Source organism: Neltuma alba, unplaced genomic scaffold, assembly GCF_004799145.2.
Source record: "Neltuma alba isolate B1F8T4 unplaced genomic scaffold, ASM479914v2 tig00005193_pilon, whole genome shotgun sequence".
NCBI lineage: Eukaryota > Viridiplantae > Streptophyta > Magnoliopsida > Fabales > Fabaceae > Neltuma > Neltuma alba.
In genome coordinates this window covers 1-70,515 of record NW_021634013.1, presented here as the reverse complement: position 1 = coordinate 70,515, position 70,515 = coordinate 1, and the positions used below count along the sequence as shown (strand labels likewise).

Sequence of the window (70,515 nt, the reverse complement as noted above, 5' to 3'; positions counted from 1 at the left end):
AAAATATCATCATATCTAAATATCCATTAATATCTAAGAATATCTAAAACATCAATCAATAAGATAACAACATCCAAAAGTTTTATTAATAGTACAAATGTGCAATAGACAAACACTATTATTAATTTTTTTAAATTTCATCATCACTATAATTAATTGCTCTTTTTCGTAGTAAAAATATCAAGTTTTTCTTCTTTATAGGAATTTCACTTTTAAATTTTGTAGTTTAGCTACTATTTTATTTTAGTTTGAAAAGCATTGTTGTTGAAACTCAAAAATTTTTAATTCAAATGATAGAATCACATCACAAGTTATTTGAGTATAAAAATACTCTTTTATCAAATATATATAGTTTAAAAATATCAATACATATAATATAAATCAAATCATTATTAAAGCCCAAATTAACCCATTTTTTAAAATTTAATTAGACAAATTATTGTCTAAAACTAAATAAATCAAACTGTTATATGAAATTTAATTTCAAAATGATAATAATAACTAAAATTTGAAATATTATTAACAATATAAAAATAATAATATTATAATTACATAAAAAAATTTTAAAAAAAAATTATAAAAAGGCTTAAACAGGCCTACCCTCAGCCTTGCAGGGCCTATCCCTTTAAGCCTATTTCCTATTTGAAAAGAAAATTTTCTAGCCCAGTCTCACATGTTTCGGGCCTAAACGGGCTTGGTTTTTTTTCCCGACTCTAGATGATACAACAAAAAATTATAATGAAGTGAGCAGTTGTCACCTATTATTGTAGAACTTATCATTATAAGTTGCTTTGTTGTCATTAAAATATTTTAGTAAATATATTCTTTATTTAGAATTTCGTAGCAATTCTCTCTACAAACAATTAGATAAGTCCATTCTGAAAAAATAGTGTTGGTTCAGCTTGATTTGAAGATTATCTTGCTGCTTCTTTCATAATTATAGGTCATGTTGAATGTGTTAGATTTATTATGAAATTTAATTTGATTTCCTCTTGCTAGAAGGTTTATATGTATAACTTTATCCTCAACATCTTTATTTATTGTGAAATATATCACATTTACGCAGATGCGCTGTCACAACGATCAACAAGTCACCAATTAAAGATGGGAAATACACAAAAAAAAAAAGAAAAAAGAAAGGGAAAATCACTAACAGGTCCCACAGAAGGTAATTTATTACTTTGAGGTCCCACGAAATGTCAAAATCACTAACAGGTCCCAAGGGACCTCAGAGTAATATTTTCGTTTTGTAAAATGACATTACTGCCCCTCATATTCCAGATTCACATTTGCTCTGTCACTACGATTTACAACCTCAGCAGCGATTATTAACAACCTAATGAGAGGGCGTTAACAACCCTAGCAGTATCCGTTAACAACTTACTTTATAGAATTATATAACCTCTACATAAGAGTAAATTATAACCAAATAATATAATACAACAACTTTAACACTAAAATGGGAAGCTTTTTGATATCATTAAGAATTTTAACTAGATCCAATAGGATTATAGTAATATTTTAATGCGAATATCCATTTACAATCTCAACAGCGATTATTAACAACCGAATGAGAGGGCATTAAAAACCTAAGCAGTAGCCGTTAACAACTTACATTATAGAATTATATAACCTCTGCATAAGAGTAAATTATAACCACATAGTATAATACAACAACTTTAACACTAAAATGGGAAGCTTTTTGATATCATTAAGAATTTTAACTAAATCCAATAGGATTATAGTAATATTTTAATGCGAAGATCTATTTACAACCTCAATAGCGACTATTAACAACCGAATGAGAAGGCATTAACAAGCTAAGCAGTATCCGTTAACAACTTATTTTATAGAATTATATAACCTCCGCGTAAGAGTAAATTATAACCAAATAGTATAATACAACAACTTTAACACTAAAATGGGAAGCTTTTTGATATCATTAAGAATTTTAACCAAACCCAATAGGATTATAGCAACATTTTAATGCGAAAATCCATTTACAACCTCAACAGTAAGTATTAATAACCTAAGGAGAATTGTTAACAACCTTAGCAGTGTCTGTTAACAACTAACTTTATCAGATAATATAACTTCTAACCATAACTAACTAAACTATAACTAAATAGTCTTAAAGTTAATCTTATATAGTTGTTAGAGGTTATATTATCCTATAAAGTCAATTATTAATAGATACTGCCTAGATTGTCAACAGCTCTCTTTGGGTTATTAATACTCACCATTGAGGTTGTAAATGGATCTTCGCATTAAAATGTTGCTATAATCCTATTGGATTTAGTTAAAATTCTTAATGATATCAAAAAGCTTCCCATTTTAGTGTTAAAGTTGTTGTATTATACTATTTGGTTATAATTTACTCTTATGCAGAGGTTATATAATTCTATAAAGTAAGTTGTTAACGGCTACTGCTTAGGTTGTTAATGCCCTCTCATTCGGTTGTTAATAATCGCTGTTGAGATTGTAAATGGATATTCGCATTAAAATATTACTATAATCCTATTGGATCTAGTTAAAATTCTTAATGATATCAAAAAGCTTCCCATTTTAGTGTTAAAGTTGTTGTATTATATTATTTGGTTATAATTTACTCTTATGTAGAGGTTATATAATTCTATAAAGTAAGTTGTTAATGGATACTGCTAGGGTTGTTAACGCCCTCTCATTAGGTTGTTAATAGTCGCTGCTGAGGTTGTAAATCGTAATAACAGAGCAAATGTGAATCTGGAATATGAGGGGCAGTAATGTCATTTTACAAAACGAAAATATTACTTTGAGGTCCCTTGGGACCTGCCAGTGATTTTGACATTTCGTGAGACTTCAGAGTAATAAATTGCCTTCTGTGGGACCTGTTAGTGATTTTCCCAAAAAGAAATGTAACTGGTTGTATAGACCTTCCAAATAGTATGATAAGCCAGCTGTCATTAACTTATGTCATCTGATTTTGCACTTTATAAGGTAAGTATGTGAAATAATTTTATCCTGCAAATTTATATGATTATGCATTAACCATTGCCCAGGAAAGATAGTCAGTATTTTGGGGGAGGTGGATCCTTTCATAAGCCTCTCTCTCCTCTTTTTCTCATAATCCCTTTTTCACCATTAGATCGAAATAATGAATGGTTGAAATGTAATATTTTATAAAATTATTATTGCCATATTTTATAAATTAAACCTTGTTTGTACTACAGGTATAAATATGCATAGATTAAATTTTAATACTACTTTCGGTCCTAATTATACAAACGAGGTTTTATAATTCAGATCGGAGGTACTAGTTTAAATTTATTTCTTTACATTTCAATTATATTATAATAATATTTTATAAGATATTATATCCGAGCCATTCACTTTTTTTTATCTGAAGTGAAAAAGGGATACCGAGGAGAAAACAAGAAAGAGGACCCAAATCCGAGCATCTTGAGCCTGGTCAACTGTATGTGTAATTTTAATATATTCATTATTAATCTTCTCACTTAAAAATATTATTTTTACTGAAAAATTTAAAAAAATAATAATCATGTAGGTTAACATTAATATGTAATAACAGTATATTATACGATTTAATCGGAGAATTATATAATTATCTTTTATGAACAAAAGACAAAATAAATTATATTAAAGAAAAAAGTTAGTTTAAAAAGAAGTTAAAGAATATAAACATAAATACAGCAACAACAAAAAAACTGAAGAGAAAGTTTGTGTCATGCGAGGAATAATCATATAATTATCCATAAAAATTACTTATTACATAATGTAATTTTTTGTATTATTTCTAACCTATAAATTATAAATAACTATATATTTTATATTCTAGGATGATGATAATAGAGAGAGTAAGATCAGAAGTAGCTGTGCAAGAAAAATTAAGCAAGTGGTGGTTGATGAAATAGTCGGAATTCACTTCAAGGTAGCCAGGGTTATGAGAAATTCTTACATTCTCCTCGAGTGTCACCTCATATCAACTCTGACCAATTAAAAAAAAAAAAAGAACACCTGATTTAATTTTAATCCTAGTTGTCTCTTATATTTTTTCCCAAAAAAGAAGAAGCCCTCCCATAAGTTTCAAAATGCTTCCAAATAATATGTCCACATCCATCACTCATCCGTGGAGGAATCTTGGTATAATAAGATTATCTAGTTGTGATTAGATTTAATATCAAAAGTCATTATAAAAATCCGGCTATCACTAGTGTCCACCTTCATATTTTAGGTGCATGAAATAATACCAAAACATAAGGGAAAAATAAGAGTTTATACACAAATTTTGTGGTTGTAGAATAACAAGAACAATACTACATGTAGTCATGGATCTTACATAAACAAAGCCCCTGTTTATTACATAGGGCAGAAATTAGGCTCTAGAAATGAGAAAACTTTGAGACTAGCAAGGGCCCCTTGAACTCTGGCTGAAAAAGCTTTGGAAATATATAGTGGTGTGGTCATGGAAGCTATGACTAATCTACCAGCTAGGAGAGCTACCGGGTTGGGATCAATACCCATAATCACGTTGCCGGCAAAGAACATGAAAGCTCAAATTTTTGTGGTTTTTTCACTTTCAGAGTCATCATTAAACCATCCTCCTACCGGAGACCTAATAACTGCCTCTACAACAGCCCCATTGCCGGTTGTCACAACCGACTCATCACTTCATCACCACCGCCTTCGCTTTGCTGAGGTTCCACTTTTCTAGTCATTAACACATTCCTTACTCACTAACAGTATAATGTTCTTACATAAAATTCCCTCACTCCATTGACACGCACAGCTTCCTGTTCCCTCTATATTAATTAATTTAAATTTAAGTAGTATTAGGTCCGTGTACAATAATTTCTTTTAATAATGATTTTACAATATTTCAACATTGGAGGACTTTGAAGAAATATATTTAGAGAGAGAGAAGTATCAACTAATCCTCTAGTCTTATTTATATGGCAGAGAGAGAAGATATTTTTTAATTCCCATTTATAAGGCATTAAGAAAATTTTTTATATCTATGTACAATTTTATCCTTTATTTATTATTGTGTTGACTTTATTTATATAAAGTATAATGTATATTAAATAGAAATAAAATTGAAAAGTTGCTCAATTTTAAATGAGATTTGATAAAACTTAAAATTTTTCTTGATTTATATGAAACATATTAGAAGTGACTTATAAATAGAACCAGAGAAATATCTTTCAACATTACCCCCAATTTCTCAATCGAATATTATGCAACATGCATGACATAAGTACCATTTAGTTTTATCTTTAAAGAGTACAAATTTGCATGTGAGCTTATAAAAATATAGAAGGCATCCGTATGTTATTCTACAAGTCACAAATTAATTCTTCTTCACATATATTTATAAGTCCGAAATAGTTCACACTTGGATCAAAGTTAAGGTTCCAATTGTATAACTACTCCCAGGTAAAAAAAAAAAAGTGCATTACATTACTTTTGTGCTGAGTCAAAACACAAGAAAGAAGAAAATCAATCATAATATTCTTGGCCAAAAAAAAATTCTGTTTACTTATAAAAGGTTTATTATTCTTTAAAGATACTGTATATATTATGCAATAATTGAATCAAAAATATATTTTTACTTTATAGAAGGCCCATTAATGGCAATGATAGTTATTTTTGCATTATTTATCATGACTAATTTAATTCTTTGGCCGATCTCTCGTTTAGGAAATGTTTGACAACCTTTAAAAGTGTTTTTGAGAAGTATTTTTTCGCGAAATGAGGCAAACTTTTTTACATATTTACTTCGTAAATCATAAAAGCACCTTTGAAACCATCTAAACACCCAAATCTCAGACATTACATTATAAACATGACATATAGGATTCAATTTTATCCTTAAGGTGTGAATATTTATGCAACTATATATGTGAGTCGTTACATTATATACACACGTGTATGATGTGTTATTGTGCTTTCCACCAGCCGGAAAAAACATTTTATTAATACTCATGTGCTACTTCTTATTCTAAATATAAGATGTATTTTGTAATTTAAATTGAACTTCAAACTAAATCTTATACTACCTCTGATATTAAGAGTTAAATAGCTAATTTGAAGAAATTCAGAAAATTAGTTAAGGTGGCTAATTATAATAAATGTGTGTTAATTTTTGTAAACTAATATATTTAATCATGTGCATTGGAGTTATCCTTCAGTGGCAATTCCTTACAATCAATAGGAATATTTTATAGAAAATATTATAAATTTGAAAGATAAAGTGAATTGAGATCCTATATTTGGAATTAAATCCAATCTTTAACTAGCTCTTATATTTCTTTTGATATGCATAGTATCTTTTTATTTGAGGTACTGTCAGATACTAAATATGAACACTTCTCTCAATAAAAATTTAAATATTAGTTTATCATACTATGAGAGACTATTCTATTTTACTAGGTCCAATTCCGTTGGTAAGGCATATAACAAGACGAGATAATGTCCAGGATCTGAGGTAGTATTTTGAGCCCAAAACAGAGTACAAGCATCACTTTATGCTTAAGTCAAAATTAAGGACCCAATTGAAGATCATTACCATTCCCTACGCGCGCGCGCGCACCCATTACCTTCTCCTTATGATTAGCTAATTGTTGATTTTGTTTTCGGCCAACGATGGGCTAAATTAAATCCCAGTAGAAGTAGCGAAGGTAAATAACCATAGTAATATCTCAGTTCCTAATTATAAAATTTTGTTTACAGATTATAAACGAGATCATATAATTAAAATCGGGGATAATATATTCTTTAAAAACAAAGAATGTTAAAAATTACTTTTCCAGTTATAAATATAAGGCCTATTTTAAAGTGTAATTTACATTAAAAAAAATGGGTGTTATATTTACAACCGAAAGAGTATAATGTTAGAGTATATGTTTTGTTCTTTAATTTTATATCAAGTTTTAATTCAATTTTTTAAATTTATAAAATATATTTTGTCTTTTAGTCTTGACATGATTAATTTCATTTAACCAAAAAATATGGATTCAATGAATTTTAATAGTAATTTCGTAACTAAATGCCCACGAACTATATTTAAATGTCAATCATTTAATATAATTATTTTCATATTTTAAAATTAAAGGGTCAAAATTTAATGTCATTTTATTTTGTAATTTTAATAAATTTTTATTTTAAAAAGTATAAAATCTAAAATAAAAATAATCTTTAATTATTATTTTAACTTGCCATAAAATACATTTTTAAAAATTTTAAATTTAGACGGTAAATTTGGATGATCTAGATAGATGGTGTTTGAAAAATGAATGAAAGTCGTACCCTCTTTACTCATTCATTTTATATATAAAAAAAAATCATCCTTTCATCCTTTTAAGTTTTAATCTATCCGCAGCTCAGCCTGAGTCATCATCCTATGCGGCAATTATGAGTAATAAAAATGCTTCCAAGTCAGCTTCACATATCAGAGGAGAGAGAACTAATTTTCCCTTCATTTTATATGTCTCCAAATAGAACAAAACTTATCCAGGCATTTCAATATAACAATACTTTGACATCAGCTTAATTCGGCTTTTTTTTTTTTGGATCGTTTAGTATAGTTTCAGTTCCACTTTTACATGGTAAAAGGTTCAGGAGAACATAATTACAATTATTTGAAATTATAAGAATATCTAATAATTTGGGGTAAAAAATATCATCACAAATCTAATAAGAGTTTGCGGTATTTAAAAAAAAAACTTTAATTTGTAAATACACCCGAAAGATAACTACTTTTTAATTAAATATGAAGTAATTTTTTTGTGGGGGGAGGCGAAAGAGGAGAGAGAAGCTAAACATTAAGATCCCATTCGGTACAAAGTATTGAAAATGAGAGATTGGGATTGCAATTGCAATTGAAAAAAATCATTAAAATAATATTTAAGATGAATAATTATTTATTACATGGGATTAGACAAATTCATAGAGATGGGATCGGGGAATACCACTTCCTCCCATGATATTCTGCAATCCCACATACATGGGTTTGACTGATACCATATAACAAGTAATATGTTATATTAAACACTCTTTTAATAAATTTTCTCAATTGTAATCTCAATCCCAATCTCTCATTTTTAATGTTCCCACCAAATGCAACCTAAAGATGTTACTGCTCCATGGGCTGCAATAATCCATTTTTAAAGACTTGATGACTTAGTGCATCCTGAACGATCATTTGAACAGGAAGGCTTTCAGGATCATGAGAGCCATTAAGGAAAAAGGTTTCTGAGAGGATTCTGAGAGGATTTGGCTTTCAGAAACCCATCCAAAGCAGATATCACTCTGATACCATTATTTTAATAATCTTAATATTATCATGATGCATCTCTACTTTCAAGAATTACATCCTTAAACAAGATGATTATTCTTGTTTCAGTGGCAACAAAAATGATTATTCATGTTTTACTTTTGCAAACAAAAGTTATTGAATGAAATAAAGACAAATAATTTTCTTTTATAAAATAAAAGAAGTCTAATTAAAACAGGTGAGATTTCAAGAAATGTATTTTGCTAAAAATTCCAATTCAATTATTCAACCTCTCCATCACTCCAATGCCTTCACAAATGCTAACCGACATAAATGTGAGCCTAAAAAGAAATATAAAGACAAGGTCAAAGGCATACTTGGCCCTAAATTAAGGTCACAATTGTAGACCCTACAAGAGGAGCATCAGAAAGTGTGAAATCCATTAGGAAGGTTCCAGGCCTTGTTCATCCTTTATTTCTTTCTATTTATTCAGTTTTTTTAAAAAAACTATAAAATTTTAAATTGAAACTTATTTTTTGCTAACAAAAGAATTTTTTTAAAAAAAATTCAAATATTAAAAGTACAGATGCTATGTTTTCATTATTTTTTGTGCTAATTAAAATTGTTTGAACCCTCTAGCTACTTGAAAGCACTTGAGTTATTGATGCTGACCACATTTGTGGACAAAACAAAAATAAATATGTGCAAATACAATTGCTTTGAGGGAAAATGACCATTAAAGAAAAAAGAAATATAGATTCGAAATTTCCAATACAGTACAAACTAGGAGTGATTTTGTGACAAGAAAGAAAAACTACTTATTAGGCCCAAATTCTTTTCTTTGGTGCCAGATCTGCTGTCTTTATCTCATCTATCTTTGCTGCTATTATGAAGTCATTCATACTTAATCCTCCTGCACAAAATGAAACCCTTTTAATCAATCAAAATCTTCACATCTTTCTTTTTTTCCTCAACAATCCATATGAAAAAATGAGCAGACTTAACTGAATAGTAAAAATTGAATGATGTAAATCCTAATGGGTCCACAAAATTTAAAAAAAGATTTTTAGGGAAGCGAAAAAAATATGGTTAATATCCCATATAAAAGAAATGTACTTTGCATTCTACTTATGTGTACTATTTTTATGTTTTTTGTTAGTTAAAAAACTACTTTTACATATATTTTATAGAACAAAGTAAACTACTCATTTTCATTTCATTTAAATTATTTATAATAAAATAATACTCCTCTGGTCCTATTTATAAGAAGAGGTAGAAGAAATTTTTTGGTCCTATTTATAGGGCACCGAGAGAAATTTTTAATATGGATGTACAATTTTATCCTTTATTTATTATTGTGTTGACTTTATTTACATGAGGTATAATGTATATTAAATAAGGATAAAATTAAAAAGCTGTTGAATTTTAAATGAGAGTTAATGAAATTTAAGGGTTTTTTTTATCTGTGCAAAACATATTGAAAGTGACTTATAAATAAAATCAAAAGAGTACATTTATTCAATAATTAAAAAATGGAAGAAGGGCATTTTAGACATTGAAAACATTCTTGCAGTGTCAACCTCTTCCATAATTCCGAGGATGGAAAATCTATCCCTGAAAACGGTTGTATCAAGTTTCCTAGATGAAAGGAATAGGTGTAGAGACAATGAATCAAACATGCATGCATTGTTTAAAAATCCCATTTTCCATTATATTCTTTAAGGTAAACTTAACTCTGAACCAGATGAGACCCTAAGATTCATTTTTGGCATAATCGCATGTCCATGAATGATTTGATTAGTTAAACTAATTTTATAAGACTGAGGAAGAGGGACTAATTTGAGGCTTACCAATGGACGCCGTCCACAATTCTGCTCGCACTTGATTTGGTTGTTCCAAGTGGAGAGTTGGGAAATGGCCTGAAGCCTCTGTAACCTTAAGGATCCTGTTGATCAGTTCAACCCCGCATTTAAAATCTCTCACTTTCCACAAGCATTGAAGTTTAAGTCCATCTTCTTCATCCAATAGTCTCCAACCAACAATCTACAGGAACTAACAGAATGCACGTTCAGAAAGAGCAAGTGAAATGGACTTCCATCATATTCGCTTTCATTGACCAAGAATGAAACTTACTCCAAATAAGAGACTCGGATAAAACTAGGAAGGAAGTGACATTAATTTACAAAGAAACAGTTTTCTTGGGCAAGCATTATCGTACATTTTGTTTTCAAGTCTACCAAACTTGATTAACATTGTTACATAAATGATATTGATGTAAGACTGATAAAATCATGAACCAAACTCCAAATACTAATTTGTTCACTTGACATTATTGGGGGAAAAAATATATCAGAAAAAAGTCAAGTATAATACAAAACTAAAGTAAAAGTATCCAATACTAAATTTAAAGGCTTGTGGAACATTAACTTCATAAGAGTATGTGGTAACTAACCCTAGAACAGAGAGTGCATAAGGGTAAATGGCAATGATTGCAACCAACAGTGCATAACAGCTTGAAAGAAAGACGCCAATATCTTCTTAATGAAGGAAAAATTGCATTTCTCTTTTTCTCGATGTGGAACGGGACCCAAAAAAAACTCATAATCAAGGAGTACAGAGCACAAAGTACAGAGAGAAGCTTCAAGTACTGAATTGCAGGAGATTAAGATGCAAATTATGGATGTCCATTTTTCCTATGCTCAAAGTTCTACCAAAAGAGAAGCATATGCCAAAAAACCATCTCGGCTTAAACTTTGTGTATTCCTGATTAGGAATGGTCCTTGTTCCCCAATTTTACACAAACTAGTTCTATTGCAAAGAGAAGAGACGAAAGAGTTGGATCAACCATGTAAGTAAGTGTATCAGCTTCACATTCACCATATTATAGTCAAAGGATCCCCAAATTAGAGACATCGAAGAGTTAACTTGATCTATTTTACATGGGCTAAAATCAAAATCATAGGAATAACCTGATTTAACATATGCAACCCAAAATACAATATCTTACGCTACATCCGCAGACTACAAGATTTTTATCAGCTCTACGGTTCAGAGATCAAGAACCTAAAGTCAGTAAATGAACAATCTCTTTTCAAAGGCTAAGCAGCGAACTAGCACAGCCAAGTTCTGTCAATACTTGAGTATTACTGCTGATAAATGTATAAGCCAGACAAAATCATGGGCAGAAATTATTTCTCATAACAAGCTGGGCTGCAAACAATAATAGATTCATAGGTAATTTCAGGAGAAACCATTCAATGACTCAAAGTCAATTCCAGCTTAGATATTGCTGGTAACAGACGTAAAAGACAAATAGCTCATAAGCACTTAGGCAGAGATCATTTGAGAAACACCAAGGTTTCAATTTGGTCCTCAACAAAAATTTCATTCATTTTAGTCCTCCAATAATTAAAATATTTGTAATGTCCAGTTTTGATCCCATTTTTATTCAAAATTAACAGCAAACACAATTTAGCACATTATCCCTCATCTATCCTATTGTGACCAAATTGAAATAAATTATCTATCAGTAACCAAGTTGAAAGTTCACCCATCCAATAACCAACATAAGTCTTATCCTCAAAATTTGACAGCAAGACTGCATAGTTATACAGTTAATCGACAGAAAGAGTAAAATTAAGCAAACGGGTCATAAATTCAGACCTTCTTCAACAGTTTTTTGGCATCATCTTCAGACATGGGAGGCTGCAAAGGCGAAACAGGAGAGCACTCTTGCTGGGCAAGGGAAAGAGCAGAGAGATTGGGGATAAGGATTTTGTGCTCAGTGTCCTTGAAACCCAACACTTTCTCTCCAAACTGGCTTTCCAATTCAGCAGGAAAGGGGTCTCTGGCGCCAAAATCGCCAAGCAAATCAGGGGCCATAGCTCGAGTTCTGAGGCGAAAAGCAGAGGGAGTACATCGAGAAGGAATTGAGGGAGAAAAGGCGGGAAGAAGACGAGGAGTGGATATGAGATGCAGAGCCACAAATGGAGAAGAAGAAGAAGAAAGGTTGGTTATGGCCATTTGATTCGTTTGTGAATGAAAAAGAAAGATTCGATGGAGGGGAAGTAGAGTCGTTGAAGTGTGCCTGTGAAGGAAGAAGGTTTTGAAATCTGGTGGCTGAGGAGTGAGGGAACAGGATGAGGATTGGTGGTGAGGATGGAATGGCAGCGTTTGGTTCGGACAAGAGTCAAGCTTGCCTGCAAGAGAATACAATAGAGTCAAAATTTTCATTTATTTAGTTGAGATGAATATTCTTTTCTAAAAAAATAAATTAGACACCGTTCTTGAATTTTTAATCATATGTAAATAATTTTTAGAATTTTTTTAAAACCCTTATTTTCAAGTTTTTATATGTCTGTCTGGTTTTTAATCTGTTCATTATTCTGCTAATAAAGTACTACTTCTCCAATCCTAAATATAAGATCATTATAGGACCGGAAGAGTATAATATGTTATTAACTATGCACAGTGTAAAAAAAACCGGACTGGACCAGCCGGTTTAACCGGTGAACCGGTACTAAACCGGTTTAAATAAATATATTGATATTTATCCCATTTTTTCTCATTTAGCTCCTATCAATTATTATAGATTTAAATGAATTTTGATGATATGTTTGGTATCAATAACTATTAGTTTTAGTTATTGAAAAATTATAAAGATCAAAATTCTTAATATTGATGTACTTTATTATTATTAGAATCAAATTCTTATTGTATTTCTTTATATTTTGTTATTAGTAATTATTAGTATTGTTATATTTTGTCATTTTAATTAAATTATATTATTTTAATATGACCGGTTTGATCCCGAGTTAACCCCGATCTGACCCATTAACCCTTGAACCAGTACCTCAACCGGTTTAGTGTCCGGTCCCGTTTTTTGTTCCTTGCTATGCATACACTTCCTTAAATTTTATTGTTATGTCACCTAGTATGATCAAATTTTAAGTTATATATAAATAACTTTTTTTAATTCTTAAGTCATATAAATAAATCATAAATCGTAATGTACTTTTGACTAAACGGAAAAATTGATATTAATAGGTCATTTGCACAAATTTAAAAATTTAAAGAATATGATGATTTCTTATTATTATCAAGTTCTAAGAGTTAAAGAAATTCTTTAATTAAGTTGTATGTGATTTAAAGTCATCAGGGTTATACATAATTTATAATTTAAAAAATATAAGCTAAATTATATATAATACTATTGTGTACATATCTATGATCATTAGTAAATAATAACTATATTTTATTAATTGATAATAACATACTACATGACATTTGACAATGAACAAAAGGAATAATTAATATGTAAGTCCTTACATTTTCAACCGGTTTTTAATCAGGTTTTTATATTTTTTTTTTCTTTTCATCAGGTCAGACCTTATACTTTCACATGTTTTTAATCAAGTTTTATCATTTTTTTTTATCAGGTCCTTATTATCTTACTTTATTTTTAATCAATTCCTTATTCTTCATTCTATAAAAAATAATATTCTATAAATAATAAATTATTATAACAATCTTATGTTAATATTCTTTAAATTTTTAGCTAAATGTATATATTATTTATTTTTCAATTCTAATTTTTATAATTATAAAATTCAAATTATAATAATAAAATTTTCTAAAATTAGAATATAATTATAAATAATTTATAGTTAAGTATAATTGATTGTTTTGATTAATTATTAATTACTAAATGATTATATAAATTATTTTGTCCAATTATGCAATTATTAATTTAAAAATGAAATCAATTTTAAAGAATAAAGTTAATAAATAATTTTTTTAAAACTACAAAGAATCTAATTAAAAAATAAATGAAACTATAAGGACCTGATAAAAAGAAAAACAAATGGAGGGGCCTAATTAAAAATACATGAAAGTAAAAAGACTTGATAAAAAAAAATTATAAGGACTTAATTAAAAATCATATAAAATTATAAGGAGCTAGCAATTAATTATCCCTTGAACAAAATCACTATGCTCATGTAGTGAATGGGCTTAATGCTAATATAAATTACGACGTTGTGACATATAGATAACTTTGATTTAATTTATTTTAGGAAAAAAAAAAAAGAGTTTTCACTTTGACTTCAAGAAGAGCCACCGTGGCAGCTTAGAAATTAATTAAAATTAAAATTAATCTTTTTCTAAGATTAACGACTTAAGATTTAAAAATTTAATTGTCTTGTTGATATCTCCTACCGTGTCTACTAATTAAGGCATGTTATGTCACCAAAAAAAATAATAATTCGGGCATATCATTTAATTGTATTGCGTACGATGTATATATACAGACATGCATGAGTTACCCACTGATTAAAATTTGCGTGCATGTTTCGAGGTTGCAACTAAAATCATGTTTATTACCTACTTTTACGAAAATTACGATTTTAATATGTTCCAAAAGGCAAAACTAAACGTTACTATAGTAAGAAGCATTTAGCGTATTATTTGATGCTGTATATTAATTATGTGAATCCAAAATGAATCATTTAAGGTCGAATTTTTCTCTAGAAGTTTTGATTAATAAGTATGGGTGTGTAATACTCCTCCGGTCCTTAATATAAGACCCATTTAACTAATTTGATTAGATTAAGGAAGTTAGATAAGTTAGTTAATTATAAGAAATGTGACACATTTTTCTTAAAACACCATAATTATCTTTTTTAATACCTCACCTTCCTCTTGTACTTGATTATGACTGGGAAAGTATCTATAGGGGTAATTTAGAGAAAATTGATGAATATGAGAAATGAGACTTATATTTAGGACTAAAACTAACTCAATAATTGAGTCCTATGTTAAGGAGCGGAGGAATAGTTTTTTTAGATTCAACATCATCCCAAAAATGTTAAAAGGGAAGCAATGTCAATCGCCTTACGCTAAACCGATGTCTATTGCATTAGACCTTATGCCATTTTACGTGAAAATAACTGTGTTTTCTTCTTTAATCATTTTTGCTTTGGAAGTTTCGGGCAAATGGTCTCTCTATTTCCTTTTCCTTCCATTTTCATCGATCCCCTTCTCATCTCAGTCATAAGATTGAGATTTTAACGGTTCAGATTTCATATTTATAAAATTATAAATAAAATGTTAAATTTTCAAAAATAAATAAATAAAATAAAATAAAACTACTAAATTTCAGTCAGTATAATTCAAAACAATAATTAAAAAATTAAAAAATTATTTTTAAAAACATGAAATCTGGATCATTAAATTTCAATTTTAATGGTTGAGATGGGAAGTTGATGGAAATAGAGAGGAAGAGAAGTGAAAAAACTCTTTGTCCGGAGGTTTTGAACTTTCAATAATACCCCGGCGGTTTTAAAAAGGGACCATTTTTGCCCAAATTTAATAACAAAATGAAGTTGTAGGTGGCAGAGGGTCTAACATGGTAAACATTTGCTTAGCTAACATTAATATTGGATAACATTACCCTTTTTTAACATTTTTGGGAGCAACATTAAATCCAAAAAAATCTCGCATACCCACAATTCCTACTCACAAACTTTTAAAACAAAATGGAACGTTAACTCTTACTTAAAACATGCATTAATTTGTTCAAGATATTCATGTTGGTATATAAGTAACCAGAAATCATTTCAAAAGCTTTAGGCAACATTTTATGAAACTCAACAAAATTGAAACGAACAACATGGTATAAAATATAATCAAGACAGTATACTTTCATAAAACCCAGATATGTACGTACATTGAACAGATTATCGAAGAGCTATACATAACTACACACACGCGCACACATATATATACACATCCAAGTCTCAAACAGTCATGCCTTTACGTTTCTTACATTGTCTAGTATAATAAACATCACACCACCATCATCATTTATCACTCATCATGGTCACAAAAGCAACTAGCAGCTCCGCCATCGCGGCGGCTGTATTTATGGTGGCCGCTCTGATCACCGCCGTCCTCTCTGACGACATGCTTCCAGTTCCCGGCGACAAGTCCCAACTTACGAAATGGTTCAACGACAACGTGAAGCCACTGTCGTCGTCACGGATTGAAATGAATAATAATAAGGGCCTAAGAATAATAAACCCTAAACTTGCAGCTGCAGAAAAACGAGTGAAGGTGGTGAAGGTGAAGAAAGATGGAAGCGGAGACTTCAAGACGGTGTCAGACGCCATTAAAGCCATCCCTGAAGGTAACAGGAGGAGAGTGATAGTGTATGTTGGAAGTGTGACTTACTTTGAGAAGATAAAGATAGAGAAGACGAAGCCTTTTGTAACTCTGTTTGGTGATCCTAAGAATTTCCCAAACTTGACCTTCGATGGAACTGCACAAAGATTTGGAACTGTGGATAGTGCTTCCTTGATTGTTGAATCCGACTATTTCGTTGTTGCCAATCTCGTTATTTCGGTTTGTATAATCCAAATCTCTTTTTTATTTTCACAAATTAAACTTAATATACAACATATATTTTGATTTCTTAGCCAAAGCTAGTTATATACGGAAAGTTATGTAGGGGAATATAAGTTGAAAATTTCATAAATTTCAAAATCTTAAAGTTTTGAGTCAACATGTGATCGAATCCACTTAGATGCATCTTCTTGTTGCTATAAGCTTGGCAATCCAGATAACTCTATGTCCTAATTAATTTATAGTACCTTTATGTATTATTATTTGGCTAAAACACATAGTAATCGTTTAATTTTACATGAGGTCATGTCATTAGCAGTGTCTTTTAGTTATTTAACTTTTAATGATATTAACAAAAACTGCTGAGTTGAAATTTTAAATGTCGAAAACATATTTTTAAATGTTGACATATTAAGTTTAATTTTTTAAAATAATAATTATTAGCACAAAAAAATATTACTTGAGACTAATGGTGTTAGATTTAGAGGATTAAAAAGATATTTTATAAAATTAATAGACCAAATTGCAATATTATATAAAGTCAAAGTACTAAATATTCCCTTCTTATTTTTGAAAGAAAGTGCAATACAATATTGTGATGGATAGTATATTGTGAATTTTTATCTAATCATTATACTCATAAATTCTTTATTAATATTGAATGCACCACATGGATTTTTGTCATGTAAGTATATAGGGAATTCATGTTATTTACTTTTTGCGGGTACATGCATGAATGATTATATAAAACTATCCTTAATATAAGAGTTTGTTTGACTTTTAATTTACTTTTAAATACAAGATCTCAATTAATTTTTTCTTTCATATTGATCTATTTTTTTTCAAAATAGTCCTTGTAGTAATTACACATGCTAAAGATGTCATGAAATGATAATTCTAGCTAATATACTATATGATTAGCAAAAGTATTTTAGAAAAAATAATACTTATTTATAACAAATAATTAACTTAACTAATTTTCTTAATCTTCACAAATTAGTCAATTAGATTTTATATTAAAGACTAGAGGTAGTAGTATATTACAAGGAAAAAAGGGTTGGGAAAAAAGGCATTCCTTTGTATAAACATTAGAAAATTAACTGAATTTAGAGGTTCAGATTTCATATTTATAAAATTATAAATAAAATGTTAAATTTTCAAAAATAAATAAATAAAATCAAATTAAACTACTAAATTTTTGTCAATATAATTCAAAACAATAATAAAAAAAATTTATAAAATTATTTTCAAAAACATGAAATCTGGATCATTAAATTTTCAATTTTAATGGTTGATACGGGAAGCTGATGAAAATAAAAAGAAAGATAAGTAGAGAGACTCTTTATCCGAAAGTTTTAAACTTTTCAAGAGTTAAGGTGCATTCAGCATCAATCTCATTACTTGTCAGATTCACACCCAACGACTGAACGACATCCCCTGCTCCCTTTCTCACATAGTAGTCTTTTTTTTTTTGGGGTCAAATTTCACACATAATAGTCTACAAAATGTACCGCTTCTAAGTTGTAGGGGAGACTTTTGACTTTTAATTGTCTCTTATAGAAAAGAAAATGTTCACCCTTTTTATTTATCATTTGTACTTTTTTAATATCTTATTTTAATTTTATCTTTATTAATTAAAAAAAGGACAAATATAAAAGGGAAGAGAGAGGAAATGAATGAGAAAAAATATACTCTCCCATGTATGAGTGTTTGGATTAGTTTTTAAAAAAAATGATTTTATGATATACAAAATAAATATATAAAAAGATTTTTATCTCAAATTGTGCAAAGACTCTCTTTTAAAGTGCTTTTAGGGTCGCCAAACTCTCCTGGTCCATATTTGATTTAGGGGGGTTTCAGATGAAAACCAAACTACAGTTTTAAGAATGATTTTAGGAAAAAAAAAAAAAACTTAAAATCAAGCATGCACTTACTGGTTTTGGGGGGAAAAGTTCCAAATTCAATAAATATTTTGTTCGGAGAATCGGTGTGGGAAAATCACAGGGGGTTTGGATTAAAAAAGTGATTTTCAGTAAGTGAAGATAAAATTTCTCTTACATATTTATTTTGTATACTACAAAATTACTTTTAAAAAGCTAATCCAAACGCCTGTTTTTATGATTTCTCCTCAGATCTAGCCAAGCGAACACTGCTCCAGCAATATTAAACACATAACAGAAGTACAGTGGAATTTTGCTTTCCTTTTCTTTTCAGGGTCTAACATTGTAGGTTATGGTTATCCTCATCCACGTTGCATTCTTTAGTACAATTACCTTTCATCACAACTGCGTTGCTAATTGTTGTGGGGGGAAAAATCTAAACCGTACCTTTAAATCCAATTTTATCAAGTAAAAATTATAATGAAGTCTGAAGGAAGAAAAGTAATTACAAAACAAGTTTCATAAATTGTCATTTTCTATTTTATAATTTTTATTACATGCTACTTAAATTGTTATTGAAACTTTTTAGTAATTATCTTTTTTCATTAGGACCTCATTGTAATTCTCTTTTTTATCAACCCAAATTTGAAGTTTTTAGTTAGTGATTTTTTTTCAAATGACCAATTGTTTTTAAGAAGTGATATTTATCTGTTTATACTTAGATTATTATTTTATATTGGGGAAACGACAAAAAAAAGACCTCCGAATTAATATTAATATTTTAAATTATAGTAGTCATCCATAGCATAATATTTCAAACCTGAACGTATCATCAAAAGCTCCAACCTTCTTATCTTCCTTTACAAATTTTAATACTAACTCCGCTCCTAATTATAAGAGTTAGTTAACTAATTTGAGGAGATTAAGGAAATAAGTTAAGTTAGTCATTTGTAATATAAGTAGATGTTGTCTTTCCTAAAATATCCTGACTAATCAAGTGTATTGGTTATAACTATCATTATTAAAAAGACTATCTTAAAAAAAATACATAAATATGAGAGATAAAGTGGATTGTGGTCTTATATTTAGGATCAAAATAAAAGTCAAACGAGGTTTTATATTAAGAACCGGAGGTAGTATTTTATTATCTCGATAAAGGAAGGATATAGAATAATAAAACTGTTCGCATTAAATTCAAACTTCTTATTTCTTAAATTCCATGAGAAGGATTTAAATGCTACTTGTTGCTCTTTGCGTCGAAACTAACTCCAGATCACCCATCTGTTACTTTATAAGAGAAATAACATCACTATATTGCTGTTTTAACGTACAGCAACAAAAAGACCAAGTCTGTTTAAAGAGAAGGGAGTTTTGAGATTTAATTTTCTATTAATGGGCATTCATAGTTTTAGTTACTATTAGGTTTAATGGCTGAAGATGTTGAAACAAAACGCGAAGAGCTCTCCAAGTCTCACATATTTAACCATAACAACTCCTATAAATTGCACTTCATTCCACTCTCATTTCAAGAAATATTCCATCTAATAAACCCCATCAAATTCAAGGGAAAAAAATCCTTACAAAACAAAAACAAAAATAAAAGATAAAAACCATGACGGTTGTGGCCACCAAAATAAGTCGTGTTTCTTCATTTCAGGTGGCCGTTGTGGCGGCGGTCATCCTCGCCGCGGCCACGACGGTGTTGTCGGACGACAACGCGCTGATCCCATCGGACAAAGGTCAATTGGACCAATGGTTCTCACAGAACGTGCAGCCATTATCATCCCGGAAGGGTACTCTGGACGCAGAACTGGTGGCCGCGGAAGCTAATCCGAAGACGGTGACGGTGTCGCAGGACGGAAAAGGCGACTTCAAGACGATAACGGACGCCATTAACAGCGTTCCGACGAATAATGCGCAGAGAGTGATAATCAAAATCGCAGGTGGAGTATATAATGAGAAGGTGACCATTGATAGGACCAAGGATTTCATCACTATGATCGGTGATCCTAAAAATATGCCCAACTTGACTTATAATGGTGACGCTAAAAGATACGGCACCGTCGATAGTGCCACCCTCATTACCAACAGCAATTACTTCGTCGCTGCAAATATCATTTTCTCGGTTAGTGCATATATGTACTTTCCTATGTGCTTTAATTTTTTGTTCTATATTGAAGCCTATAGGTGATTATATTTTTGCATGAAAGTATTTGTTGAGGAGCCGTGGGCAACGGGAAGAATATTTTTAGCTCAATATCACCGAAAGGTTTGAAAATTAATAGCAAGCAATTTCAACCTTTTGCCGTTAAATTAAAAAATATTAATAGTTAATGTTAATTTTTTAACGGTTAAGGAATCTTATTCTTTTATTAATATTTTTTTGAGTGATATTGAGCTTAAAAAATTATAGATACCCATAGCTTATTTGTGGATACTTCTTCTAGGTCAAAATAATGACCCTCAATCCCTATTACTACCTCCGGTCCTCAATATAAGATTATGTTTGACTTTTATTTTGATCCTAAATATAAGACCCTAATCCACTTTATTCCTCATATTTATTCAATTTTTTCCAAGATCATCCTTCTAATAATTATAGTTCTAGTTAATACACTTGATTAGCAAGGATATTTTAAGAAAGACAACTATTTAGGACAAATAACTAACTCAACTTACTTTTTTAATCTCTTCAAATTAGTTAACTGGCTCTTATAACTAGGACCGGAGGTAGTATATAGTATAGAAACTAATTAGGTGGTTAAATTTGGTCCTAAATATAAGAAATTAATTAATTTTATTTTTCATGTTTATCATTTTTTTTAAAACTAATTTACTCCAACTTATAAATTAACTAATATATAATCTAATAATATTTATAGGGATATTTGAGAGGAATCGTGTTATATACTACCTTCAGTCCTATTTATAAAACCTCATTTGTAGTCTACAAACAAAATCTTATAAATAGGACCAGAGGTAGTATTTGTTATAATCAACTAATATTTTTATCTTCTTAATCTATTCAAATTATTAACACTTATACTAACTATCACTGGTAGTATATAATAATATGAAATTTATATATTGCGCTTTTTTGCATGAATTTAGATCCATTATAAATAAACTTGATTAATATTAGGTTACACTTGAACGATAAGTTTCACAAATAAGTATTCAACATCATGATGCCGTTAATTTCACGATTATATTGCAGAACTCGGCACCGATGCCTGACGGGAGAAGGGAGGGAGCTCAGGCGGTGGCGCTGCGAGTTTCCGGCAACAATTCGGCATTCTACAACTGCGTGCTATTAGGGTTTCAAGACACACTCTGTGACGATAGGGGAAACCATTTGTTCAAGGACTGCACAATCCAAGGCACAGTGGACTTCATATTTGGGAGTGGCAAGTCCTTGTACTTGAACACGAAGCTCATCGTGGTGGGGACAGTCGGCGGCGTGATCGCGGCTCAGGCGAGGGAGAGCGACGACGACACCATCGGCTATTCCTTTGTTCACTGCGACATAAGTGGCACCGCCAGTGGCACCTTCTTGGGAAGAGCCTGGATGGCTTATGGCAGAGTTGTGTACGCTTATAGCACCATTAGCAACATTATTACTCCTCTTGGTTGGAACATTAACAACCATCCTGCTATGGCCCAGTACGTACTATTTTCTCTCTTCTTTGTCTCTTTCCCCTTTAAAAATATTTTCCTATGATAAGATGTCAAGTGTGAGTAAACTTGATTCGGTACGAGAAATTTTCGCTAAAAGTGGATTTAATTAACAAGACACACACACATACACGCACACACGATTAAGATTGAAAGGAGTATTTTCCTTTCGGTTTGCTCTCAAGAAAATACTTGACATGTCTCGCAATGTGACATATATATGTATATGCTTTGTGACGCATTACCTCCGATCTTTAATATAAAAACTAGTTAACTAATTTAAATTAATTAAAAAAATTAGTTAAGTTAATTATTTATAATAAATATGTGTTATTTTTCTTAAGATACCCTTACCAATCATGTGTATTATCTAAAACTATTGTTTGATGAAATTTTAAATATGTGCAATTACTATAAAGACCATCTTAAAAAAAGATAAATATGAGAGATAAAATATATTGAGGTTTTAAATTTAGGATCGAATTAAATGTCAAACTAGCTCTTATATTAAGGATCGGATATAGTATTTAATTCAATGTGTGTGTGTATATTTTAACTGGTAATAAACTACTTTTTGGGAGATCAGAGTATATTTAATTTAACTAGAATTATTTTTATCATATATTGCGTGAAATTTTGACAAGTGAAAAATAACAATAAATAAATAAATGCAGGACTGTATATTTTGGAGAGTACCAGAATAGTGGAGATGGTGCAAATACAAAAGGACGAGCCCCGTTCACAAAGATACTAAATGACGCTGATGCGAAGCAATTCATCTCTCTTGGCTTCATTGAAGCTTCTAAGTGGCTGCTTCCTCCTCCTCAAGCCTAAAATTTTATTTTCAGATCTTATTTTTTATTTTTAGTTTTATTTTTTTATATCATTAATTCTCGAAAAGAAAAGGTCAACCACTGATAATCGACGGTAACATATTCAATATTGTCCATTTCGAGGTCCTAATATATGTGAGTGTGTATAAATGTAATTTGATTACATTAATCGGAAAAAAATGATTTCGTTTCTATTCCTCTGGGGTGAGTGTGTGTGTGTGTGCCTTGCTCGGTTGAAAACAATTAAATATGCTTAAAAGTATTGAATTTTCAGTTTATTATAAAAATATAACTATGTATCTATAATATATATGCAATTCAATTTTTAATTAATAATCACAAAATTCAAACGTTGAAAAATAACAGTAACATATTAGCTATCAAGTTTGACAGAACACTTTTGCATTTTATAGTAATATATTACTACTTTCAGTCCTAAGGGTGTGTTTGGATGAAACCAAATCGCGGTTTGGAAAAGTGATTCTGGAGAATAGATTCTGGGAAGAATAGATTCTGGAAAGAATAGATGTTATGAAAAAGTGATTTTGAGAAGTGAGAGTGTTTGAATAGTTGTTATCAGCAGCACTTTTTATATATACAAATTACTAAAAAAAAAGTAAATATGATAATTACAGAAAAAAATAGATTTTATGATATATTTTAATTTAGAGGAATAAAATTGTTAATAATATATTTTTTATTAACATAATTAATGATACATAAGATAATATAATTAATAATAATTAATATGTATATATATTTTTAAAATATAAGATTAAATATGTTTATAAAAAAATATGTTTATAAAAAAAATAACAAGATACATATCCTATAGGCTCTCACACTCTCCCTTTTTTCTCCAAAAGCAAAAAAATTTTGTTTTTTCCAAAACCACGGTTTGCCCAAAACCAGTGGGTGTTTGGGTGACTTATCACCCAAACCATGGTTTGGGGTGTCACCCAAACGGGGCCTAAGTATAAGATTCATTTTATAATTACACCACAAGAAGGATTTTTAAACCTTTTTAGTCAGTGCTCTCAAATTAAATTTTACTTATTCCCCTTCTCTCAAATATCCAATTTATCATCTCAATCCTCCTTATATACTCTTGTACTCCTTCAATGGAAAAAACAATAATAGATTTGGTAAATATATGAATAAGTCTTACATATATGATCAATATTAACTTTCAAATCAGGTCATCCATTACGAATTGAAAGGGTATGTTTTAGTGTTTTATATTTAGAATCAAGATGAACTTCTCAATTAAATTCTACGTTAAAAATTAGAAGAGATTCTTAGTAGAATAATTTGGGCATGCATGCCACCATACCATGTGTATTTTGTGCTTGTACAAATTCACTGAATTGCAATGCTTTATACCGTTTATGTTGATCCAAATGTTTACATTAAATTAAAATTTTTTTTTTTGGGTTTTAGAGATAAATTGGAAGAGTTTAATTGCATTTTAATTTTTCGTATATTAATATCATACTCATTTGCATAATTATTGGTCTAATAATAAATGTGTGCTAAGAAAATGAACAAAGACTTAATTAGCATTTGTAATACTTTTTTAATATCCATCTAGTACCCTTATGATCTTTCAAGGAGTTAATCTGTTGATTATATATGTAGAAGCACACGTGTTTTATCATTAACCTATAAAATCACATGATGAATAAAATTTGATATATGATCATGTGTAATTAGAGAACTTGACCTAAGTATTTTCCAATATTTTATGTCTCATTATCCAAAATGTAATTCCTTGAAAATTAATGTTTGGATGAAAATTAATTAATTAAAATTATTCCAATTTATAAATATAAATATTAAAAATTTATGCATTTGTATTTATATAATATCAAGTTATATGATTTTTCTAAAAGAATAATTCAGTTCACCTAAAAACATGTTCCTTTAGAAAATAATGTTGAGATGAAAAGTAACATTCTTTATAATTAAGTACTATTTTTATATAGCATTAATTAATAAATCAATTTAAATTTTATATTTTGAATAAAATTAAAATATTTAAGCTATAAAATGTCTTCATATTAATTATAAAACCAACTCATTATTAAAATATTTACAAGAAATGGAAAAAAGGTATCGCATTGTTTCGCTACTTTCCTGGTTTCGGCCCAACAACCCATCTCGAAGTGACTATAGTGGGCCAACTTCACTGGCCTACCGAGGCCCAAAACACACCGAACTTCGTGGTATACTCGAACCCGACCTAACCCGATTCAGTCCAAATGGGTTCCCGAATATTCTTAGACGGGTACGGCACAGGGCTGGATTCGCCAGAAAAGTAGAAAACAGATTCCGACTAACATTGTAACGGTCCCAGGAGATCAAGGAAGAATCAGTATACGTCGTCTTCTGTTGCATCTCATCTCGTACTAACTGTCATGGCGATGAACAATGGATTCAGATCTGCAGTGAGGCTCCTCAATTCTTCCGACGCGGTGGTTTCAAAGTCAGGTCAGTCACGCGTGTATAATCCTTCCTCTATTTGGTTGATGATAACCTATTCAAAGAGGTTATGGATCGATCGTCGAACTTTGAGCCTATTTTTTATCTGCATTTTATGTTTCCTTAGTTTTGCTGTATGAAATTTTGGTTCTTTTGTTTACCGATACTCCTGTAGGAGTGAAATGAAGGTTTTTTTTTTTCCCCCTCCTTATTATTGTGAATTTACGTGGTTTTGATCTGAGAAGAGGGTCAATATGAGCGAGTAATTGATTAGCTTCTCACATTATTGATTGAGTTGTTTGGTTTTTAAGGGTGATGGGTTGTGGGCAAATCGCCTATTGCGATCCCGGTTTGACAGTTTTTTAAATGAAATTTTAATGAACGAAGACGTGGGGTATTGGAGGCTTGTATTTTAATGAACAAAGACGCTTTGCAAAATATGTTATTCTGCTATTCTACTTCAGAACTGTGCTCAAGACCTACTCCTTCAGGAATTTAGGTCCGAACCCTCGGTTACCATGCTCAATGGTTCAACCGAAAATGTCATGATATCAAGACCAAAAATAAGGCACTTTCTGCACAACATTTAATGCTGGCCAACGATCATGTCATTTTGGCTTGATGACCTAAGGACTGATATGTGATATGTAGTCTTGACAGATGATTCTTTAGAACTTAGGGTAGTGGAAGAATTCCCAAGTGAGATGCTTCTTTTGAATTGCTTTAATCTCTGGAGTTCATATGGTCAAGTTTGTGGAGGATTTTAAATCCCGAAAAATAATGTATGAGGAGGATAAAACCTTCGTCTTAATGGACGGAAGCATGTGCAACTTTCTAACAATATATCTGGTGATGGTTGTGAATCCAGTAACAAGAGTGAATGAAGTACAATACAGGATACTAAACTAATTCTGGTAGAAGTTTAAAATTAGGGCCATGGAGGCACACAAGAATCATATCGTGCAATGTAGATGAGACTGCTTGGAATATAAACAAATGGCAAGATAAATTGCGAAAGCAAAATTGCTTAAGGTTAGATTGCTGGTTTTAAAAGCAGTAGAGCCATTGTACGAAGGAAGTGGCTCAACTAGGAATCGAGAATTAGCTTTAAGAGGAATTGCTTTGGCAACATATAACGGGGTGTGGATCTTCATTTCCTAGGGCAATTGGGTTATCATCTGAATTTGGAAAAATTGTTTCTGGGAGTTGGAATTCATATTGACTTACCATACTATGTTTAACTTGGTATCATAATTGAATTGTGCGTTCTCCTAGGATTGGCAAGGTTGAAAGCCTCTTGTTTGTTGATTCTTTTGCTACCTTCTCATTTTTCATGTTTACTAGGTTGCAATTTGACATTTTATCATCAGTTCTTCTATGATAAAACTGGCACCTGATATCATTACATATAGGTTGGACTTTAAAGTTCCATGCAAGCCAATGTCTTCTTCAGTATTTTAACTGGAAGAACGCTGTCCCCTCCAAAAGAAAACAAAATGAAAAAAAACCCCGCATACCACTATTTGAAAGATCATGAACATGCTAACGAAGCATATCATGCATAGCAATGGTTTAAATGTAATGTATTGTCATTGTTCTCCTTCCCTTGTAAAACTTACGTAGGTTTGGTGCCTGTATGGGTTTTTTTTCTTTTTTTTCTTTTTTGAGAAAAATAATGTTGTTCATTCTGGCAAGCGTGAATAAAAAGATAAAGGCATGTTAGTTGTTGACAGTGAGCAGAGGTTTCCGTTCCACTGGGGTTAAGAGAATGGGAGGTGGACACGGGCATGGCCATGACGAGCCAGAATATATGCATGCAAAACACATGTACAACTTGGATAAAATGAAGAATCGCCCCTTGAAGATGTCCCTTGCTGTGTTCAGTGCCTTCAGCATTGGTGTTGTTGTTCCAGTCTACGCAGTCGTTTTCCAGCAAAAGAAGACAGCTTCTGGCTAGCCGTCTGCACATGATTTGTTTGCTTGCAGTTGGGAATCCCAGACTAGCTGAATGATGATTTTTGTGCTGTTTTGGATTTTGTTTCTGAGCAAAACTAGAAATGGGTTTTCTCTGTTTCTTGATAATAATTGGTTCAGTTATTGTTCCCTAACGCTCAACGCTTGTACATTTTCATATCTTCAAAGGAATAATATACTTTGATTGGTTGATTTGGTTTGGTAGTTTGATTGGCTTAGTTTGGAGCAAGTTTTCAATTTTGTCTTTCTTCTTATAGACGGCAAATGGAGGGACAGTTCAGTAAACTACTATACTTAATGTTTTCCTATTAGGACTGAATATAGTCCTCATCTCCCGCTGAAGATCGAAGTTTTACAATCACCACTTCATGGTAGTCGCCAAAACTAAGCTAATTACAAGCATGTTCATGAAGTTTCTAACAAAATAAGCCCGATTTGTTCCTATGCTATTCCCCGAATTCCAATGAAAATGAGCTACTGTTCTTTTCGGTAATATCTTTACAAACAGGTGAAGCCATTGACATTCTTTATCCTTAAAGTTACATGTATTTAGTACATGTCCAACATTATTCCATAATTTATTTTCTTATTTTAATTTTTTACATTATTATCAATTATACAATAAAAATACCTCTTCAATGTAATCATTTTATCTTAATCAAGAGCTGAGTTTTTTTTTTTTTAATCCCTACTATTGTTATTTTTGCACGTTTATATACTAGAATAAATGCTTGGCCTTATTTAGTTTGTGATAATTTAAAATTGCAATATTAGCGCAAGGCACAAGACTCGTACTAATTTCACGATTCTAGAGTTGACCCGGTTCTTGTAACCCCAAAAAAACAAAAAGAGTTGACCCGGTTCTGTTCAGTCCGGTTTCCTAACAAAAAGGGGCCTAAAGGACTCGATTGGTCTAGAAACCGGGCTCGACTGCGAGAGAAGCAAGAGGAAGAGGCAGCCGCGCAGAGGAGCATCTTAGCCGTCGTCTTCTGTGGCATCTCATCCCGCACCTTGCTATGGCGTTGAACAGTGGACTCAGGTCTGCGGCGAGGGTCCTCAAATCTTCGGACTCGTTGCTTTCGAATTCAGGTCAGTTGCCGCCGCTTTAACCCTCGCACCGTCGTCACGCGTTGTCGACCCCCTCGCTTTTTGGTTGCTGGGGAGCTGTTTCAAAATGCTATGGATCAATCGTTTTTGAATCTCCTAATCCTTAATCATGTATGAAATTGAGTGCTTTTGCTTGCCGATGCGCATTTAGGAGTGAAATGGAGATTTTTGTGTGTTTGTGCTGTTTTGATCAGAAATTGGGTGAGGGAATAACTAACAAGGAACCTTTTGGCACGATTGATGTGACCTTTGTTGTTTTGCTTCTTAAGGTCATAAGGTGTTCTCTTTTTTCTGACCACCGTTTCTGCAGGTGTAGGTAGTGTGGAAATTGCGAAAATGCAATAAAAGAGAAGTTTGTCATGTATTTACTATCATAATATTTTAACAAAATAGAATATGATTTTTTGTGTAGGGACTTTGTAAATAGGTGAAAATTCCTCAGCGTTGTTGTATAGTTGTCTTATTTCACTTGAATTAATCATATTCTTGTCATGTTTTAATCTGAAAACCTCAAAGCAATAATATAACAAATTGTATGTACATTGAATTCAACTATCTTTTGGCCTGTTTCACGTGAATTCAGTGAAAATTGACGTAAGGTTAATTCAGTTGCTGTGCTTGACGTTAAGTTAAATGATATCAAAACTTTAATAAGGGGCTGTCTGCCACTCTAGACAGTTAAAGTGTGCCCACGCATCATTCCATTTTGGTTCGATGATCTTTATATAGATATTAAAGTAACAAATTTTGTTGAACATGATGAGCTTTTGTCATCTGTACTCTGAGAAAACCCGTTCAAGAATTATTGTGACCTATCTTGGTTCATTGTGTGTCGTGGAGTCTAGACTTGAATACACTAGGAATTGAAGCAAAAAGTTGAGATCAAGTGCGGAAGGAAGACACTGTGATGTTTGAATATTTGACCTGGAAGGAAGAAGAGTCGTTAATATGAATGCACTCATTTAGTGATAAAAAATTAGATCAAGGTAAATTGCAGTCGTAAACCTTGAAGGCAGAAGATCCATTAGACGAAGGAAGTAACTATTGTAGAATAAACAATTAGCTAACCATAAATTGTAGTGGCAACATATAGTGAGGTTGGGACTTGGGATATTCACGTCCAATGGCAATGGGGCTATCAACTGAACTGGAAAAGAAACGTGGTTTTGAGTTGGAAATGATAATGGGCCTCTCAGGATAAAGTTAGCCTAATGAATTTGGCGATATTTTCAATCTACGAGTATATTTTTCTGCTTGATTCAATGCTTGAGATGATAAGAGTAAATTCTAACTACTACTTTGGTTAGTACTGTTGAAAGTTTCCTGTTTTCTTGTTCATTTGCTACTTTCATCTGCACTATGTTTACAAGCTGCAATTTGGGCATTGTATTCTTCCATGATAGAACTCGCGTCAGATCTTCTTCCTTTATAAATAGAACTTGTGGACCTTTTATCCCTTGTATGGAGATGGAGTCATTTTATTATTTGTGCTGGCGAGCCCAAATAAACAAACATCTTGTTGTAACAGTGCACAGAGGTTTTCACTCAACCGGGGTTAAGAGGATGGGGGGCGGACATGGCCATGGCCATGATGAGCCCGAATATTTGCATGCAAAACACATGTACAACTTGGATAAGATGAAGTATCGTCCATTGAAGATGTCCCTTGCTGTGTTCAGTGCCTTCAGCATTGGTGTTGCTGTTCCTGTCTATGCAGTCATCTTCCAGCAAAAGAAGACAGCTTCTGGCTAACTCTCTCATCACATGCTCTGTTTACTTGCAGTTGGGGAACCCAGACTAGCTATGTAATAGTCTAGTTTATGTGTTGCTTTAAATCCTTGTGGTGATAATTTTTTTCCATAATTCAATCTAGTTCTCAGTTGGGGCTTAGTTGAGATGTTGGCGACCATGAACTGCCGTGCTTTTGGTTTTTAATCTCATGAACTATTTATATGGCACTTGAGTTCCATTAATGTGTGAAATAACTACGACGCAGTTGAAGATAATGATGGAATTATGATTAAGAAATTTTTGGAGTTCATGTGTAGTTAACTGTGAAACAGTTTGCTGAATTTCATGTGAACTAGTTTGGTACTCATTCCATCCTCAGAAATAAGTATATATAGCTAATTCATTCTCATTAAGAAAAGTTAATTTTAAAATCATTGCATTTCCAACCAAGTTGGAAGCCATTTTCATCCGAGTATGTTGTTTTTCGCTGTTTGATCAGCCGAGGACCTCAGTCATTCAATGTCATTTTCATAATTAAAGGTTTTGACTGTTATTATTTGTGTCAACTGCAACCGGCCACCTGTATCGCTTCAATGATTGCCTCAGGGGCTGCAATTCCAAACCTGTAACCTCGGCTCTATTAATAAGTCGTTGAATGAAAAGGAATTATCATTAAGGCAAGTATTATAGTATACTTTAACGATTTTAATTATAAAATGGGCTAAGGTGGGCATTTACCTTAAAAGATTTCAGGGGCGTCGGTGTCTGAAATTATTTTGGACTTAATGTCGCCTTGAAAGATTCTAAATAGTAAGTTTATTATAGCTATTATTCAAGTTAAGTTTAACTATCAGTTGATCAAATATACATGTCATTCATATCATTTTTGTTAAAGATGCAAATTTGTCTAGACGTATTGAAAATTTTCAAATCATAGTAATGTTGTCTAGACCATAATCCAGGTTAAATTTGATTATTACATTATTAAATATGCTGAGCTTATAGGTTTACATATTATTGAAGTTATTTTGTTTTGGATTAATATGCAAATTTATCTCAGAAGTTTAAACTAAAAAACATAGGATGATAGAATTAAGATGTATCCTGAAACATTTTTTCAATATCACATAGTATACTAAACTAATTTAGTGTTTATCCAACATCATAAAATATTTTTTTCAGTAGTATCCTAAAGTATTTACCCTTTAAGTAATTTTCTCTACAGCAATGAGCACCCTAAATATATGATATTGAGTATTACTAAAAAAATATTTTAGAGGGTTGGACGTAAAAGATTATTGAATAAATACTTGCTGAGTTGAGTGCTGCTCAAAAAACATGATACTACCTCCGGTCCTAGATATAAGAACCAGTCGAAAGTTTGAATTTAGTCTTAAATATAAGACATTAATTCATTTTGTCTTTTAAACTTATAATATTTTCTTTAAAATATCCCTATTGATAGTAAGAGGTTTCCAACAAGGAGATAATTCCAATGTACATGACTAAGTAGGGTAATTTAGGAAAGTCAATGTACATTTGTTACAAATAACTAATTTAACCAATTTTCTTAATCTTTTAAATTAGTTATCTAAATCTTATACTAAAGATCAACATAGTACTTGGTAAACCACAAATTTATTTAAGATATTGAGTGCTAACATTGGCATTAGATACAACTTAACACTACGTAGTGAGATGCCATCCTTAAAAAAAAAAAAAAAAAAAGATATTTAACGTTTTAGACTAGGGAAGTGGCATCCAGTATGAACTATTTTTTTTAAGTACATCCAATATCCTAAACTATTTAGTGGTGCATTCAACATATTGAAATATTTTTACAAGTGCATTCAACACCATAAAATACATTTTTATACAATTTTATACTTTACAATTTATGATATTGAATGAATCAAAAAATAATTTGGAGTGTTGAGCGCATTTGAAAATAATATTTTAAAGTGTTGGATGTATCAAAAATATAATTTAGGGTACTAGACACACTTAGGAAATGCTTCTTACCAAATACACTATAAAATATTTAGGGTGGCGATTGCATTTGGAAAAAAATACTCCCCCCAGTCCAAAATATAAGATAAACTTTGTCTTAGTTTTTTTTTTTTAAATAACATTCACTTTACCTAAGCATTTAATGAGTTTTTTTTCCAATTTTGCTCCCTATATATTTTTTTTCTCTTTGATTCATTTATTGTATTTTTTACTCATTCTCTTTATTAATAAGGGTATATTTAGGGAAAAATATATTCATTACATGTTTATTGTTTTAAATTAATTTTAACTGATTTTTTTAATAAACATAAATAGATAGAATTTAAGAAAAGTCGTTAAAAAAGACCTTGGAATATATAAAATTGTAATTTGGGTTCTTCACATAATTACTATTAGAGACCGAGTCTTAAATATGAATTATGAAATGTGGGGAAAAGAGCAAAGTATCCCCTTCTTCTCTTTCTTCTATCCCATCCTCTCCTTCTCTTTCCTTCTGCAACTCTAAATTTTTTTTTTTTTGCTCTTTTTGGAAATTTTCTTTCTTAATTCTGGTTAACTATCGAGCAAGAATATGTATTTTTATCATGTTTCTATTTTTTTTTTTTTTATATTCCAAATTTTATCAGGTAACTAATCACTTCACCCCACCTACTACTCGCACATCACTCACTTTTCTAGCCCTTTTGTTGATTCCGTGAAGCTTGAATCAGTTGTTAAGAGTTCCACTGCCAAGTAAGAACCCTTGCCTCTACCGTTCTCTACAGTTGGGTGCCTACCTAATTATTTTGGGTGCAGGTGTAGGTAATAAGAAGAACAAAAAAACCAGACGATTAGTAAATCAGTTGAGACACTGGGTCAAGGATTAATGGGTTAGATCGGGATCAGACGGGGTCAGACTGGTAATAATTAAAATAATTTAATTTAATTTAAAGGTGTAAAGATATTCCTGTTTTAACAAAAAAGTAATATTTAATTTATTTATTTAGTTTTTCCTTCTAATTCTCTCCCTCTTCATACATTAAAATTTTTTTTAGTTTTTATTTTTTCACTTTTATTTACATCCTCTCTCCTCATTCACGTGGCTTGGTTTACTTTTCAAGTTCCAGTTTTTTTTCTTCTTTTTTATCCACTCTTTCTCTCCTACCACACAGATCCATCAAATCACACTATCTGCCTTTTGTTTTACTCCTCTGCACCTACACGCCGATCTCATCTCCTCTCCCACTAAGCCCCCCTCTCTTCTCTCTTTGTCCTTACCTTCAATCACAGTCTCTCTCTCCCCTTTCTCTTTCTCCTTATCTTCCATGAGCAACATGAGCTGAGTCTGTGAGTCGAATATTGAGATGAAGATAGATAGTACCAACAACCATGGAGTGCAAATGACGGTGACGGAGCAAGAAGTGGAGAGTGAGATGTCACAACCACGGCTTAGCAACGACGGATACAAATGAGTTCTAGCATTCTAGACAAACTGGCAGAGACATTCAGAGTTTCTTTTCCTTTTTTTAGTTTTTTCTCCAAATATTCACTTGTGTTTAATTTTTTTAAAATTTTTTTTAAACATAAAACGAGGTCGATTCTTGAGGGTGGAAGATTGAAATCATTAAACCGAGCAACCTATCTTAACGGGTTGGTTACCCGGTTCTTACTGGTTGAACTGGTTTTTCACCGGTTTGAACAGTATCTAGTTTTTTCCCTCAACCAGATTGGATTAGAAACCGGTTCACCTGTTTTTTGGTTGAACCAGCTGATCTGGTCCAGTTTTTTCTTCATTGGGTAATAGTAGGGGGTCAAGCCTATCATAAATCATGTTTCAAGTGTTCACATGGTGGCTGTCCCATATCACTATCAAATTATGTAACTCTTGAGGGCATTTGTTTCAAGTGTTCATGGTGGCTATCCCTGTTATGTTTACTTATGTGACAAAGTGGGAAAACTGATAAGGAGGAGGATGAAGAGTGTTATTATGATAATTATGGTAAGAAGTTTTGTTTTACAGATGATGGTGAAGAGTATTATCATGAAGAATATTTTGTCTCTATTATCAAAATAGTTGTTGTCATGGCCATGCTATTTTTTTTAAAATATTATTGGCCATAAGAATGATGTTATTTCCAATGTACATGTTGTTATTAGTATACTAGTGATGAAGAATATTTTGCTTGCATTGTAAAAAGTAGTTACTTCACCAATCTTAAATTGTTATTTCCAATTATAAACTTTGTCAATTCATCATACTTAGCTTGTTATTCTTAACAACTTATCAAAATTATTATTTTAAATTTTAAGTTTGTTATTTCTTATATAAAACTTGTTAATTCGTCGTATTCAACTTGTTATTCTCAATAACTTACCAAACTTATTATCTTAAATTTTAAATTTGTTATTTCCTATACAAAAATTGTTAAGTCATCATATTCAACTTGTTATTCTTAATAACTTACCAAACTTATTATTTTCAATTATAAACTTATTATTTCCTATATAAAACTTGTCAATTTGTAATACTTAACTTGTTATTCCCAACAACTTACCAAACTTGTTATTTCTAATTATAAACTTGTTATTTTCTATACAAAATTTATCAATTCGTTATACTCAACTTATTATTCCCAACAGCTTACCAAACTTTTATTTCTAATTATAAATATGTTATTTTCTATATAAAACTTGTCAATTCATCATATTTAACTTGTTATTCCTGACAATTTATCAAGCTTGTTATTTCCTATACAAAACTTGTCAATTCCTCATAGTCAACTGGTTATTTCTAACATCTTACCAAACTTGTTATTTCTTATATAAAACTTATTAATTCGTCATACTCAATTTGTTATTCCCGATAATTTATCAAACTTATTATTTTCAATTATAAACTTGTTATTTCCTATATAAAACTTGTCAATTCCTAATGCTTAACTTTTTATTCCCAGCTACTTAACAGACTTGCTATTTCTAATTATAAACGTTGCCAATGATAAGTTTAGTATAAGAAATAACAAGTGTTGAAAAGCTAATCACATTAATTGAAGCTTGATAAAATTTAAACCATCGAATTATATTTAAACCAAGTCAAAAATCAAGATGAAAAATGCACAACTTATGCTTTCGAGCTCATTATGTTATCCTTTTTGTGTTGCCCTTGAGCTTGGTTTCAATAGTTTATATATTTTTTTTAAAAACAAAAAAATAGTAGGGATATAAAAGTTCAATTTGTCCAGACTTCAAAAACTTGCCAGCCAAATAAAGCTTATCTTTAAACTCACTTATTGCCAATCATTTATAAATAAAGAGAACATAAACTTAAAGAACAAATCAAAGAATATTAAAGGGGAATCCTCTGTGTTCAACTTTGTTTTCTGCCTACAAACCAATCAATGAATCAAGGGAAAGAACAGAACAAAAATGATCATATTTGATCTCTCTTTTTTGGGTATGGATTCAAGCAAGAGTGAATAGAAGATAAAAATTGAGAGCATTTGCTGCGAATGATAAGGGCGATTCCTTTAGCAGCACCTGTTGCTGCCACCACAACTATCATTAGCTTCAACCAAGTTTTGTTGAGCTTGATTCTTGTTTTCCTTGTATCCTTTTTTTGGTCCCGTTCTTCACTTGTTTTGGGAGAAGGAACAAAGAAGACATAGTCAAAACAAAGAAAATGATAGAGGAAGAGGAGAGAATGAGAGAAGTGGGGGGAGATGGGGTGGGGATGAGGATGAGGAACCACGGTTAGAGGAGAAGGGAAAGGAAGAGGAAGAAAGGGACAAGAAGGAAAGAGAAAGACAGAGGGGGAGGAATAAGAAGAAAAGGAAAGGAAAGGATGAGATAGAAAAAAGATAAGCAGAAGGGCATTTTTTACTTTTCACCAATATTTCATAATTTAGGCAGCACTTTTGTTAATTCAAGTATCTATTTCACAATGTTTTATATTCAATGGCCTTTGTTTGCAATTTTTCCTAGAATTTGTTTTTTATTTTGAGTACTTTTCAATGGTAGATTCACCTTGGCGTTCTAAGATTTGGCAATACCTTGGGCCCTTTCGGCCTCCTAACTGATCATCCGCTGATCCACTAACCCAAAGCCGCAAAGTGGAGGATAAACTAGACCCATCAGATCGTCCCAACCTAATAGTAACAGTAGTAACCGTTAGATCATCAAACCCAGCGCCCTCTCTTACCCGCTGATCTGCAAGACCAAAGCCTCGCTTATCCGGAGTTGAAGGAACTCTCTCTTCCCCCGAGACAAAATGGTAAGAAACGTAAAATGAGCGACTGAGTACAGCCAAAGCCAAAGCCTTTTTTATCCTTCCAGGTTAGTTCGACACTTTGAACAGTGTGACGTTGATATCGCACACATCGTAATCATCGAAACTGATTCTAGCCTCTAAAAGCTAACACTTGTTCTTCTTACTTCGTATTCTCCATCCATCCCCACATCCCTCCTTTCTTCGATCTCATCGCCTCCACCTTTTTTATACTCGCTTCTTTCATCATTTCTTGTATAGATCAGAAGAGACCCATTTGAGCTCAGGTCGAGACCCCGAGTAAGGTTCAAGCGTTTGGTTAGTTCCAATGGCCTCCTTTACTGTTCCCTGCCCGAAATGTGTTTCTCCTCTCCGCTTAGGATTGAACTCCCAGAATCTGCAGCGGCCGAGGCAGTCCAGCTTGAAGCCATGCCAATCCTTGCCAGCTTCGTTCTCTGATCCAGCGTTGTTTGGCAGTCGGGTATCTGATTTTATTCAATTTCAAATTTTAATTATGAATCTGGTTTAAAATGAACGACTCATTGTCGATTTGTTCGGATTTTGGCTAATGTTGTCGCTATTGGGTATTGCTGTGTTATTGATTGTATATCTTCTGAATGTAGAAATAATAAGTAATAATATGATAAAGAAGCTAAGGGTTGGTTCATGCCTCTCCTTTTTATGGAAGACAGAAGGATGTAATTTTAGATATTGGTTTTTGGGCATGTGGGGGCCGTGAGGCTGAATTATTTCCATTTTTAGCATATCAACTTTTATCCTATTGTTGATGCTAACTTCAATTATTTTATACTTATCCAGTATTAGGCGAAATTCCGCGCTAGGGGGCCTATGGTTTCGATAAAAAGGAAGAGCTATTCTTTTGTTCCAAAGACTCATCTTTACTTGAAACTTTTTTCAAGATCTCACATATTATGGATGACTTATTCGGTGGTCCCCAGGCCGCAATTCTGCTATAGGAGATCAATGTTTAATTTAAAACTATATTTGCAGTAATATGCATTGCTTTGACGCCCTGCAGCTTGGCGTTGGATTTGAAACTTACTATAAGTTCTCTGCTTGTTATCACCAGTAAAAATTTTAGTCAGTAAAGTGCATGATATGGATTTTATTTAATGAGGGCATCTGTTAAAAATATGCATTCAGGTACCACACCAGTAGTTTTAGTGCTTAAATAATGTCCTATGTGCTTAAACTTGGAAAAATTCATGATTAATCCATGAAATGAATTTCAGTTTGATGATGGTTTTTTTATTGATTGAATACAAATAAACAGTCATTGACTTGGCAGCTTTATGTTATGGATTATTTTTATTCAGCTGTTCTATGTGATTGTCTCCTGCAGAGCCTTAACAGGAAGCAACTTCCTTCCTTAAAGCTTCAAGCACAACCGAATGAGGTCAGTTTTCCATGAAATGTATTTTAAATGAAAATCATCATGAGAGTTTGTTAATTCGCCTATTCAAAGAAATTCTTTTTAAGGCTGTACCCATATGTCTTACCCTGCTTTTCATTAGGCTACTGCTATCAAAGATTCTTCAAACTCTGCTCCCATGCCTAACATCGGATCTGACGTTGCATCATCGCAAGAAAAAGATGATGGGAAGCTCTCTGGTCCAAGCACTTCTGTGGATGAAGCTTCAGTTTCTGCATTCATGAGTCAAGTATCCAATCTTGTCAAGTAAGACTAGGCAACTGAAATTTGGATGTAATCTCATATTTTCCATATTTCCATGTTAGATATGTATTGTTTACCATACTCGGTGTTATAAATTTCCACGTGCACAGACTTGTCGATTCCAGAGATATTGTGGAGCTGCAACTTAAGCAATCAGACTATGAGCTTTTGATAAGGAAAAAGGAAGCTTTGCAGCCTCCACCAACCACAGCAGTAGCTCCAGCCCCTCCATCTCTACCCTATCCCCCATTTCCTTCTCCACCACCATCTCCTGCTCCTGCTCCTGCTCCTGCTCCTGCAAGCCCTCCAACTTCAAAAGCTTCACCTGCCTCACCGTCCCCAGGGAAAGCAAGCACCTCATCTCATCCGCCATTGAAAAGTCCAATGGCTGGAACCTTTTATCGAAGCCCAGGACCTGGTGAACCGCCATTTGTAAAGGTATGTATATTTTACTTATTTTCTGGTAATCTGTCAATTTACAAATGCTATTGATTATTTAACTATGTCATTATCAACTTAAGTATATAATTTTTACTACATAGAATAGTCTTGTTTAATTTCCTGCTGCTTCAGGTGGGAGACAAAGTGCAGAAAGGCCAGGTCTTATGCATTATTGAGGCTATGAAACTGATGAATGAAATTGAAGTACGTGTACTATCTTTTCTTTTGTTCTTGCATGTCTACATTGTTTTTCCCCCTGTATCATTGCTTTTCGAATTACCCCAGTTGACTCAGCATTAATGGTACTCCTATATACCAAAACCCTTAAACAAGGCCTATCAGTAGGGCACCCTTAAGAGCAGACTTAAAGAACCACTGATACACTTTCTGTTTGCTTCATTTCCATTTTCTTGAGGTGCTTTAATCTCTAGTCGTTGGCTACGATAAAAACCAAAATTCACATTCTTTGGTTCTCCGTTTTTCTCCCAGGCTGATCAATCAGGAACTATAGCTGAGGTACTCTTGGAAGATGGGAAACCAGTCAGTGTAGATACGGTACTCTCTTTCTCTCCCCTCACTCCAGAAAGAAAAAAAATTAATAGATAAGACTTGTATGAAGTTCTTTATGTGTTTGTTATTAAAAATCTTAATAAAATTGTAACATGTATGTATTTTATACAACTTATCATTATATTGTCGTCATTGGACAATCTGATAACGAACACTGAAAAAGCTGCATCCAAATTGTGTCCAAATCGAATAATTAAAATAGGTGGTTCATTTCTTTAACTTAATACTCGTGTTTCTTGCAGCCGCTTTTTGTAATTGCACCATGAGTAACAGGAGGGACCTTCTTCAAAGTTGTGGGCAACCCCCTTTGTTGGGTAAAATGAGGATTTTCTGAATTTTTTTATGAGTTCCTTTGGTGTGTAACTTAACTTACTTCTGTTAATCTCACTTTTAAAATCTGTGCTTCTTCATCCTTGCCTATTTATTCTAAGGTACCTTTTATTCATGAGGTCTTCAACTTGTTGAAATGAACTCCGGACAAAGTTGCAGTCTTAAGTAGTCTGGTGCTTTTGTAGTTTAGAATAATACTGTTGAATATTTTGCCATCTGCTGCTATGAGCATTTTTCTGAAGCTGAGAGATGGAATTGTACCCAAAATAATGTTTGTTTTATATTTGAGCATATCTTATTCTTGGAGTCTCCTCATTATTGATATCACAGCCCCAAAGTTATTATTTATTTAGTTATTTTACTATTTTAATCGAAATATATTTATGGTTTTTTTTCCCTGTTTGTTTTCCGAATTTTCACTCTCTAGACTTTTCCTTATTTGTGACTTGAATATTTAAGTGAACAATTAAAAAATATGTTAAAATTTGAAGGTCCATTGTGCCATTAAATTAAGGTTCATGTGGCTGGAAATTGGAATCATCAATCAATCATTGACTACTCTCTCTCTAGAGAATCTTTTCATACACGTTAATAAATTTTAAAGAAATCAGAAAAATTACGGAAGAACTCAGAAGATGTATTATATATGAAATTTATATTTCATAATTATATTGTGTACTTTTCCTTTTCTTTATGCATATTTGCGAAATGCACTTCCAAAATCAAATTTTCAAAGTAATTGATCCAAGTGTCTGGGTTAGCCCCCAAAAAGGCAGGTTTAAGGGTTAAACCTCAAAAGCACTGAAGCCTCAAAATGCTATCAATAGGTAAATTCAATGAAGTTTTTTCCTCTAATAATGAAATGCAAGCAAATGGAAGCGTTCTGCCGGCTTGTTATTATTTTTTTAAATTTCACAAATGAATATTTTTCATTTTTTTTGTTTTTATATTTTATAAAATATATTTATAACTTATACAAAATATTTGAATATTTTCATTAAAAATTATAAAATGACTTTAAAATATTTTTCTCTTCATGCTGGTACTATCTACTCCACCACAAACGTATCTATTGGTATAAGGATCAATCTAATTTTCAATTTTAAAATGCATTTAGAAGGAATAAAAATTGGAAAAAAATTAATTATAGTAAAGGACTAAATTAGGAAGACAATTCAATAGAATAAATTGGAAAACATCAATTCTCATAAAATATCAAACTGAAAAGGCCAAATTCATGATCTTAGGGGAGAGTTTCCCTTACTTATGATCTCGCTACATTTGTCCTTATTGAAGTTGCTCCTATGAAAAATTATTAAATTGCTGTTGTGAAATAAGTTGAAATTATCATCATCAAAAAAATAAATTGAAATTGTCATTTTTGGCCTGATTAATGCAAGAAAAAAATTCTGCATCAAGTAAATTTCGTTACACCTCTCAATCATAATGTAATTAATTGTATCAAAATTTATATTTATACGTAACAAATATATAAAACTGGGTCAAAACTAGTAAATGCATTATTTTAATACGTCAAAAAAATTAATTTGTATAAAATAATTAGCCATAATTAAAGAAAAAGACAAAAAATAGTTGTCTTCCTCTATTGATTGACTTAAATCGTATACCATATCAATCTCCTCAATCACTCACTGATTTATATATGAATCTCATTAATTACTGATACATGGAACATAATATTTGGCTTTAAAACTTAAATATCAATTAATTTTCTGTATTTTTATGAATTTAATTATTTCTGATTCAAGAATATGGAAGCATTAAATGACCACAAAGCCCTGTATATAAATACCACCTTTCATTTATCAAAATTCAGATACATATGTGAATTCACTTCTTCTTCCTCCTCCTCACATATTAATCTTCAAAAGCCATGGCTATGTCTGTGTCTTGTTTCTTCTTGTTTCAGTTTATGGCCATTGCTTTCTCTGCTGTGGCTTCTTTTGCTATTGATGGAAGCTGGCATGATGCTCATGCAACCTTCTATGGTGACATGTCGGGAGGCGAAACCATGCGTAAGTGTGTGTATTTATGTGTTCTTTGTGTTCAGAGTTCAATAAGTTATACTGTTCATGACTTATGAATAATGTAGATCGTATTAACTCTTAAATATTGTACTATCTTTTTTTTCTCGTCTCATATGCTAATCTCATGATAAAATAGTTCGTAAAAAATTCTCACGGTTTTTTTCTGAGGAAAAAAACTATTGTTTTTCCAGTGTTTTTCTGTAAATTACCCCCTCATATTTTTCCTCATCAAATAAAATGTTGTTTGGTCATTTATTTTATGAATTGGAATGAGTACCCTGTGCAGTTGTTCAACTTTGTTCTGAATTTGTGTGTATGTCAATTATAAATTTATACAAACATCGAAATAAAGAGTTAAAAAAGAAGAACAGTCTAGATTGCCAATGAGTCTCATTTTGAAATTAGTTTTCCATTTCCTAATCTTTTCAACGCTGATTCGTTTTTTATTTATTTATAAAATTGATCTTTTTATAAAAAAAAATTAATTTTCCATATATGTATACAAATTTTTTTTTTTTGGGGGGGAGCCCTAGACTCCCTAAAAAGACAAACTTCACTCCGAAAAACTGAAAAAGACAAAAAAAAAGAAAGAAAAAGTAAATAAATAAAAAATTATTGACTTTGAAACGCAAGCCATAATTATCTAGTCCACCTCAGATTTTGCTATTAAAGAGAGTAACCCTTACCTGTCAGGCTGTCATGTATATATAAATACTGTTTATTATAACCTCCAAAAAAAACAAAATCTTTCATATTTAAGAAAAATAGGATATTTATCACATAAGTTCTTTTCCAAAAATATATTAATTTAAATATGTGAAAATTAACAGCTCCCAATTCATTCTGTACGGTATTTAATTCCCCCTCAAATCAATAAATTAGCAATTAATTTTTTTCCCTTTTTTTTTTTAAAAAAGAACGTCCTCCCCCATTTATATATATAGAAACATAACTTTTCTCAGTATTGTTCCAATTTTATCAATGTCTCCGAAGAGATAAAATACTGAATATTTATGATATTATTATTATTATTAAAGTGGTGTGAATATTGTTATTTCCTTCCCATATGCAGAAGGAGCTTGTGGTTATGGAGACCTCTTCAAGCAAGGCTATGGCCTGGAAACGGCAGCCCTAAGCACAGCTCTCTTCAACAATGGCCTCACCTGCGGCGCCTGCTTCGAACTCGAGTGCGTCAACGACCCGCAATGGTGCATCCCCGGCGCCGGCACCATCAAAATTACGGCCACCAACTTCTGTCCGCCCAACCACACTCCTCCGGACGTCAATCACTGGTGCAACCCTCCCCAGCAACACTTCGACCTCTCCATGACCATGTTCACCAGGCTCGCTCCCTACAAGGCCGGCATCATCCCGGTTCGCTACCGCCGTGTCGCCTGCGCCAAATTCGGCGGCGTCAAGTTCGAGGTCAAGGGCAACCCTTACTGGATAACAACGCTGTTTTTCAATGTGGCGAACGCCGGCGACATCACAGACGCGAAGATAAGGGGCGGCAAAGGCGGCGGCGGGTGGATTCAGATGTCGAGGAATTGGGGTCAGGTTTGGCAGACAGGGACGAACCTGATGGGACAGAGTTTGTCGTTTAAGGTTACTACGAGTGATGGGAAGATGTTGGAGTTTGATAATGTTGTGCCATCGAATTGGCAATTTGGTCAGACTTTTTGAGGGAAATCAGAACTTTTAATTTAATCAGATATTGCTAATTTATAATTTAGACTAATTTTGCAGTTGAAATTAACAAATGTTTTTTGAAATGACTTTCTAGCCTTAATTAGCTTCGATTTAATAAGATACATGAGGATCCTATATTTATGATTGATGTTGCATTTCTTATTTTCTGTTTGATTTTTTTTTAACTAAACATAGGTTCCTCCTATTACAAACAATTCTATTTGAGGTGATGTCGGACACTAAATAATTCAATCTGAACTGTTTTAACAACATCAGTAAATCGAGTAATTGATCCTCCGTTCCATCTAGGAAAAATTTTTAGACAATCCATCTAGTCAAAGTTTTGAACCAATCAGTCAAATCAAAATTTTTTTTTTTTAAGTCTCCATGAAACAATATCATTTTGAATTAAAAAAGTAATAGCAATCCGCCCGTAATTGTGCTTTTGTAATTATTTTGTCAGATTATGTATACTAAATGTTTCATTCACTCATAAATTGAGTGTAGTATTAAAACTCAATCTGAGACGTTTTGAGAGATCAATAAATTGAGTAATTGATCTTCTGATCGATCTAGTCAAAAGTTTTGGACGAATCAATCAGACCAAATTATATTAATTCATAAAACAATATCATTTTTAGAAGATGTTTAAATGAAAACTGAATCATAGTTTTTAAAAGTACTTTACGAATACGAAATAAATATGTGGAGAAGTTTATCTCGTTTAACAGAAAAGTCCTTTTCAAAAGTACTTTTTCGTATTACCAAATATCTCCTCAATTAAAAAAGTAATAGCAATCCATCATAATTGTGCTTTTGTAATTATTTTGTTAGATTATATATGGGTTATACAAAATGCTTCGTTTACTCATAAATTGATACCTTTTTTATTTAAATATGATTGGTTTTATGGTTATATATAAATATTTTTTAAAATCATTTAATTAAATATATTATTTTAATTACAGAGTTCCTTCTAATTTAATTATACATCCTAATTTAATTATAAGTAGTCCCTATTCAGCGGCTGAAGCGAAAGATATGTTTTGGACTGATACAGGTTAATAACATGGGTGCGTTGGATGCGTCAGTGTGAGGGGGAGAGAGTACTGACGTGAGACTTGTTTGACAGAATAATATATGCCACATACACATACGCACACTAAAAAAGTGTTTGAATAAAGTAAATATGTAAAAGAATTTTTTTCATTTTACAAAAAAAGTGCTTCTGAAATTATAGTTTGGAAGTTGCTAACACCTCCTAAATCATGAACTATTGAAGGACACATATATGTTTATGGGGGAATTGTTATAATTATAGTATTACCTTGTTCTTATTTGTAAAACTTCATTTCTAGTATAGATAAGACCGGATGTATATAATAATGATTCATTATAGCTTTTGCTCCAAAAATGATTCATTAATTACAGTTATGATGCTTTTTTTTCCCTCCGACCTGGATACAGCAATGATTCATTGAATACGTACGTTTTGTGTTGTTTCAGAGCTGTCACGGTAAATGAACCACAGGATTCTTTCTCAGATGAATTTGGATAGTTGGCCCAAATATTTTTTAAAAAAGGAAAAACCAGAGAGACATGACAGCTTTCTTATGTGCTGTGTGAAATTCTCAGGACGTCTTCTCTCTCTTTTTTTTTCCCGTTTTTTTTTTACACGTAACCAAAAACACTTTCAAACATGTTTCTATTTTTGCCCAAGCAATTCTCCTCTCTCTCTCTCTCTCTCTCTCCCCCCCCCCCTCTTCTTTTTAATGCAATGAGCCAAAAATAAGACACACAGGCCAGATCAATCAGCAATGTCAATATCAATATTAATATCCCAAGTCATAAATATTTTGACTTCATTCCTTGTACAAAAGAAAATATATGATCTATTAACACTACTGAAAGAAGCACCAAACCAAAGGAAGAAATACAACTCTCAATATTACAAGGCTGTAAACATGTTTCAATTTAACTCATTTTTTCCTTTCCCAAGGTATTATTAAAAATGGAAATGCTGAAGATAGAGAAGCAGGAGATAGAACGTACAACAATGGTTAAGGAAAGTAACACGCTTGCTATACAAGAACTTAATCTGTAGTATTCACAATGTCTACACTTGGTATTAATTCTTCCTTTCGCTTTTTTCATCTGGTGGTGGCTTCAGCCGCAACACAAGCCTCTTGAAAAAGGATTATGGCGTTTCATCAAATTCCATCTCCTATACATAACCAAGAATACAAATCAACCATCATTCCATGAATGGGTTTTCACTTTCCAGGGCAATATTCAGCTCATCAATCAGAAATTCACTTTGTTAGCAGCCATAAAGAATATCAGACACTAGACACCTAAGGCTATTTCAGTTTGAGTGATAAGAGTAGAATGGGATGGGGGTATATGCAAGTCTAAGATTCAATCCCTCCTGATGTAACAACTCTCTCTCTCTCTCTCTCATTCACGCACACACACACACAGAGACACACACAGAGTCAGATTTTTTGCTCTCATAACACTTGCTCAAAAATCAAAGTCACTTGTATGCATAAATGCGATAAATTATCCCAGTTTCTTACTTCCGCCTCTTGTTATCAAAATATTTAATGATATAAGTGATTGCACGTCTAGGAAGCATTGACACTTCAAAAAAAATAAATGAACTTCCTATATTATACATCAATCAATGTCAATAGAAAACATAAGATCTATAGCAAATAACACTATTAAAATCTTCTGAATGATGTGACTCATTTCTTAAACTCCTCACAATATCTGATGACTCGTCTAATTTGTGCGAAACGCGACATCTATCAAATCAAAAGCTGGACATTTCACACATAGTTTGTGCCACAATGTCCATGTTTCAAAGTGTTTGTCCATATGTTGTAGAACCCGCTGTAAGAACTTAATATGCACTAGTATAGGGAAGGTGGGTGGAAGTCAATCAAAGTGAAGAACTTGCAACCTCAACTCATGCAACAAACCTTCTCATTACACCATGACGTATAAATTAGTATTCAAACCCAGTTTCCTATGCAAAATTTTTACTATAAATTGAGGAACGGAAATGGAATTCTAATATCATGCAAGTTAGGTTTGCAACTATGCATTAGGGGAGCATTTGGGTGCATAAAATAAAAAAATCAATATTTTAAGAATATATTTTTTGGATTACATATGGATAAGCTAAAGCTAGAAGCAAATAGCACCCACAACTTCGCACCAACAGAGGTGAGTGTTTCGTGCCACTAGGTCATATGGCCAATGGCATCTTCTACATACTAAGCTAAAAATATTATATATTTTATGTACTTTTAAAAATTTAAATCAAGTCCTCGAGCAAAATTAAGCTTCCGTATCCGGTTCTACAGTAGAAACAGGAAAAGGGGTAGAAACAGGAAAAGAAAGCAAGACAAGGGCTGGTGTTTTAGAGAGGCTAGATCCCATTCCCTCCCACAATTATTGCCGAATTTTCTGCCTACCCACTCTCTCTCTCTCTAAGCCCCCCATTTATAACCTCTAGATCCAACTGCTGTATAATGAGGCTACAATGCCCAAAATTAATCACAATGCTATAATGCCAAAAGCATAGAGCTTACATATTAAACATTGCTTCAAGCTTGGTGGCGTTACCACTGAGTCCTCCAACTTTCCAATATTAATATTTTATGGCACATTGGTATTGTTTGCAAGATCATTTTATAGGAATAAATATTAATATCAGTTAAAATTAAATATATTACTCAAAACAAACGACATGAACCATAAATAGACAAATAAGATGTTTATTTAAATTATCCGCACCATACCTCCTGCCAAATATAGTGTCTAGAGGCACACCAGATGCTCCTCATCCAAAGGGTGCCAGATTTTAATTCCAATAAGATAATCTTATAAAAGAACAAATATATTCAGAAATTTTACAGGGGAAAATTGCATTACCCAATGGCAGTTCACCAGAATTTGAAGTTCTCTGACACATAAAGAACTGGGTGACACTTTCAAGATGAAAAGTGCAACATATGAATACAATTCTTTTTACAATGTAGCATTTGACAACTTTTTATCCACATTAAATTGTTTAAAATCTGACATAGTTCCTCAAACAGCCTTCACATGTCCCACACCCACCCTTATAGATCATTCACCAAGCCTTTTACAAGCTCACACAGCGCCGTCAACCCAAAACTCTTAAAAACATTCTATTTCAGAACCAGCTCTTGCTTGACTTTGGGTTGGGGGGGGGGTTTCTAAAGCCCAATAACCTTATCATTGGAGGGATAAAAATTTAATTCAATTATTTAAATAATCAATCAAGTGGTTAGAACTTTCCATGTGGCGGTTTTTTTTTTTTTTTTTTGGGGTTTTGTTTTTGAATGAAGCCATATGGAATTTCATGATGGCCTAGCACATTCAAACATGCCACCACAGAGAACATGCCGAATTTATACTCAAAGGCACAGAGGTACAAGCCAGTAGAAAAGATCTTAGGTCATAGAAATTTCCAAATGGACTTTGAGTCTATCATTGATTGATTTATCGGGCTTAATCGAATTCCCCATGAACATTTTATCTGGATGATAGAACCAACAAACTCAAGGATCACTAGTAGGCTCAGCGTTCAATCTACAGGTTTCCATAGTTACACCAGCATCAAATTTAGAGTTGAAAGATCAACAGATGGAGCCTAAGAATGATAAACTGGTGGCCAGGCTTTGCATGTATGCAGTGTAGATATTGTAGACAGCGGCAAATCAAATGGATAGGTTAAGACTTGGGAAACAGCACAAAAAGTTATGCAGCTTATACAAGTAATAAAGCAAGAGGAAAAGGTTAGGAGCTGGGACTATTATATAACTAAAACAATAAGGCAGGTAAATCATAGATATAAGTGAGGATTGAATAAAACCTTAGCTCATAGGCAAGCTAAAATCCAGTCTTAATTGTTTAAATTTAACCGCCAACACTCAATTCTTCAAAATGGTTCACACGCAGTTTCTCTTTTTAACCAAGTTGTTTATTTTACATTCAAAATCTTCCTGCTAGAACTTTAATAGAACTATATTTTAACTACCTATCCATAAGAAACAAGGGCTAAAACCAGGAAACTGCTCACTAATCAAACTCTGCCACTCAACGAACACCACATAATGATAATATGCCTAATATGACTCTGAAAATAGAAATTACATGGAAGTACTTAATTAAGAACCCAGCCCCTACATGCCCACTTAAAACTCAAATACTTTCAAAGTCTGCATCTTCATGTTCAGAAGGAGGATTCTCGTATATAGCAGGAAAAGATGTCAAAGCATACAAGCCTAGAAATTCACGTTTGTTTCAAAAGTAGCTGACTGTAAAGATTTATCATATAACTGTTCTTGCACCAACGAAATTCTGATAGTGAAGTGAAATGGAGGAAATAATTTGTGACAGACTAATTCCACATGCTTAAGTGCAAAAACCTGCATTTTCATTGGGAAAAAAATGGGGAAATCGCCAAACTTTATGATTCCTATAAATTCAAAATATATTCACAAGTGAATCAGCACGTAAAACTGTTGATAAATTACTAGTGGCAATTAAAAAGAAGGGGAATAAGTATATTAGGAGAAAAGGCAAATATAAGTCAAAATTGATCATGTAAACTCCTAAATGTACACTAATGAATTGAAAACAACCAACAGTTCCCTTTCATATTCATGCCTAGCTTTCAAGAGACCACAGGCACTTAAGAAACAAAATTATAAATTACTTAATTGCTGCACATCTAATTAGCCTAGTTTATGGTTTTCTTTCTTTGTTTTTTTGTTTTATAAATTTTAGGTAGGGATGCAATCTCAACCCAAGTCAAAGGCAGGGTGCTTGATCCAACTGCGCCATTCTTTTATTTCTAAAGAAGGGTGCCTTATCTTCCTCTTCTCTAGGTTCTCCCACAACAGGACCTCTTTTTATGTAAAACATATTTATTAAGATAATTAAGCATGCAGTTTAAGAGTCTTTATTCATTCTATGCTTGTCACCGGTGAAATGCCAATCATTACAGCAAGAAAAAATTCACAAACCAAAGGAGGAAAAGTACCTTCCCACACACTGGACAGTTTTCACTTCTCTCCATCCACTCATAGATGCAACCAAGATGAAAATGGTGAGAGCATTTTGTCATTATCTTTGGATTCTCTTGGGTATATTCTGCAAGCAAAAGAAGTATTGTAAAACCATCAGAATCTTCAGATCCCACTTTATTAATAAAGAATTTGCCAGCATCAACAACTTCATTGAAACAACGATCATATGCCATGAAGTTGAATACTAATTTCAAACCCTAGCAGGTTCCTGAGTTTCTTAAGCAAAGGTTAGATTCTAAGTCAATGCTTCTTCAGTAGTAAAATGTTACTCCTTTCCTTCTTTAAAATCAACTAATGGAAGACCAAAACAAAACCATTGAGAGAATCATATTTCATTTTCTGAAAACGATATGCATACTTTACTGATTGAAACATCTAATGTTTTAAAACTTTTACGAATTGAGAATAAATTAAATTACGTGACAGAGGTTAGAGTCACAAGAATGAATGAGTGTTCCATACATCGTCCAACACAAGTATAAGAAAAAACCAAGTCAAAGGCCGGACATTCAGTTTTCTCACTCCATATCAAGACATGCACCAAAACATCCGATGCTATCATCATGAAGCTTCAAACAAAAATTCCAGATTTAATATCTCTACCTTCAAGACATGTTGGACAAACATCTTCATCTTCTAATGGTGCATAGACCGCCGCAGCTCCAGGTGTATATTTTGCTGATGAAAGTCTTAGTGAGGACTTAGAAAGGTATTCCTTTGATCCATTTTCACAGGCACATTCATTCCATTTGTCTCCCATACTCAATGAGTCTGAATCCACATCTAGATCACTTCTTAGAGGTTGTGATTCCTCATTTGAATGACTTGAACCCTTCTCACGTCTTGAAACTAGTCCATCACGTTGTGAGAGAAAATACCTAGAGTCTGCATCATATGGCAAAGGCCGGGGAGGAGCACGGTACATCCCTGATAATGAACTATCCAGGGATGCCGTAGAAGTCATAGATGCTGCCCCCTGGACGGATGAAGAAATGGAATGCACTTCACGCCTACGAAATATTGTATTATACTGAAATCGGAAGTATGGAAAAATGTTATATTTATATTGTAGATATGTAGCTCTCATCAATGAAAAATACCTCACCATGAAAGATACATCTACCAGTTAGGATTAAGATATCTTTTTAAAAAAGAAAGTGAACGATAATTAATGTCAGTGACCAATGATACTGCAGATTTGCCACTAAAACGCTCTCAAAAAACAGAGAAAATTAATCAAAAAGCAATAAACATATTATCTCTGTCTCTCACAGACTTGATTTGTGACTTTAATAGGACAACCTGAAAAGCATTAGAACCTCATATAGCAAACGCATCCCTCCTACAATAGGCTTACAGGCAACTTTAATTAAAGGCGCACTTCAACAACAAATCTTCTTCATTAGCATACATGCTTATATGTGGCAAATAGAAAGCCATGATGTGTACGCATATTTTTATGACTTGAGGAGTGACAGAATGCGAGCAATCTACCTGCAAGTGCAATGGCCTTTCCTTGTTATAGACAAATGAACAAAAAGATGTACATGTGCACCCATGCTTACAACAACCAGAGGCATGATCCTAGAGAAAATATGACAGACAGGCATTCTACTCCATAGAGATACAGGAAAAAATGGTGCATGATCAAGTCATTAGGGAAGGCATCAGATTCAAATTCTGAAACATGAGACAGAAGGGAGAAAGAGGCTAGGATTAAAAGACATACCACATTCAAAAAGTTATGTATGAAGCAACTGAAGCACATGCAATTTCTATATACAGAGCTATTTGGATTTACATAATCTTCAAGATTCTCAACACTTAAACAACCACAAACAGAACCCATTGTGCCAGCTTCTGCGTCTTCCTTAAAATTTTCCCACTCCTCAACTAATCAACAAAAATAGTTGGTGCTACATGTAGGAGATGAGAAAAAGAGATGGCCTCCAACAGCAACAAGATTTGATAAATAAGGAGAGGGGATTCTAAATTTCCAGAAGCTTCACCGCGTCCGCAAACCAGGACCCTCCCTCTTCCATTTCAGATGCCCGCGTAATATGGATTAGCAGCCTGTTTTATCTCTCTCACCTGCAAAAGAAGCCACAATTGCATACAAATGCTCAGTGAAACAGACGGGAAAAGCTATAACGGCTGTCATTCAGAGCTAAGATTTACTTTTAAAGGACCAAAGACTGGTATCGAGCAATGCAGGTTTTGATCGAGGGATAACGCAACATATACTTCGCTAGAAGATTGGGGGTGTGATGTTAGTCGAGGATACAGCTAAAAAATTATAAATTGAAAGAAGACAATAAGATATTAAAAAGAACAAGAAGAAGAAATAGAGAATAAATGCTCTAAGATTACCCAGAAGTTGTGGAGTCTTTTACCACAACCGACAAATCAATTACACAGTTTCCTTCAAATTTTGGAAAAACTGATTCTTTACTTCACTGATGAACAGTGACGATGCATCAACTAACAGTAAAAATAATTGATTGTCCTTCTGATGGCTCATCACAACCGCTGATTCACACAATATGCAGACAGAAAATAAGCAGGCGAAGCATGATCATCCCATTCATGGAAAATTAAGGGAAAAAATTAAAGAAAAATCACATTCGATTTCCATCAAAGAAGAAAGATAGACCCAACCCAACGAAAAATCAAAACATCCATTCGTGTTATCACATTCAAAATCATCATCGCAAGCAAGAAATCCAACTGTGACACTGAGATATTTGAAAAAAGTACCTCAGTTAGAGAGGGAGAGGTTAGAGGTGGAGAGAGGAGAAAAAGATTCAATTTGATCTTCCGTGGATGCAACACAACAGAGTTACACAGAAAGACTTCGAAATCAAGTGAACTGAATTGAATTCACATCATTGGAATCTAAAAGAAATTAGACGCGTGTCGGTTTACAGATTATTGGGCCAGAACAGTAATAAATTCAGTGAAATCGAATCCCTCTCACCGTCTCTTCTGCTATTGCGGGGCTTTGGTTTGGTGAGTGAATGGATGAATCTAAGCCAATCTTCACATACAAAGAATCCTGAAAGCGAAAGCCAGAGCCACTGCCACTTGTATTAAATTCCAATGATGGCATAAGTTGCGGCACTGTGCGTATATACAGTACAAGCCCTATCTAACGTTATTTCTAAGTGCGTACGTTGGACAAATACGAGTCCTATTAGGCCATTAGGTGTAGGATTTCCATCACTGTGGAATACATGGTCGTCTGGTCTGGTAACCTGTCATCAATTTCCAGCTGCCGAGCAAGTCAACCAATATACTCTCTTTTTTTTCTTTTTCTTTTTCTTTTTTTTCTTTTTCTTTTTGCCCTTTTCGCCCAACATTTTTATTTCCCCTGTGAGTGACTCGCGCACCATTATAAGGATTCGACTCAGGACATCACACTCTTGAAAAAAAAAGAAAGGATTAAAAAAGGCTTAACGTTGAGCTAGTTGTGATGCCCCAACCCAATATATTTAGAGATAATGTACCAAAAACAAAAGTATAGTAGTATATAGGATAGGATGGGGGCAACCCCATCCCAATCCCATCTCGTATTTAAGAGAGGACACTTTTTTGTCTTGTGTTCTGTCTCATTTTGATAAAGTCTAATCCGAGACAAAATATAATGAGAATAGGATAAAGATGTACCTTTTTTGATCTTTTTTATTTGAAAACTAACTGTACATGGTTTTCTTAAACTCTAATTGGTATAAGAAAAATGGAGGAAACAGTGTCAAACCAAAATACCCAACAAGTATTAGCTCTTCTTAAAAAGGAGGTGATCCAGCCGCACCTTCCAGTACGGTTACCTTGTTACGACTTCACTCCAGTCACTAGCCCTGCCTTCGGCATCCCCCTCCTTGCGGTTAAGGTAACGACTTCGAGCATGGCCAGCTCCCATAGTGTATAGGAGGATACAAAAAAATTTTAATTTGCATGATTTAAAAAATTAAAAAAGTGGGACTAAAATCTTTTAACTAATTTTGTTTACTCTTTAGTTTTCATCAAAATTCTATAACATCACTTTTCACCAAAAGAAAAATTATAACCCTACTTTTCTAGTTTTTTTTAATGGAGCGATCATTAAAATTTTTCCTCTTGTCCAATTCTCTCGTACCAAGCATATCAAACATAGGGTTAGAGTTAATAAAATAGCTTTGATCCGATGGATATTCATGGTTCCCCAATTATCTCCCAAATTAGCTTCTATGGAGGGCGTTTGGTATCGTCATGATCTGGAACAAACAGAACTTCTTTGGATCCCTCTTTGCAAGCTCAGTTTCTACACCAAACTCAACTTTCCTTTGGCTTGCAAGTCATGGAAACACGTTGTTGCAGTAACGTCTTCCTCCACTAATGCTGAGACAAAGGAAGTTTATGGCTTTCATAAAAGGCTACGCGATCGTTAGTTTCGATTAATATTTAATGTCTGGTTTGTTTTATGTCTAGTGTGCTTGATTTCCTTATCTAGCTAGTCCGTTTGTTTCTCTATGCATGTTTATTATTCGTTTTCTGATGCTGTCGTATGAGGTTGTTGTTGGTTTTTCTAACTTTTGAGGTGTGTTTGGTACAAGCGATTTGGAGGAGAGGAGAGGGGAGGGGAGAGATTTTAATCATTTCCTCTTATTTGGCAACATACAAATTTTAGGAGAAGAGGGAAAAAATTTTAAAATTTTTCCTCCCCTCCCCTCCTCAACCTCACTTCTAAAATTGGAAGGATTTGGAGGGAAATGACAATATTTTATCATATTGTGACTGTTATACCCATATTTTGTCATATTGTGATCATTATGCCCTTATCTTAAATAAAATAAGGACAAAATTGTCCATGTTAAATATTTTTCCCTCCCCTCCCTTTATGGACCAAACAAAGTAATATTAAAACTCATCTTCTTTCCTCTTTTTTTTTTATAAATCCAAACAAGATAATATTAAAATCCTTTCACTCTTCTCTTCTTCCTTTCCCTCCGTTAAAATTCCTCCCTTCCCCTTTCTCTTATTGAGTCAAACAAACCCTTAGATCAAAACTTTGAATTCTGGATCTTCTTTCCAGTTGCGTTTGCAACATCCTTTGGGATATCCTATCCGAGCCCTTCACCCTGGTGGCTTATCTAGGTAGCCATCACCACACACTCTCTGCAGTGTAAAGTTAGTTCTTCGCCACCTACATCGTTTCCAGCAATGTTCTTTGCGTGCAGCGTCTGAAATGAAATGGTAAATTAGCTCATGTTTTTTTGTGCTTGTTTTCGTTTAGTTGTGGTTGTTGTCTTATGTTTTCATGAGTTTTATTGCCCCTTTGATTTACTTGTATAAATACTTATAAATACATATTATGTAGGTTGAGATAAAACTCTTCTTACACATAGTATTTTTTTTTTTTTTTTGTGCTTTGAGTGGGTTAGGCCTTGTCATATTTTTTGAGTCTCCTGACATATAGAAACCCAATTTATGTGTATAATTTTATTTAGTTAATTGTCTTTTGGAAAAGAGTAGTATATACACAAGTCCTTACTTTGCATTAATTTTTTAAGGCATTTAATTCCAAAAAGTCAATGGTTTAATTCAAAAGGACTTCTTCACCATGATCCTATGGGAACACGTCGCATCCTAGCGGGGAACAATCCAAAATGCACGTTTAAAACCGCATCACTCTTTCCGAGTGATTAAGCCATAAGTGACTTTTAATATTTTTATTAGAATAAAAACATTTTAAAACTGTTGGCAAAAAAAATAAAAATTAAAAGAATTAAGATGCGAAAGTAACCAATATACCCCTGTGCACAGATATTACAAAATTGTAGAATACTCACATTAAGTTTTTTATATCTATTATATTAAGTTCTCCGATCATATATAAAATTATGTGTCCTAATTTTCAAAATATTAGCATTTAATGATAAATTCACATGAAACAAAAACAACATATGATCATATGTAATTAGAAAGTAAAAGTAAACATGACCCTTCCAAAACAGAACAAAACTCCCATCTTGATTATGTGTATTTTTGCAATTAGGTGAAATATATGATTGCAAATATACTTCATAAGTACCTTTGCCCCTTAAGTCAAATTAAAAAATTGCACGCTTATTCTCTTTAATTTTTTGCTAACAATTTCACGATATTTCAATATTAAGTATATTTTCTTCTTATCTTAGCTTCCAATATCAATATTGAATAAACGTAAAACATTGTAACAAATCATTGGTATAGAACTTTATAAAAGGAATCACAAAGTCACTCATTCAAATGTTTGATACATGGGGACCTAGGGAGTACATCATGAAAGGGGGCAAGGATCCTTTTGGCCAGGTCTTTTTCTTTTGACCAAAAATTATGGATTTGAGACAGGAGCATTATGGGATTATACATTATTTAATTCCATTTCTATTAATCTACTATGCATATTAAACAAAATGCATAAAAGCATTATATTTATCTTTTTTTGACATGCCAAATGAGGAATTTTTGTTATAATTTTAATTCATAACTCCTTTCCTCTTCCTTTTTTTTTTTAAATGCTTTCCATCATACCAAATTCGGGAAGCTTTTGGAAAGACTCAAAAAAAAAAACTCTATATACTAATATAGAATCAAGAAAAAATGAATCTTTTAGTACTTTCACTTTTGACTCAATCTCATAACTCCTTTCACTTTTAGTATGATTTGATACGACTCAATTTGTAAACTTTTGACTCGCTCAAAACTCAATCCTTATCTTTTCCCACTTTTTTAGAAAATGATCCTTATTAGGCGTTGATGTGGCTGCCAAATCACCACCCCCATCATCTTCAATCTCCTTATATGTAAGAAAGCTCAACGATTTTTTACAGCAATTTAATTTGCTTGAAAAAACAACATGAAAATCACCATTTCGATCATCTTTGACCGCACAATTTGGCGATAACCTTCACCATATAGACATACACAGGAGGGAGGAGAGTTCATTGCTTGTTACTAAGGCCGAAGGAGAAACTAGGGACGTATAATTGAGCAGTAAGGGCTCATATTCCCTTAACTAAGGTTGGGGGTTCGATTTTCACTTGAGCATGGAAAGCATTAAATTCCCTGGCCAGCTATCCCATCCTTTGAGGTGCCTACAATTAGCGAATTCAGATTAGTCGGGGCCGTTGATATACCTAAAAGATGGTCTGTCTAGGATACTGGATGAGTCACCCAAAAAAAAAAAGGCCAAAGGAGAAGGAATATGTTAGACATTTGGTGGATTAGGTCCAAGCTCAAGAACTTTAGGGTCCAAAATATAATTAACTAAGAGTTTGGGGTTGTATTCATAAAATACCCTTTATGGGGTTGTATTCATAAAATACCCTTTATTCATCCAAATAATACGAGGGAACAATTATAGTACGTATTTTTTGAACAAATGGGTTCCCAAGATAAAGGAAAAGTGGATGCATTAATTGATGAACATAAGGCTCGATTAGTAGCAAAGGGATACATATAACAGGAAGGTATAAATTATGAGGATACTTTCTCACTTATTGTGTGTTTCAATTTAATAAGACTTATTTTGACAATAGTAAACAGTTTAAACTTAGAGAATTACATCAAATAGATTTAAAATAGCTTTCCTAAATGGTGATTTAGGTGAACAAATCTATATGCAACAATATAACATCCTAGGTTTTTAATCATGAGGTTTGGAGACTACTAAGCTTGAATTTGGATAATTAAGTTGGTTAATCTTTTAGTCTTGAGGTTAATTAAGACATGGAAATATAAAGGATGATGATTGAGACCAATATCTCTATACTTTTATGAGTATTCTTGGAAATTAGGTGTTTTCAAGAGTTAAATGATCTTGCTTTTGATTAATTCCTTTTGTATTGGAAAATAGACATCTCAAGCTTTTCAAAAATACCTAATTTGTAATTTTTGGAGATTTATGGAATTAGTTATGAATTTTCAGAGCCAAACCTTTTTATATGTGTTTTTTGCTACATGTTTGTTATAGCAAATAACACTGTATGTTGATCATGTCATTTTTTAGACGTTCACTGGATGTTCGCTGTGGCGATCAACATGGATTGTTCACATTTGCTAGTCCATGTTGTTCGCTAGACGTTCACTATAGGGAATGCATTGATATTTAATTTTATAAATCTGTTTTAGATGTGATTTTTAGAAGGTTTTGGGAGGAAAACTCATGAGACTTTGCTAGGGTTTGGCATTTTCAGGCTAAGGGAGTATATTTGAGCTTTCAAACATCAAAATAAGTAGTCCTAACATCATTTTTACTATTTTCTCTTAGATTTATGAAATTTGAGATAGTTGAAATCAAAGATTTATGATGATTTTTGAATGGGCTAAGGTTTTCACCAAATCTTTTGGATTTAAATGACTCATGGAGTAGATTAAGAGTTTAATTAGTGTAGTTTTGTTGGATTCAAAGTTATATGGAATTTTGAGCTAGGATTTGATTTTTTTGAGTTAGATTTTGTTAAGTTATGATAATATGATAGTTTGAATCAAGGTTTGATGATTGGGTTATACTATTATAAGTTAGAATTGATATTTAATTGGTTTAAATTGTTGATAGAACTTGAAATTTTCAAATAGGTATTTTGAAGCTTAGAACCTGAGGGTGAAATAGGAAATTTTGCTCAAATTGATTAATTTGATGTGAATGAATGATTTAGATGAGTCAATTAAGCTATTAGGAATCTGAGTGTAGTGTTGGAATGGTTAGATTGTGATTATGACAAGAGTTGGGCTCTGTAAGAAGTTTAAGTCTTTATGTTTGTTGTGAACGACTCTATTAATTATGAATTAATATGTAGTTACTTGTGATTATTGTAGATTAATTATAAATTGTTGGTTTGAGCATGAGGGTTGGTTTGATTGTGATATTGTATAGCTTTGTTAAAAGGAAACTACTTTCGACTTATTATGCATGCTTGAATGATGTTGTGAGTGATTTTGGATTATATTAAATTTGTCAAATTGTCATTAGGCTATTATTTGAGTTATGAGATATATTATTGTTGAAATTACCTTGAAATACTTTACGTTATTGAAATATAACTATGAAACTATGATATCATAAACTTGTCTTGTGAGACATGATTTTATTGAGAAATAGTTTTATGGATTTACGTTAATGAATAAAATTAGAATTGTTGATTTTGGCAAAAAATATGAAAAGTGATTATCTTGTTGATGAATAATTACTATATAAATATATTGAGTACTGATAATAGGGGATGGTGAACGTCATTTTGATGGGAGATATAAATTGTAACACCCTATCTAGAAACTTGCCATATTTAATACAATATAGGAATGTCAACACTATTACCATGATAATTAAAGAAAACAGGTTGCAAACTTTATTTCAAAATTTTCTTACTTATTATGTCATAACCGTGATATAAAAAAATGGGAGATACAGTTACCAATATAACATATCATGGTTATAAAAGGATTATACTTACTCATTATGCATAACCATGTTAGGAAAGGATTATACCCCTAACATGGTTATAAAAAGCCTTTCATATGCCTGATTAACACAGTTTGTCACAATTAATCTAACAAAATTAAGTTTAACTCATTTCGAAGACATCCTCATAATTGTATATTCATAAATGTTTCAACATTGATAATATGAAAAAGAGATGCCTAATGATATTCTAGGTGGCAAATAACAAAGGACTAAACATAACCAGTGTTCGGGGTGTGATCACCAATGAAGGTGACCTCACACCTCCGATTCCTTTCCCACCGTGGCTCCTCTGTTATGCTTACCTGAAAATTGTAGATGTAACGGAATGAGACTACCGTCTCAGTAACGAAAACTCCTACCGACCTCACCTACCAGCACCCCTAAGGGGCGCCAAGTGAGACTAACAATTAAGATAATCATTAAATATGTTACTATTACATAACAGATACCAGATATCATAAACATATAAGCTAAAAGAAAATATCAACATATGTGCTTGCTTTACTCATCATTTATTATCATTATTCATCATTCGATTCCTACCTTATATCCTCCTTATACCTGCCGACTTGAACCCATGGGCTAAGTCTTAATCATGTGACTGATGAGTCTGATGAACTTCCCAAGCGTGTGATGCGGACCGGCCAAAGACGGCAGAGCACACGCGGGCCATGGGTTCCTCCAAAAAAGGGGGATTCTGCCCCAATGGGTTTACTACCCAGTATCCTGACAGGGATGCTGCCCTCGGGGGATACTGTCTCAAGATACACCTGGAGTGTCGCAAATGAGGGGATACTGCCCTCTCTAATAGGCCAACCATAGTGCGCGCTATGGAGGCAAACCACATGGTAATATGTATATATCAAGCTCCATCACCACACCTCTTCCCGAATATTAAGTGAATTAATCACAGTCATGACAGTTCTAAATTCTCATCAAGTATCTCAAGAACATATATATTAAGAGATTCAAAACATACACTAACCATATAAGATACTTAATATCATACCATACAATAGCATTCTTAGATAATCAAGGGCATAAACATATCATTCCAGAAGCTCATGCTAACATATGAAACACAATCAAATAAAATAGCAACTTGGATAAATCACCTTAGTCAACAAATAACCTTTCGTCACAACAGACTACACAGTACATCCCAAGTCCACAATTTCATCCAAAAATCACTCATCAGGCTCCTATCCAGTCCTAAAGTTATAGCAATTCATTCATTTTTCACAAATCACTCCCATCAAGCAACTTCCAAATGTCTATAAAGTTTTCTGATAGTTTCAAAACAGCTTTCCTATTCCATATTATTCAAGCCTATCCTAAAAGGGTTCAATTTAATTAAAAACTCCTCTTAGAGGAACTGATAGGAGAAAACAAGTAAGAATTCACGTTACCTGGTGTCCAACAAGTGCTTACAAGTTAAAGATTAAGACCATGGACTTGGGATCCTCAAACCAATTATCATATCTACAAACAAAAAAATTATACATTACTACAGTATCTTTTGGGTAAGCTACGTATCAAATTTCAACCCATAACTCCCTCTTTAAGGTTTCCAAATTGTTACTTAAAATTCTAGCTCGTACAATTTTTCTAAGATCTGGAGTAAGAACATGGATACTATGCTTTAGATTCAATTCTTAAGTTTCTTTAGCTTATATTATCTTTAAATTTCTAAATCATGTCATTATAATTTATTCATAACCCAAGTACAAAACCTTCAACTTATAGCCTATGTTCTATTTTCTAAAACTTAGAAAAACATATTTAATACGAGTTAAATTATTCTCACTACAGATGTTTAATTATTAATCTAACTGTTGAAATTAAAATATTATATGTCTTGAGTCTGTTCTCCAAATTTTGGCTTGATCTAATAGTGAACAAATTTAAAAATAATACTTTACTACTCAGTGTCCTATTTACAAAATCTGAAAATAAAGAGTTTAATGCATATCTAATAACTCATACCTCATATATTGAATCACTAATCCAACCGTTGAAATTGACGAAATAGATGTCTCGGACTGGAAGACCAAATTTCAGCCCGATCCAACGGTTTACGAGCTTACACATGGCACTTTACTAAGACAGTCTCAGTTTTGTGCGAAAATATTTAACTTATTTTTAATTATTTCCTACTACCACCTATTTATAGGCTTATAGAGTCCCATCTTCATATCATTTAGTTGATGTGGGACTTCTAAACCTTTTTGTTTTATTTATTGTTTCATATATAAATAGTTACACACACACACATATGATCATAAAATATTTTAATTGTTTATATATATAATTAACCACTATTAAAGTGATGTTAATAAATATTTACTCACAGATTTACTTAAGTCTTAGAGATTAAAAATTAGGATGTTACATAAAGGGGTGTAATATTTTATAAAAAAGAGGAATCAAGGTGGTGGACTTCCAGATGTACACTGGTTGATCCTTTGACCCTTTTTGTGTGTTTTAGGGCATATGGCACCCGGTTAGTGGACTAGAGGGGGAACCCATAGTCCAATCTTATGCTCTATAGATTTTGGCCAGTTCACATCACTTGATCTATGAGCTCGTTATGTTGAGTTACTAATCATATAGGTAAGTATCAGCCCATGGTTTTAGTTAGAGAAAATAAGGTGAGAAGAAATAAGGTAGAATTGAGATTAAACTATTATACTTTGATATATGTGTAACCATATGACAACTATGAGTATTATTATTTTTGTAATTGTTACACTTAATACCTCTCAAGCACTTATTTATATGTCTAATGAGTAAGATTGTTGGTTATTGAGACTTTAGTCTCATCTCGTGATTTAACATTTTCAGGTGACAACTTTGGCACTGGTCTATCAGGGAAGGCATCAAGGGCTTAGCTATCAAGGTGATCTTGTATAGCTTCTTTTTGTTATATTATGGGTATTTGTATATTGCCACATAAAGTTTATTTTGCATACTTTGATTTATTTGACTATTTATATTAACTATATACTTTTGATAAATGGTTACTGGAGTAAATGCTGGTAGAAGGTTAAAGACCTTTAGGTATTCAGTTGTGTTTGTAAACTGTGAATCCACAATATCTTTTGAAAATATTGGAGTACTATTGACTTGAGAAGTTATAAAAAGTATTATTCAAAAATTCCTTATTATGGGCTTGTAATTAAATGTGATATGCTTGGCTTCATAATGCCCAAGGCTTAGTTATTATGAAATATTGTTACTCTTGGTTTATATGCGACTATTGTAATAAAAATCTAATATCTATAATAGCTTTCAAAGGTTTTATTTTGATTCTTTTTTATTATAGATAAGTATTAAAAGATGAGTTAATCTCAATTAATCATGATAGATATTTTCAAAAATTAGTTTAATTCTTTCTATTATGGTTAGCCTTTCTTGTGATTCAAATGTTATACTAGATTTATTTTCTATCATAATTAGCGTTATTAAATGGTGATTTAAAAAAGTTAGTCATCGAGTCAAAAGAACTGTTGTTACAAACAGCTTGTTGGTTTTATTAAGAAAGATACATTTATGGACTAAAGCAGTCATCCAGACAGTGGTATTTGAGGTTTCACAAAGCCATAACCTCATACGACTTCAAAATGATTCAAGAAGATCACTATGTCTACATAAACCGGTTTGACAATAATTTTGTGATGTTATCCTTATATGTACATGATATACTATTGGCTGAAAAATAATCTAAATTTGATAATAGCTATTAAAAAATGACTATCATCAAACTTTGAAATGAAGGATATGAGAGAAGCAGTGTATATTATTGGAGTTAAAATCCAAAGAGATCGCACAAAGAGAATCCTCTCTCTTTCCTAAGAAAATTATATCAAGAAAATTCTTGAGCAGTTCGATATGAAAAATTATAGTCCCTTAGACACCTCAGTAGTTACAGGAATAATACTAAGTCTTGACATGTGTCCCAAGATAGAGTCAAACAAGAAGAAAATGCAAAGAGTTCCTTATATTAGTGTTGTTGGTAGCCTAAGGCATGCAATAATATGCAAAGACCATATCTTTTTTTCATAGTTGGATTAGTAAGTACATTTTAAGCTAACCCAGGTAAAAGACATTGGAACGCAGTGAAAAGAATTCTAAGATACTTGAAGGACACATCAGATTATGCATTGTGCTACCAGACAAGAGATCTACTCCTAGTTGGATACTCTGACGCTAATTTAGGCGAAGATGGTGATGAGAGAAGATAGATTTCTGGTTATACCCTCTTGTTGAATAGTAGCATCATATGTTGGAGTAACAAAAACCAAACATGATTGCCCTACATACAATGGAAGCTGAGTTCATGGCATGCATTATAGCAGTTCAAAAGGCAATGCGGCTTAAATGGTTTATAGAGCACCTTAGATTTGGAAATGAAAGTACAAATTTGAATTGGTGCACTGTGACAATGCTGCAACCATAGCTTACACTAAAAACCTTAATATCATAGCAAGACAAAGCATATAGATGTTAAGTGCATTTGTGAGAGACTATATAGCACATAAAGTTATCGCTTTATAATACATAGTAACAAAATGTATAGTTGTTGATTTCTTAACCAAACCAATATCAAGAGAATTATATGAAAAACATGTGAAAGTGCTTGGCATGCGAAGAATGTAAAATTACAAAACTTATAAGACGTGATTATGTTTTAAAGAAATTATTATTTTATCATCATTCTATGTTACATAGTAGTATATAATATCTAGTAGGCCATACATGCTGATAAAATTGACTCTCACACATGGGCAATTGCCTTTGACACTAAAGAAAAGTGTGCAAAGATGAGACTTGTATGTTTATCAGTAAACCAGTAACAAACATTGATTGTAATATGCTAAATTTTATTCTAGGATTTATGCCAAAAAAACTAAAATAATAATTAATTAATTAATTAATAATAAAAACTTTCCAATGAAATTTCAATAGAAAGTTTGGAAGAAATTTATTAGGGGGAAGCTCCTTCTAAATAAATGTTTGAGGGGTGATATATACCCCCACACTTCGTTCTTTCTTTCCCCAGGTGCTAGAGGGAAAAAGAAAAAGAGAATGAGAGAGAGTAAGGAGCAGGTCTTCAATTTTTGTGAAGAAGAGGGTAAGTTTTGGAGATAATTTAGAAATATAAAATTACTTTTTTTCATTAAACTTTCTTTATAAATATTTTCTATATATTTTAAGTTTTCTAATGATGGTATTACTATAGTAACTAGAGAAAATTTGAAATTTAGGTAAAGAGTAAGTATTGAGTTTTGACAATAAATGACTGTAGGAATTTAGAGGTAAATGAATAGTTAATTTCAATTGGTTTAGATTTGCCCATTTATTGGTTTTAGTATTTAAATTAATTTATCTAGTTGAAAAAATTGTTATATATGATATATATCATATTTTTACCACTTAAAATTAAGTTAAATAATTTATTTGGGTTGTTTAACATATTATTGAGATTTTAGTTGGTTTAAAATATTGAAAATGCTGAGTTTATATTATTAGACAATTTTTTGATGTTGAAGCTTAACTTATAAATTAAGAATTTTATACAATGGAATGAAATTAAATTAAATTAGAAATTTAACTAAAATATATAAGCTCAATTAATTAATTGATTAGCTTATATTAATATGTGGTCATATTAATTGTGTAAATTAATTATTGGTTGAGTAAGAGATTGGCCTTATGGCAATCCTTATTATTGCTTTGGCGAGAGGTAACCATTTTTCACTTGTTATATGTGCTAATATGTTATTTGTGAATATTTTGTTATTTTCAAATAATGATGCGCTATTTAGAACTTGAGTAGATATATTATACTTTATAAGCTGTGAAAATTATGTTGTGGGACTTTTGTAATTGTGACTAAGTCGTTTGGAAAAATATATTATTTATATCTTATGAATTATACTGAAAAAAGATTGAGGTATTTCTCATTATATCGTGAATGATTAGTTGATATTTGAATTTCGAGTTGAGTCCTGTTTTGTCACGTAGTAAGGGTGCCATTGGTACATATTGGTTGGCTTCTTTCGTCCTCCCATAACAAGAGATATGCCTTTGTGACTTCTTATTCATCCTCCAAAGTAAGGGATATGCCTATATGTCTAATTAATCTCCTATAGTGAGGGATTGACTTATGTGGTTTGTGTATTGCCCCTATAGTGAGGGCTTGGATGATTAAGATTATATTAATATACGTGTTTTATATTTCTATTGATATATCTATATTTCTTGAGAATTAATAACTATCTCACTTGACACTTCACGAGTACTTGTTAGTATATATGATGAGTTGGAAAGTTGGTTATTGAGGCTTTTGTCTTACCCTGTAGTTTTTATTATCTTCAGATGATAGTTCAAGTGATAGTCCATCAGGGAAGGCTTCAAAGGCATAGTGTGCTGTTATAGTTTGTATAGCCTCTTTTCTTTTATTTTATGTGCTGACTTATTATATATTGTCACATAGGGCTCATCGACTCTGATGTTATAAACTAATAATTTTGATTACTGCTATTTGAGAGGAGGGTCATTAAAAGGCTAGAGACCTCTAAGACTTTGCATGTTACATTCTTTTGAAAGCATTGATTTTGATTAATGGACTCCATAACTTATTTTAAAATGATTTATTAGTTCATATGTTTGAAATTATGAGTTTTGTTTGGGTTAATAGTTGAATGGTGTTTTTGGACTTTGGAAGTCCAAGGCCCAAGTTAGTGATTGGTATTGCATGATATAAGTTTATTCCTTTTAACCATTATAGTGATTTTACAATGTTAAGGTTTCTTTTTTTTTTTCTATCATGGTTAATCTTTCGAATAATTATTTGATATAATCTAAATAGGTTTTTGAAAGAACGGTCGCTACATTAATAGGATAGAAAAGAAACAGAAACTATAATCGTCTTGACTAAAGTGTAAGTGTAGCTAGTCAAGATGAGATCCAATAAATGAACATAAATGTAGATCAAATCATGGATGCTCAAATTCATGATGCTTGTGGCTAGACATTAAATTCTTTACAAATTGACATCATATGTGATGATTGGAATAAAGAATTTAGGTTTAGATGGTGGGAGTATCTAGACTCAAGTTTGTATGGTGTTAATAATAAAATTTGAAATTGACACGCACTCTTATGGTATAAGAGTAATGCAGTAGCATGCAATTCATATTGTATGAGCTTAATAAATCAGCAAATAGATCCCTGCTTCATTGCTGTGTGAGTCTCTGGAAAGTACAACACTTCAATTGATGTCCTTTAACTTTGACTTTATCATGAAAATATACTCCAATGCCTACTGCTTTAGCATATAACCTATAATTATGACAAATGTGATCTGATATTTTATGTTAGGAAATCGGCTGATTATAGTAAAATGATATATGGGTGAAAAGAAGATTACTTGAAGTATACACTCCTATACTAGTGTTTGAGATGTGTCCCTCATATTTTTGTTAGTTTCATAAGTATAGATACTATCCATACAAGAAAGGAAATTTCAGTCTTATATTAGCTCGAAAGGGATTAAATTAGCTATAAGGAATGCACATAAGTAAATTTAGGACATCTGAGGTATAACAAATCAAGTAAAAGCTACGCTAAGAAGGTTGTCTTGTACTGGTCTCAGAAAAGAGATTTCTAGTACGAACATCTAAAACAACAACGTCTTGCCTATGACAAGCACTTAATATGAACAAAAGAAAAACAGAGTGGGCTATAGCAACTAATCCACCAAATATGGGTAGGAAATGTTGGATTAGACCTGATTCATTCTTGGTGGATTAGGCCCAAACCCATAAAATTTGAGGTCTAAAATATAATTAATTAAGAGTTTGGGGTTATTGTTTGTAAAACACCCTTTATTCATCCAAATAATAGGAGGGAACAATTATAGCACGTATTTTTCGGATGAAAAACTGCATAGTAGTGTGATTATAAGACCGTGTGTGTGCATAATAAGGCTATTTCGTTATTCTTTCCCCTCTATACTATTTTCTCTCTTGCCTTCCTTCCAAAGTGCACTTGCTGTATAACAATCTTCTGACTCCTCCCTATGATTGAACTGTGTGTGGGCGATCAAGTGAGTTCCAAAATTCCTCATAATCAAGTTAAGAAACAGAGTGTCCAAGTTGTGGGGTATGTGCATTTCATCTTAATTCATCTTCCTCTTTCATGATGGCGAGGAGTTAATTAAAATTAATAGAAGAGTTTAGTAGATAGAGTATGAAATGATGATCAATAGATAGAGATGAAGAAATAATGAAAGAAAGAATATTGAAAGAGGAGAGTCCGATGAGCTTTCTTGCACAAAAGGAAGTTTAAGATGATAGAGATGGTGACTTGGCAGCGACATCAGTGCTTAATAGGATGACCTAGTTATGAGCAGGACTAATAAGGATCATTTTATAAAATTAAAAAAAAAAACATATTGGATGTACGTATATTTTTTTTTTCAATTTTCAATTTGACACCTATGTGTTATTTTTCCTTCTAATTAAAATCTTTAATTTTACTCTATTAATATTGTCAATCCTTGCATAGAGATTAAAAATGCTAATACAACAAATTCACAGGAGCTAATGTTGCAAAAAAAAAAAGTAAAATTAAATGATTTAATTAAAAGAAAAAATACATAGGTATCAAATTAAAAATTAAGAGAAAGTATAGGTATCTCCAATATAGTTTTCCCTATTAAAAATAGGAAAAGATAGGGACTGAGTTTTAATTGAGTTAAAAGTTTAAGGATTGAGTTGCAACAAGTTATACTTAAAACACTGAGTTCCAAGTAAGTTAAAAGTTGACAGATTAAAACATTGATTTTTCCTAAAAACAAAATAAAAAATTGTTGACCATATAAGGAGGAGAATATAAGTTTGAATATCAGGAAATGCACTCATTTAGAGGATTTTAACTTTAACGGTCTCTATCCAATAAAAATGAGTCTTCAATCTAAAATGGCTTGAGGATATTTTGAGATAAAAAAAATTGAGTTATCCCCCCTCAGATCTTGTATATTAGTCATCTTTTGAAATAAATTGGTGATGGTTTTATGTATAAGTTTTTATACTTAACATAAAATGTTCAAACGACTTTTGAAATAAATTGGTGATGGTTTTGTGTATAAGTTGCTTTGCTTAACATAAAAATGTTCAGATGTTTGTTTGGAGAACTGCTCACGTCTGGTACTCCATTGTAACTCGAACATAATTGACTTTAATTAAATATATGAATATTTGCAAACAATAAAAAAATACAAATAAACAAATGGAAATTTAATTATTTTTAAAATTAACCTTATTTATGATTTTTATATTTTTTATTCATATTCTTAAATAAGTGTAAATTTAAAAAATATTTCATTTTTCAGACTATTTTAACTTGTGTAAGATACTCTCTCTCTCACATTCTATTTATAAGTTTCAGATTTGGAAAGGATTTGGTCCATTTTGGTTTGTTTTAACATTAACTTGTGTAAGATATTAATCTCTCTCCAAGCCATTCTAAATCATTTTGAGCAAATTTTAATAATAGAAATTAATCTTTTTTGGGGTAAAAAGTAATAGAAATTAATCAATACTATTTTTAACCATCGCCAAATGCAAATAATCTGAAGGTTTATTTAGAATAGTTTATCAGCAGTTTTTTCAATAGTGATTTATAAAATACAAAATAATTATGTAAAATTATTTTATAAATATTTTTGAACATGATTTCAAATAAGTCCTAAGTATTCCCGAATTTCAAACTCAAATACGAATAAAGCAGCGCCCTCTCTTGTTTGCACGGGACGGTATAGCGACCAAGCGAGCGCGGATTCAGAGTGTTTTGCTTTGCTTGGCCGGCCATAAACCTCCGCTTTTGTCAGATCTGCGATTCTTCTTCCCTTTTCTCTTTCTGATCGCTCACATACTCCGACACTGTACATTCTCTTTCAGTTCTAAACGAAGAATCAGAAAAACCGATTATCTGGCAATTCGCAAGTGCTCGCTTGTTACTGTTTCATACTGAAGATGATCTCTCTTCTTCTGATTTCGGACCAGGTTCAAGAAAGTTAGCCTTGGGGGGGTGATTTGGAGTCAATGAGAGGTTAGTCTCAGAACCTACGATTTCTTCCGACCTTTGAATCCGGACTTGCAATGCAGAGCTCGTTGAGCTCAGTGGCTCAACCAGAGGCAATACTGGAATGGCTTCAAATGGAAATGGGGTATAGGCCCTTGCCTCAGTATGGCGCCTCAAGTAAATCGCATTTGCCATCGGTTGAGTCGTTTCGGAAGATTTGCCGTGGGAACATGATTCCGGTTGGAATTTCTTGATAACACGGGTGAAGTCGGAGAAAACTGTGGAGAATATTCGGAGAAACATAGCGGTTCACGGTGATGCAGATCATGGTGGCAGTGTTAGCAGTTTGGTGAGTGCCGGAAAAGAAGAGGGTAGGAGTAAAGGGAGGAAAAAGGAGAAAATATTGGCAGAGAGTTCGAGCGCGGCGGAGACTCGAGAGGCTGCGCTGCAAGAGCGAGATTTGGCAGAGAAAGAGGTGGAAAGGTTGAGAAATATTGTGAGGAGGCAGAGGAAGGATTTGAGAGCTAGGATGCTGGAGGTTTCAAGGGAGGAGGCTGAGCGGAAGAGAATGCTTGATGAGCGGGCGAATTACAGGTTTGAGATCTTTCATAACTTGCCAAGAATGTGACTTTATGGTTAAGTACTTAGTGATATACCATTTACTTCTCTCTCCATAAAATCTTGTTAAACCTAGCTTTAACAAACTCAAATTAGGATACACGTTTTTTATATTATTGGAGTCGTAAGAGTGTAGGCATTATCTTATCGCTTGCTGGGATGAACTTCTGAAATTATGTGTTCTCATCCATGTTGCGATGCCAAAATTGAATAAGCCAGGAATTGGTTTCAATAAAAATATATACATCTTTGCTAATGAGCTGTTTGAAAGAAAGAGAAGAAAATAGAGGACAAGCTTAATATGTTTGGCTTGACATGATTAACGTGGTGTTTTAAACCCACTGTGCAGGCACAAGCAAGTTATGTTGGAGGCATATGATAGACAGTGTGATGATGAAGCGGCAAAATATTTGCTGAATATCATAAACGTCTTTGTCACTTTGTAAATCAAGCAAGGGATGCTAAGGTCAGGTGTTGATTCTTCTATTGAAACGGTCAATAGTTTTAGTACCAAAAGTGAAAAGGAAGCTGTTTATTCTACTGTTAAGAGTGGTAAATCTTCGGATGACGTCATTCTTATTGAAACTACAAGGAAAGGACTATTAGAAAGGCTTGTGAATCTCTTGCCTCTTACATGATTGAAAAAATAAGGAACACTTTTCTGCTTATGAAGGTTGTGGCATTCACATGAATCCTCAATCAGAAGCAGCTAAGTTGGGATTTGATTTTGATGGAGAAATTTCAGATGAGGTTAGGGCTTTATTGTGAATTGCCTAAAGAGCCCTCCTCTATTGCTTCAAGCACTTACTG

General features: G+C 32.4%; 8 protein-coding genes across 10 annotated transcripts; 6 read left to right on the top strand and 2 right to left on the bottom strand.

Annotated features, from left to right (window-relative positions):
* Positions 1-8,912: 8,912 nt before the first annotated feature.
* On the bottom strand, positions 8,913-12,363 carry LOC114747063 (probable pterin-4-alpha-carbinolamine dehydratase, chloroplastic). The gene is made up of 3 exons (XM_028935349.1): positions 11,936-12,363; positions 10,123-10,315; positions 8,913-9,185 (listed from the first exon to the last, which is right to left on the bottom strand). The coding sequence occupies exons 1-3, from the start codon at positions 12,293-12,295 to the stop codon at positions 9,094-9,096; spliced, it is 645 nt and encodes a 214-aa protein (XP_028791182.1). The 5' UTR covers positions 12,296-12,363; the 3' UTR covers positions 8,913-9,093.
* Positions 12,364-16,147: 3,784 nt separating this feature from the next.
* On the top strand, positions 16,148-23,061 carry LOC114747061 (pectinesterase PPME1-like). The gene is made up of 3 exons (XM_028935347.1): positions 16,148-16,672; positions 21,770-22,215; positions 22,902-23,061. The coding sequence occupies exons 1-3, from the start codon at positions 16,148-16,150 to the stop codon at positions 23,059-23,061; spliced, it is 1,131 nt and encodes a 376-aa protein (XP_028791180.1).
* A 2,341-nt stretch (positions 23,062-25,402) lies between these two features.
* Positions 25,403-30,705, top strand: LOC114747050 (uncharacterized). Of its 2 annotated transcripts, XM_028935336.1 has the most exons (3): positions 25,403-25,550; positions 27,275-27,514; positions 30,393-30,705. In XM_028935336.1, exons 1-2 carry the CDS (start codon positions 25,478-25,480, stop codon positions 27,496-27,498), a joined length of 297 nt encoding a protein of 98 aa, XP_028791169.1. In that variant the 5' UTR covers positions 25,403-25,477; the 3' UTR covers positions 27,499-27,514; positions 30,393-30,705. The 2 variants fall into 2 exon arrangements, with proteins under 2 accessions (XP_028791169.1, XP_028791168.1); XM_028935335.1 differs by lacking the exon at positions 30,393-30,705 and having other exon boundaries at positions 27,275-27,733.
* LOC114747049 (uncharacterized) lies at positions 28,393-30,650 on the top strand. The gene is made up of 2 exons (XM_028935334.1): positions 28,393-28,604; positions 30,151-30,650. Exons 1-2 carry the CDS (start codon positions 28,532-28,534, stop codon positions 30,372-30,374), a joined length of 297 nt encoding a protein of 98 aa, XP_028791167.1. The 5' UTR covers positions 28,393-28,531; the 3' UTR covers positions 30,375-30,650.
* Positions 30,706-36,655: 5,950 nt separating the features above from the next.
* On the top strand, positions 36,656-39,958 carry LOC114747062 (biotin carboxyl carrier protein of acetyl-CoA carboxylase 2, chloroplastic). Its single transcript, XM_028935348.1, has 8 exons — positions 36,656-36,674; positions 36,868-37,087; positions 37,970-38,023; positions 38,142-38,305; positions 38,413-38,740; positions 38,876-38,947; positions 39,233-39,298; positions 39,556-39,958. Exons 2-8 carry the CDS (start codon positions 36,935-36,937, stop codon positions 39,577-39,579), a joined length of 861 nt encoding a protein of 286 aa, XP_028791181.1. The 5' UTR covers positions 36,656-36,674; positions 36,868-36,934; the 3' UTR covers positions 39,580-39,958.
* A 1,579-nt stretch (positions 39,959-41,537) lies between these two features.
* LOC114747060 (expansin-A23-like) lies at positions 41,538-43,374 on the top strand. The gene is made up of 2 exons (XM_028935346.1): positions 41,538-41,679; positions 42,764-43,374. Exons 1-2 carry the CDS (start codon positions 41,538-41,540, stop codon positions 43,372-43,374), a joined length of 753 nt encoding a protein of 250 aa, XP_028791179.1.
* A 1,932-nt stretch (positions 43,375-45,306) lies between these two features.
* LOC114747051 (E3 ubiquitin-protein ligase At3g02290-like) lies at positions 45,307-52,683 on the bottom strand. Of its 2 annotated transcripts, none has more exons than XM_028935337.1 (5): positions 52,269-52,683; positions 51,241-51,602; positions 50,115-50,541; positions 49,466-49,575; positions 45,307-45,604 (listed from the first exon to the last, which is right to left on the bottom strand). In XM_028935337.1, the coding sequence occupies exons 2-5, from the start codon at positions 51,358-51,360 to the stop codon at positions 45,578-45,580; spliced, it is 684 nt and encodes a 227-aa protein (XP_028791170.1). In that variant the 5' UTR covers positions 51,361-51,602; positions 52,269-52,683; the 3' UTR covers positions 45,307-45,577. The 2 variants fall into 2 exon arrangements, with proteins under 2 accessions (XP_028791170.1, XP_028791171.1); XM_028935338.1 differs by having other exon boundaries at positions 52,489-52,683.
* A 16,481-nt stretch (positions 52,684-69,164) lies between these two features.
* LOC114747054 (AUGMIN subunit 5-like) lies at positions 69,165-70,151 on the top strand. Its single transcript, XM_028935340.1, has 3 exons — positions 69,165-69,264; positions 69,303-69,681; positions 70,055-70,151. The coding sequence occupies exons 1-3, from the start codon at positions 69,165-69,167 to the stop codon at positions 70,149-70,151; spliced, it is 576 nt and encodes a 191-aa protein (XP_028791173.1).
* Positions 70,152-70,515: the final 364 nt, after the last annotated feature.

Coding starts and splice junctions, on each gene's coding strand:
- LOC114747050 (XM_028935336.1), top strand. CDS start 25,478: ATGGCGATGAACAATGGATTCAGATCTGCAGTGAGGCTCCTCAATTCT. Junction 25,551..27,274: donor CGCGGTGGTTTCAAAGTCAG/GTCAGTCACGCG, acceptor AGTTGTTGACAG/TGAGCAGAGGTTTCCGTTCC.
- LOC114747062 (XM_028935348.1), top strand. CDS start 36,935: ATGGCCTCCTTTACTGTTCCCTGCCCGAAATGTGTTTCTCCTCTCCGC. Junction 37,088..37,969: donor CAGCGTTGTTTGGCAGTCGG/GTATCTGATTTT, acceptor TGTCTCCTGCAG/AGCCTTAACAGGAAGCAACT. Junction 38,306..38,412: donor CAAGTATCCAATCTTGTCAA/GTAAGACTAGGC, acceptor CCACGTGCACAG/ACTTGTCGATTCCAGAGATA.
- LOC114747054 (XM_028935340.1), top strand. CDS start 69,165: ATGCAGAGCTCGTTGAGCTCAGTGGCTCAACCAGAGGCAATACTGGAA. Junction 69,265..69,302: donor GCCTCAGTATGGCGCCTCAA/GTAAATCGCATT, acceptor TCGTTTCGGAAG/ATTTGCCGTGGGAACATGAT. Junction 69,682..70,054: donor GATGAGCGGGCGAATTACAG/GTTTGAGATCTT, acceptor CCCACTGTGCAG/GCACAAGCAAGTTATGTTGG.
- LOC114747049 (XM_028935334.1), top strand. CDS start 28,532: ATGGCGTTGAACAGTGGACTCAGGTCTGCGGCGAGGGTCCTCAAATCT. Junction 28,605..30,150: donor CTCGTTGCTTTCGAATTCAG/GTCAGTTGCCGC, acceptor TTGTTGTAACAG/TGCACAGAGGTTTTCACTCA.
- LOC114747063 (XM_028935349.1), bottom strand. CDS start 12,295: ATGGCCATAACCAACCTTTCTTCTTCTTCTTCTCCATTTGTGGCTCTG. Junction 10,316..11,935: donor CCAAAAAACTGTTGAAGAAG/GTCTGAATTTAT, acceptor TAGTTCCTGTAG/ATTGTTGGTTGGAGACTATT. Junction 9,186..10,122: donor ATTGTGGACGGCGTCCATTG/GTAAGCCTCAAA, acceptor CATTTTGTGCAG/GAGGATTAAGTATGAATGAC.
- LOC114747060 (XM_028935346.1), top strand. CDS start 41,538: ATGGCTATGTCTGTGTCTTGTTTCTTCTTGTTTCAGTTTATGGCCATT. Junction 41,680..42,763: donor GTCGGGAGGCGAAACCATGC/GTAAGTGTGTGT, acceptor TCCCATATGCAG/AAGGAGCTTGTGGTTATGGA.
- LOC114747051 (XM_028935337.1), bottom strand. CDS start 51,360: ATGGGTTCTGTTTGTGGTTGTTTAAGTGTTGAGAATCTTGAAGATTAT. Junction 49,576..50,114: donor TTGTCCAACATGTCTTGAAG/GTAGAGATATTA, acceptor TTTTGCTTGCAG/AATATACCCAAGAGAATCCA. Junction 45,605..49,465: donor ACTGTCCAGTGTGTGGGAAG/GTACTTTTCCTC, acceptor GGTTATGTATAG/GAGATGGAATTTGATGAAAC.
- LOC114747061 (XM_028935347.1), top strand. CDS start 16,148: ATGGTCACAAAAGCAACTAGCAGCTCCGCCATCGCGGCGGCTGTATTT. Junction 16,673..21,769: donor TTGCCAATCTCGTTATTTCG/GTTTGTATAATC, acceptor ATTATATTGCAG/AACTCGGCACCGATGCCTGA. Junction 22,216..22,901: donor AACCATCCTGCTATGGCCCA/GTACGTACTATT, acceptor AAATAAATGCAG/GACTGTATATTTTGGAGAGT.